Source organism: Diadema setosum, unplaced genomic scaffold (assembly GCF_964275005.1).
Source record: "Diadema setosum unplaced genomic scaffold, eeDiaSeto1 scaffold_55, whole genome shotgun sequence".
In the NCBI taxonomy this organism is placed as follows: domain Eukaryota; kingdom Metazoa; phylum Echinodermata; class Echinoidea; order Diadematoida; family Diadematidae; genus Diadema; species Diadema setosum.
Genome location: NW_027307681.1, coordinates 83,571 through 155,659, shown reverse-complemented (window position 1 = coordinate 155,659; position 72,089 = coordinate 83,571). Strand labels below are relative to the sequence as shown.

General features: G+C 38.5%; 1 protein-coding gene, 1 non-coding gene and 1 pseudogene across 2 annotated transcripts; 2 read left to right on the top strand and 1 right to left on the bottom strand.

Annotated features, from left to right (window-relative positions):
- The first annotated feature begins 1,406 nt into the window (after positions 1-1,406).
- LOC140245901 (uncharacterized) lies at positions 1,407-6,804 on the top strand (annotated as a pseudogene).
- Positions 6,805-24,423: 17,619 nt separating this feature from the next.
- Positions 24,424-37,995, bottom strand: LOC140245900 (alpha-2,8-sialyltransferase 8B-like). Its single transcript, XM_072325377.1, has 2 exons — positions 37,490-37,995; positions 24,424-24,766 (listed from the first exon to the last, which is right to left on the bottom strand). The coding sequence occupies exons 1-2, from the start codon at positions 37,978-37,980 to the stop codon at positions 24,424-24,426; spliced, it is 834 nt and encodes a 277-aa protein (XP_072181478.1). The 5' UTR covers positions 37,981-37,995.
- Positions 37,996-54,010: 16,015 nt separating this feature from the next.
- On the top strand, positions 54,011-54,116 carry LOC140245902 (U6atac minor spliceosomal RNA). The gene has a single exon (XR_011902396.1). It is a non-coding gene; the product is annotated as a U6atac minor spliceosomal RNA (small nuclear RNA).
- Positions 54,117-72,089: the final 17,973 nt, after the last annotated feature.

The following is a 72,089-nucleotide window of genomic DNA, read 5'->3' as shown; positions in this document are numbered from 1 at the left end:
ACAGAGCGCGCATATTTCAGTAACGTATCTGACGTAACGTATCTGACGTAACGTATCTGATCGCACGTTTTTTCAAAGCGCAATAACTGTTGAACATTTGTAGAGAATGGGTAATTATTTTTTGTGATGATGCATAATCTCAAAAGGTCTTAATCAATGTACAATTAAACAATATTACATCAAACACTTTTGTAGGAGGTCTTGATTTATAGGTAACGTATCTGTTGCGAAGAAAATGTGGAAAATGCGTTTTCAGAGATAATGGTCTGGTTTTGAAAACCGGAATTAAGAAACAGAAAATCAAACTTAGTGTATTTTATGAAGTATATCCTTCCGATATTAAACATGTATTGTCGTATCTCACGTCTGCTATTTTCACTAATTTATCAATTAAAATATTTTGGTAACGTATCTGACATGAATTTTGGCGACACACCTTCAGTGAGCTCCGGAGGGAAATGACGTGGAAGATTTCAAGTTTTGGCTTGTTTATGCATAAATGTATCAGACGTTGATTATATTTACCAATATCATGTTGGTTTCAAGCTCATGTTACATAATTTCTTAGCATAATACAAAAAGTACATGATTGCGGCGACATTGGGTTTTGGGATACTTCTCCAACTTTACCAGTGGATATTTCAAAATTTACGCAAGCGACAACTCTATTTTTTTTTTTTTACTTTTCTCCTCAAACCCTCAAGTGTTACATAGACAATTCTGGCAATTCAAACCAGGCCTTTAGCAATGGAAATAATCGTGGGAACGTTGGCGACACATATTTTCAGTTTTTGAACGCTTTAGCAGAGAATGTCCCATATGTCAAAATTCGGTAAATTTTTCGAATTTCAGATTTTGCCGTTTTAAGAAAGCCCAGCACACACTCTTTCTACTCACAAAATTTGGAAACCGGATTTTGTGTTTTTAATAGAGAAATTTGATATACGTCATTTTGCCTGAACGCGAATTGGCTGAAGGCGTCCATCCGAACCGACGTATCGCTATTGACCGATTCTGTGACGCGCTATGTGTATTTTTGGCATGGGCAGCGCCATTACTGCGGTGTCTCAGCCGACCCCCCCCCCCCCCTCCTCTCTCCCCACCCCTCTCACGCGCGCAGAATGAAAAACTGATGCATGGTTGTTTTGGCCAATGGGCATCTCGTACTGAGTGCGCGAATGCTTGCTTAGTGCGCGAACCTTTGTTACAAGTGCGCGATAAACATGTTGCCCGTGGGGTGGGGGAGAGCAGGGGGGGTCGGCTGAGACACCGCAATTTGAGCTCATGGCTGCGCCCAGTGCCATAAAATGTCTGCTGCCCTCAACGAACCCGAATCGGTCAATACGTCGGTTCGGGTGGGCGCGAATCTTCCAGTCGCGTTCAGAGAAGGTGTCGTATCAGCCAGAAGTGGCAGAAGCAGACGATGGAGCGTCAACCGGACCTTCCCCAGAACCGGTGAGTTTTATAATGAGTAGCTATGAAATCATGCAATTTCAAATAAAATGAACAGACCCAAGCAAGCTCTATCCGTAAGATTGTCACTTGTCAAGATAAATACGCAGATTGTCGTGGGTTTTCCAAAATATTTCGTTGTGTTGTTAGGTGTAGTCCTGTGTATAGATAAATATGTGGGTACAAAGGGATCCTCTAGTACCCGTATTAAAGTATAGGGTTTAAATCATAGACCCTAACGTTAGTCTACAAAACAACGTTCACAATGATCTCGTTGAGTTGGCTTTATGTGCTTATGGTTCTTATATGGACCTCATACGTAGTGGGTGTGGGCAATGCCAAACTGTTAACACTTCAGGGTGAGTTGTTTGGGAATTACCACAAAAAGTACGAGATTACTAAGCGAAGTATAAGACTAAGAGTAGACGAGCCTAACAAGTACGTAGTCACCAGCCAACAATTTAGAGAGAGGCGCTAATCGCTGGTTCATCATTGAGTGTAGGGCCCTACAGTTCTGATGCGATGATAGGTTCTACTATGGCCGATTGAGCCCCAAGCTTGCAAACAGTACACACACAAAGAAAAACACCCAAATCTGAGTGTAACTTGATGTATCTCATGTGAATTTGCCAATGTAAGCCAAGGATCTAGTAGTAGGGCCTATAGGGCCTACTGGCTATAGTAAAAATGAATATTTTTACCAACGTCTGTAAATTTATCTGATACTAGGATTCCTAGGACTCTAGGAGTAGGATTAAATTATGCTGGCCCATAAATACATGTGTGCTGTTCAGAGATCTAGCCAACTGCAAATGCTTTGTACGGTACCGGTACCGAGTATGTTTTTATCGCATGCATTGTCACTGTGACTGTGAGTGCCAAGTCTCCGTAATATTAAAATCACTGCAATGAAGGTTTTAGTGTGTTAACAGGCCAGAGGGCAGTACTCGAGTAAGCCCCTCCTGTGGAATAGTAATACGCTGATGTTCCACTACAATTAAAATATAAGTTATGAGGTCTAAATGCAATGTTCCAATTGTCAGATCTATCCTAGCTAGGCTATAGTGCCCACACATTCTAGAGAGTAGTTTTGCAGTACCATAAGCACAGGGAATCTTCGCCCTCTATCCATTTATAAAATGAGTTGAATTGTGCTTTTGCATTTTTATGATCAATGTAAAAATAGACCACTAGATAGGCTTGAGGTAAAGCATTTCTGCTAAAATATAAAATATTGTTTTAATAAACTTGTAGTGAATGTTTTTGTTTTTGTTTGTTACAGGTCTTTGTCCTCAGGGAAACCAACAGATGTTGAAGTCCTTTGGGACAAAGATGGTACATTTGTACAAGAAATACCGTAGCTGTTGATCAGCTGAAATTCAGGAAGGGCATGCTTCCCACGACTTCCCACTTGGAGTTCGTGTGTCAATGCAATGGCACAGGAAACTGTGGAAAGGCACAGTTACTGCTGTGTATGGGGGAGAGAATTCTGAAAGCAGTAGCGATGATGGAAACACAAGCACCGCAGACAGCAGTGACGAAGATGATACTTCTGATTATGACGATGATGATAACATTTACCTGTCGGACTTAGGTAAGATTGTGCGCACACAAATGAATACATACTTGTAGTAAAAGTATGGACAGTATACAGTGTGTGTGTTTATTCAATGCCTCTAATAACTTCATAACTGTGCTGCAATGTTAGAAGTAGCTTATAAGTAGTGCCTTGTACTACCAAGGTATATTAGGTTTTCATGGTGTCAACTCATATACAGCACAACCTGGTATACCATGTTTTCAAAATAAAGACATGAGCGTGTACTTGTGTAGCCTTAATTCATGTTTATTTGTGTTATGCCTACAAAAGAAAAATAATGAACAGATTAGACCTTCTATCAGTATCTTGTCTTTTTCTGTGTCACATCTGCTTGTATTTTGTGTTAGTTACTTTTTCCAATTTCATAATGCTCTTGTTTTGCTGCAAAACTGAAGATCTATATGTGTAGCCAGCAAGACTGAGTTAAAAAAAAAAAATTGACTTGCTGACACCATTCGGGTGCCCTATACGTAACAAAAGAGTTTGTAAGCCTATCAGCAAATGCTATTTTTTTGCCTTACTTCCAATGATGTTTTTGTATTCTTCATAAGCACATGCCATTGACCATGGAAAGAGGATGCATGTACCGCTTGACTGCTTTTGCATTTAATGCAGATCACCAGTCTGTTCGATCTCTGCTGATGGGCAAAAATGAAAACTCTTGTTTGTGGACATTTACATAGGGCTATCTGAAATTTGTGTTATTGAAAGGTTAATCTTAACAAAAAAAAAAGATAAATTCAACTTTAAAAGACATATGATAATAACAGTGAAAAATATATGCACTATGTATATTTTGTTTTCCTCATTTACAGTTGGCATCAAAAAGGACATCAGCTGCATTCCAGAGATACCAATGCTAGTATTAAACAGTGAAGGAGCACCTTTAGATCCATGGACCATCCCAGCAGAATGTCAGCTCTGACCAACTTCTCAATGGTGAGTGCTTGTAAAGCCTTAATCTTGTTCAGAAACCCAACCAGATATGGTTGAATCAATCTTGTTGGAATATCAATTAGTAATCCGGATCAAATTATGCTATTGCTGTCATATAATAGCAAATAAAAAGAACGATATCAACTATACACAAGCATAGAATGTAGCATCCTGGCTACCATGTACCAGTATTTTTTGCAGTTGTCAGGGGTGGGTCAAGGAATTCTCTAAATTTGGAGGGGAGGGGGGGACCAAGTGCACATCCTCCAGTTTTTCTCTGTTTAGTTTTTGTTTTAAAAAAGGGCATCTTAAACTCCATGTGTCCCTGCGCGGATCCACCATGGGTTGTAATCTGGATGACAAAGAATTGATAAAGTCAATCTTTCAATAAATGTGATTAAAAAAAATGTAATATTTATGCACCATGTGTATTTTCTTTTTCTTTTTGTCTTCTTCATTTCCAGTTGCCATCACCAAGGATATGGACTGCATTCACAAGATACCAATACCAGAATTGAACAACGAAGCACCATCAGATCCATCCCAGCAAAATGTGTCTGACCAACTTCTCACTAGTGAGTGTTTGTAAAGCCTTAATCTTGTTGGGAAACCCAACCAGATATTGCTGCACTAATCTTGTTGGAAAATCCATTAGTAATTAAGATTAAATGATGCTATGGCTGTCTTATACACTTTAATAGCAATTAAAAAGGATGACATAAACTACACACAAGCAAAAAATGTATTATCCTGGCTACGATGTATCAGTGCTTTTTACAGTTGTCAGGGGTGGGTCCAGAAATTCTGTGAAGTTGGCGGGGGGGGGGGGGGGGGACCACACGCATGTCCTCCAGTTTTTCTGTTCATTTCTTTTGTTAAAAAAAAAATAAAGGGTATCTTACACCTGATGTGCCCCACATGAATCAACCACTAGTTGCAATCTGGATGACATGTTATCCTTCTTGTCATATTGTAGCAAATGGCTAACACACAACTGGAGAATGTAGCTTGTCTGCCAATTGTACCTGGACCTTCTAAGCAGAGTGATAATCTATTTGCAATTTTCAAATGAGGATACATGTACTGTTTGACTGTTTTTGCATTAATGCAGATCACCAGTCTGTCTGATCTCTGCTGATGGGCAGAAAAAAACCTCTTGTTTATGGACATTTAAATAGGGTTTTCTGAAATTTGTGGTATTAAAAGGTTATTCTAAATAAAAAAATAAAAAAATTCAATCTTTAAAAAAAAATCTGATAGAAACAATAAAATAAACATGGGCTATGCATATTTTGTTCTCCTCATTTACAGTTGGCATCAAAAAAGACATCAACTGCCTTCCTGAGATACCAATGCTAGTATTGAACAATGAAGGAGCACCGTCAGATTCATCCCAGCAGAATGTCAGCTCCATCCAACTTCTCACTGGTGAGTGTTAGTACAGCCTTAACCTTGTAGGGAAACCCAACCAGATATTGCTGAATCAATTCTGTTGGAATATCCATTAGTAATCCGGATTAAATGACGCTATTGTTGCCATATAATAGCAAATAAAAAGAATGACATCAACTATACACAAGCATAGAATGTAGCATCCTGGCTCCCATGTACCAGTATTTTTTGCAGTTTTCAGGGGTGGGTCCAGGAATTCTGCAAATTGGGGGGGGGGGGGGGGGCGGACCACATGCACGTCCTCCAGTCTTTCTCTATTAATTTTTTTTTTTTTTTTAAAAAGGGGGGCATCTTAAACCCTATGTGTCCCCGCGTGGATCCACCGTGGGTTGTAATCTGGATGACATTTTGTCCTTTGAAAGAAATGATAAAGTCAATCTTTCAATAAATATGATTTTTTTTTTAAATGTAATATTTATGCACCATGTGTATTTTCTTTTTTCTTTTTGTTTTCTCCATTTCCAGTTGGCATCACCAAGGACATGGACTGCATTCACGAGATACCAATACCAGAATTGAACAACGAAGCACCATCAGATCCATCCCAGCAAAATGTCAGCTATGACCAACTTCTCACTAGTGAGTATTTGTAAAGCCTTAATCTTGTTGGGAAACCCAACCAGATATTGCTGCATTAATCTTGTTGGAATATCCATTAGTAATTAAGATTAAATGATGCTATTGCTGTCTTATACACTTTAATAGCAATACAAAAGGATGGCATAAACTACACACAAGCAAAGAATGTAGCATCCTGGCTACCATGTACCAGTGTTTGTGTTGTCAGGGGTGGGTCCAGGAATTCTGTGAAAGTTGGGGGGGGGGGGGGGGCACACGCACGTCCTCCAGTTTTTCTGTTTATTTCTTTTGTTAAAAAAAGACAAAAATAAAGGGTATCTTACACCTGATGTGCCCCACATGAATTAACCACTGGTTGCAATCTGGATGACATGTTATCCTTCTTGTCATATTGTAGCAAATGGCTAACACACAACTGGAGAATGTAGCTTGTCTGCAAATTGTACCTGGACCTTCCAAGCAGAGTGATAATCTATGAGCAATTTTCAAATGAGAATGCATGTACCGTTTGACTGCTTTTGCATTGATGCAGATCATCAATCTGTCCGATCTCTGCTGGGCAAAAAAAAAACAACTCTTGTTTGTGGACATTTACAAAGGGCTACCTGAAAATTGTGCTATTAAAAGGTTAATCTTAGTAAAAGAAATTATAAAGTCAATCTTTCAATAAATATAATGGAAACAAATAAGATGTTTGTGCACCATGTGTATTTGTTTTTCTTTTTGTTTCTTCATTTCCAGTTGGCATCACCAAGGTCATGGACTGCATTCAAGAGATATGCTAGCATTGAACAATGAAGCACCGTCAGATCCATCCCGCAGAATGTCATCTCTGACCTGCAACTTCTCACTGGTGAGTGTTTGTAAAGCACTTAATCTAATCGGGAAACCCAACCAGATATTGCTGACTCAATCTTGTTGGAATAACCATTAGTAATCCGGAATAAATGATGCTATTGCTGTCATATGATGACAAATAAAAAGGATGATATCAACTATACACAAGCATAGAATGTAGCATCCTGGCTAATATGTACCATTACTTTTTTTTTTACAGTTGTCAGGGGTGGGTCCAGGAATTCTGTAAAGTGTGTGTGTGTGGGGGGGGGGGGGACCACACGCACGTCCTCCAGTTTATTCTGTTGATCTTTTGGTTCAAAAAAACAAAAACAATAAGGGCATCTTACACCCCATATGTCCACGCATGGATCCACCATGAGTTGTAAGCTGGATGACGTCTTGTCCTTTCAAAGAAATGATAAATTCAGTCTTTTAATAAATATGATAAAGCAAATGTAATATTTATGCACCATGTGTATCTTGTTTTCCTTTTTGTTTTCTTCATTTCCAGTTGGCATCACCAAGAACATGGACCGCATTCAAGAGATACCAATACACACTTTGTACCAGCATTGAACAATGAAGCACCATCAGATCCATCCCAGCAAAATGTCAGCTCTGACCAACTTCTCACTAATTATTGCTTGCCTATGGTGCCTACACTTGTTTGTGCATGCAAAAGCAATTTAGTCTATGTATTCAAATTTTTGATAATTTATCATCTCCCCACCATAATTTGCCATGTTATGATTTGTCTATTCTATAGCTATTAAATATTCTATGATATCATAATAAGCTTTGATATTTCTTTAACAATAATTGTCATATTTTTTCATGTGAGAGATGTACATGTAACAGCTTTATTCCTCCTTCCAAATGTGATTTGATTTCTGAAGGACCGTTGCGTAGATATTACTGTTATATCGAAATGAAAGTACAATCACAAACATGCACATAATAACAACTCAAATCATACAATGTACTTTTTCTTTTAGCCCTAAGACCTGAGTTATTTAGAGATTCACTAATATTAGGAGGAAGTTGGCCTTCTGCTTTAAGCCATTTCCATCTAATGAATGTTTCAGAATGTTTTTCAATATAAACTGTATTGTGTACAATTTTCTCATGTTAAAATCGGTTTAACAATTGATTTAGATCAATATCTATTAAACCAAAGACATTTTGGTTTGTACATTTAAAAATGTTCGAGGAAATGTAACCATTTTATTAAGGACATGATCATTATTAATGAATTTAAATCAATATTTATTTTACCACAGACATCTTGATCATTCTGTAAATTAAAAAAATTTTAATGAAATTTTACCATTGTATTTAAGGACATGTTCATTTCTTTTCTTTTCTTTTTGGATGTGAGATATGGATTGATTTTGAAATAAATATTGCTGCATTTTAATGCAGCCTTGTCTCAAGACTCGCTTTCTGTATTTTGTTTCGTTTTTCTCTTCTATGTACTGTGATCTCATATCGTGAGGAAATCATAATACAACCGTATTATGCACACTAAAATGTCAGCATATATAACTGGAAGTGAAATGATATTCATAGTATTACTTGAATATCATTTAAGTCTGTAGGGGTCTGTAGGACAATAGTATACACCTTTTATTATTTGTATGAACAAGTACAATCCATGTTTGTGTGTGTGGATGTTTCTGCGTAAAAAATTTATTTGCATCTGTTTCAGAGTCCTGAACGTATATATACATATATATATATATATATATATACTCGTATATATAAAAAACAATAATGTGAGACAGACGTGTGGCTAAGTAAATTTTTTTGCTTGTTATTTCTGATGAGCAAGCTGATAATTGAGTTTTACCCAACTGAATGATCATGAATTATGTCTGCCATGCATGTGAGCTGTAAAAGAAAATCTTTATTCATGGGTTATGTACAGTATTCATCATGGCAGCTTTGAAAGAATGAAAGTTAGGTCATTACAGTCATGATTGCGGCATGAATTATCACAAAGAATAGCAAGGCTTGGATGTGTGATTTTTGTTTTTGTTTACAGTATTGGAGAGTGGGAGAAATGGTTAAAGCGTGGCAATGGAAAGAGAAGAGGTGGAGGAGAGCAGTGAGAAGATGAAATGAGAGGAAAAAGAAGAGGCAGGCTGCAATGAAAAAACAACAATTTCATAGGCCCCACCTCTTTCACAATACATGTATAGGTCCCTAACCACTTTTTGCGTGATACAAATTAGATACAAACTGATCAAAGATAATGTGTCCTTAACACGGAGTGGGTTTTTTGATTGTTTGTTTGTTTGTTTGTTTGTTTGTTTGTTTGTTTTACATCAAAGGAACTCTCGTCTGATGCCTGAAGCGTAATTCATGTCAAAAAAACAAAACAAAACAAAACAAACAAACAAAAAATCTGCACAGGAACCTCCCCCTCCCCTACCAGTGTTTCATCATGCATGCCAAAACTAGACCTTGGACGTATTTGTACTACATCTTATGAAATTATGACACAGAATAGTTGCATTCACACAACAATATGCACGAAATCACTCGTTTTACAGATAAATACCACGTAACCATGCATATCGCATAGACGCGCGTGTTATAAGAATAGGATACGTCGGTTCGGAGATCGCACTTTCGGTACGCGCGTTCAGCAAACTGACGTATCACCGCGATACGTCAGTTCGGATGACCGCGCGTACTGAGAGTGCGATCTCCGAACCGTCGTATACCTGTTTTTTGACTCTTCCTGTGCGGAGGCCTTTCTTTTTGTGAACGTAGCATCAGTTTTATTCATACATGATTTTAAATACATATATCATACGAATCGTCTGGAATTTGCCTTTCTTTTCATATAAAAAGATCGGGAATAAAAGCAAGAAATTTCTTTACACTAGACTTCAAAGGACCCCCAAACTTCAAACGCGTTTTTCTCGAAAACGTGTTCTCGCACACCGCTGACAGATACGACGGTTCGGATGGTCGCCGACGAATTATTGATTAAGCATTCATGTACCTGGGAGCGCGAGACTGACGCCTAGTCAACAGGTGGTTCAGGCATGTCCATTGTTCAGGGCCATTGTCAGCACACACTCACATACACATAATTGGTTCCTGTGCAAAGTTCATTTTAGTACAGAGGGTTAAAATTTGACCAAAATCTGAAACCTTACTTCAAAATCAATCTTAGATTTAATGAAACTGATTCATGCTTTCACATCCAAATTACCTCCAACAAAATTGTACTTTATTCAGCTATTACTCGTAACAATTACAGTTTTATCGAATGAATGGTTTTTGCACTATTGATGATCAAAAGTGGGAAATGTTTTTTGAAACACCTAGTACAACGTCCAACTAGATCTTTTTGGTCTAAGCAGGCCTAGAAGTCTATATATGTATGAAAAATATAGCCATACTTACATGTGCATCCACTGCGATTCTCTTTCTGGCTTGTGCAATCATCAGTGTAGATACAGGTCACAGCTTAATACTAGCGCTCATACACGTACACTAGTACTACGTAGGCCTACGTACGCGCAAGCAAGAGTCGAAGCTCTCGGGACTGACAAAAATGCGTCGACTAATTAAAGTGAAATTCGACTCTAGAGAGAGTCGATTTTTTGTCGACTCACAGTTATGTACATGTATTATAGTACATTTGCATGCATGTGTGTGTGTGTGTGCGTGCTGTGTGTGTTTGCATTCAAATTTGTCTGTTCTTGAAGATAATGTTCTTATTTTGTTCTAAATTGAACATGGAATTTGTATCAATACTAGTAGTTAAACGTAGTTCTGAGAATAACTGCGCTAATGTGGCAATGTGCATGTGCTATGTCTATAGTGCAACATAGGTAGCCATCTCTGTCAACCTACCCTGAGACAAACACTCTCCCAGGCCCATCCACAGAACTCTTACATAAGAGTTCTGTGGGCCCATCCCACCTCCATTGAACAAAACTATACAGCCAGCAGGGCACGCACAAACAAGCTCCGCCCACTTGGCCTGTCACTAAAATATTAAAATATTAAATGGATAACGTAGGATGTGCTGTGTGTATGGATAAAGTATACGGATCGATGTGCTGTGTGTATGCATGTATATATTGTGTATGTATTCGACATGCGTGCAGAGCGGTACGGTGAGTGTGCATGCTTACCTGCAGCAGGCCAGGGACGGGGTTCTGCGACATGCCGATTTTTTTGTTCTCCTCTAAATGTAATGAGAATGCCAGAGAAATCTTCTTCGGCTCAGGTGATGTAAACTACGTGTATTTTGTACAAAAGGGACTGAATGTTTTACTTCGACACAGCCGAAATTCGACTCTCGTACTTCGGCTTATCCAAATATTTCTTAGAGAAAATACATAGGGAAAAATCGGGACTTTTTATTTTGCTTCGAGTTAAGTGATTTCGACTCACTCGACGTCGACTTATCCGAGGTTTACTGTACTAGTATCGTACAGCTACACACATACGCGCACCCGTAGGGTTTGCGCTGCGCCAGCACGCAACAACCGGTTCACCAGTCCACCATGTGTACCATATACCACCACCGGTCACCCACGCACGTCGCACGGCCATGCCACTACGTTATCATGGCTACGTAGACCTACCTGTTTTCACCCGAGCTTTGTTCTCGTCTCTGATGAGGATCTCAGCGCATTGCTAATCATGAGTGAAATGCAGCTGCAAATACTAGGAAAGTGATCAAATACAGTATGCTTTAACTTTATAGAGGTAAGCAAACTCTCTAGACCTAGCTATATAGGGTTTAGTTAGACCTTTTTTCAAGACCTAGGCGGTCTACCAGAGATCGAGCCAGTGGCAGTACCAGGCGCGGTGGAGCACCCCAATTATCTCGCAGAAATCCATCGGCAGCCGAGCCTCATTTGCATAAAGTAAACAACATGTACTCGCGTAGTTGAGAAAAAGTAAACAACTTCTCAAGCTAATAACAATTTAAGGAAGCCTATTTTTGGATTAAAATTGAGTTAGTTTGAATTTGAAAACATGTCCGAATATTCACATATAACATATCAAAGGATTTGACAATGATAAAATGTGAAATTTTAGCGAAAATCTGGCGAGCAAAATTACCAAAAATATGCCTCGAAAATCATCCTAAGATTCACGAAGTGTGATTGCGGAACAAAAGCGCCATTCGGACAAAGTACACGGACATTTATTTATCTGCTTGCATTTTAAATGTCATACCGTAATATTCCCGGCCATGGTTGTGTCGGAAAAAACCAGAAGGTGATGTCAAAAATGACACGAACGCTAAGCGTACAGGTCGGTCCCATGTATATATAATCGCGTCACTGTAGCGTTGCATGTCACAGCACACACAACGCATTGCTGCATGCAGCGTGCGCGGCAGCAGCTCAGCAGTCACCGCCGTGCGACACTCGGCCACTGCACTTTTATTTGATTGAATAAATGTAATTTCTTACCTTCTACGAAGGAGATATTTTAACAGAAACAAAAACACGAGAAAGTAGAAGTATGCAGACTGAACTGAGCTGACATGTTAATCTAAAAACTGAGAACTGTGTTCTGAGACAATATAGATCTAAATGCAAAAAACTCTACTCCTGTGTCACATTATATGGCATGTGTGAGGAAGAAGAAAATTTGGCCTAGGGAAGGGGGAGGGGGGAGGAGGAAAAACTATTTGTTCATAAATATGCGATGACACAGAAAATCCAATCTTTATCATTTTTTTTATTTATATGATTATTATTTAAATCATTATTTTTTTTTGATTACCTTCTACTGGGTGGATGGCATAGTTGGACGAAAGCAGATGGGGGGCCAGTTTATGTAAATCTGAATTATTTTCAGCGGCCATGTTCTTTATTGATGTACATGCAGGTAGGCATTAATTTTGTGTGTGTGTGTGTGTTTATCACTATCATGTGTGTGGTACTGTCTTTCTTCCTACGTACATTGTTTTAAAGTGTTTTTATGTATTAAGTACTAGTAATTTTTGCTACAATTATGTGTATGCACCTTCTTCCAACAAATCCTTCCATATTTCCTCTCAGATGTTGTCCACATTTACAAAATCATGTATCATCCTCAGGGCTGCCAACTCTCACTCATTGAGAGTGAGACTCACTCATTTTGGTCCTTTCTCACTCTAAAACTTTATTTCATTTGCATGCATTTCTATTGATCTCACTCATTTTGACTCCGAAATTATAGCACTGGCCTATGGGAGTCTCACTCTCAAGTAGTTTCCAATGTTGGCAGCCCTGCATCCTTCTCACACATTCCAATAGCAACATCACTTTCCTCAATGATTGCCTCTTCCAACTCGGTGCACATCAATCGTACAGAAACGCATAAACAGAAGTATGCATCCCACTGAAGCTACGGTCACAGAAGTCCTTACGAACACTGTAAAAATGACCGACTTGTACAGCCCCAAATGGACAAAAATCTTTGTACGGCATTTGCAGGGATATCTGTGACCGTAGCTTTAATTCCGAGAGAAGTAATATTAGATTCTAGTTCACAAGTTAACAGAGGGATGATCTGCATGATTGAGTGCTTTGATTTCTACTTGAATTTTATTATAATTTAGAGTTTAAATGTTAGTGTTACTTAAATACGGTGTTATTCATTCAGCTTTGCTGGCCATGGTCATTGCTGAATTCATAACTAGGAATAGAAAATTTCATAACAAACACATTCCTGCTTATGATTTTTATGAAGAAGTTAATCGCATGTGCTACCAAAATCGCAAAAACGACGCGCAAAATCACAAGCTTCACACCCGAGCCTCACACATTCACAAACACAATCACAGGCTCCGCTCAGCTTTCTACCAACTGCTAAGGTCCACCGCCCGGGCCGGCCTGGCCGGGCCGAACCTCGAGCTCGGCCTCGACAGAGACGCGCCGCAGAGTCCGATCAAAACCACATCATGTCAGACCGTTACATTGTTATGATTATTTTACTCATTTAAACGAAACATTAAGATGTTTGTAAGAAATACAACATTCAAATATGATTATCACGAATGAAATTTCATCAAACTTCCTACTTACCAAATCACACAGCACGAGAATCCCAGCTGGCAAAATTGACTGCGGCCGCACAGCGTCACATGCAAACCAACAACAACGCACGAAATCCTGAATCTCACGTATCCACGCACGCATCCCCATGTTACGGGAAAAGAAATGACGTCATTTTCAAATGTTTCGCTGACTACAATTTTCTATTCCAAACCCTGTAGAAACAAGTTGATTTCTCAAAAAGTACAGGTTGAATCAAGCGAAAACTTTCACCATACATGGATTGAGGCCTGATGAACTTATGTTGCCAATTTCGGACACATTGGAGCCCGGCCATGGTCCAGTCGTAAAAAAACAGAGAGCATGTTTTGCGAGAGGTGATTTTCAAAAAGCTTTAATATCTCAAGTTCTAGTGCAGCAAATTTCATAATTTTTTCATCAAAAGGAAGATTTTTAAAAACTTAGATAGTGTGGGAAGTTTCAGTTTACTAGCGGCACGCATAGCGGCACAAGGAGAAGGTAAAGATTTGACTTTTTCATGCACTCAGTTTCGGGCAGCCGTGGATGCCCGTTGGAAATTCAAATAGAACGGGGCGATAATGAGATGCAAATTGGGGTGCTCCACCGCGCCTGGTACGTTACGTAGCTAGTTGGCCTAGCCTGACCAGACACTGTGAACAGGGTCTGACATGTGTCAGTGTTTCAACGTTGTAACCGACCGTCACTATTGACGGCAAAATCACATAAAATACCTTTTATTTTGTATGATTTTAAGAGTAATATAATTGCAACACTTACCTACAGCATATTTTCCTGATTGTTGAGTTGAATTCGGCGTTTTGTTGGTATCCAGACCTTATTGTTGAATTTTTCGGAGTATAGATCGTGCGGTGGCATCTTTTCCTTCGAGAGCTTCAAAAAATCAACAAACTACCACGCATGCGCATTCAGAAGTGGTTGCTTTTTTCCTACGCCCGTGCGCCCGTGCGTTTCATGTGTTACGTAAAACTTGTAGTAGATCCGCGCGTGCTGCACCGGCAATGATTTGACCTTTTTGAGTCGGGGTCATCCGACTATCTCCGACTACCTACGTTGTAGTATACGAGAGTGAATGCTATTCATATAACACGCAGATGAGGAGTGAAGCAGTAAGGACGTTTACAGACCTGATTTCAGCCATAGATTTCGGTAAGTCTTAGACGTAATTAAACAAAAAATCGCATACCGGTTATTGAATGATGATCATAGATTACGATAGTTCCTTATATTTTAGTTTTCCACGATTAATAAAGATATTCATGAAGGAAACAGTGAACGATATAAGCGCGATAACAACGTCCGCGAAGGAAAAAGGGGTGCAGCGCTGTCGCGATTCGCGACATCGCTGCGTGTAGTTACTAGTTGGCCTAACGTTAGGCGTAGGCTTTCGCATAGTTCTCGATCTACCTATTTAGGGTTAAAGCATATCTATTTTTGGTCCAAACTCTAGACCACGCCTAAATATTTCGATATCATGTGTTGTATAAAACAAATATTCAATATTTATCATTCGTGCGACGGTACCGAATATTACATGAGCGTGCAAGTTTAACCGTTCTATTCAACTCCGCTTCGCGTCGTTGAATAGAACGGTTAAACTTGCACGCTCATGTAATATTCGGAACCCTCGCACTCATAAACATTGAATAGTGCGCCTCATCTTTCACCGAGTGCGAAATCTCATTCCATTGCACGAGTAAAGACCATACACTATTTGATTTACACAACGTCGTAGTAGATCTTTTTGGTCTAAGTAGGCCTTAAAGTCTATATATGTATGAAAAATATAGCCATACTTACATGTGCATCCACTGCGATTCTCTTTCTGGCTTGTGCAATCATCAGTGTAGATACAGGTCACAGCTTAATACTAGCGCTCATACACGTACACTAGCACTACGTAGGCCTACGTATGCGCATGCATGTACCGCACACTTACACTGCGCTAGCTGCATGCGATCCTCAATATGCAGTACCGTGTCCAGTTCTCGAACCGTCGAATAGAACGAAAAAATCGAACCAAGTTGCACGCAAAAATAGAACCAAAATTGCTGAATGTTGCTGAATTGTTTAATGGAGTACTTATTGAATATCACGTCACCAACAATCCTCCAATCAAATTTCAAGGATCTACTTCGACGTTGTCTGATAACACATAGTTCGCATCATCTGAAGTGGAAACTGGTCTGATTCCATTATGTCCGTAGGGTCGCGTAACAAATGTGATTTTGATGGGGGATGGGGGATTTCGCCTAGGAGTTTAATACGTAACTCATAATCTGCAGTGTTCCTCGGAGAACGGCATAAAGATTAAAAGGGATGGCACGTACAGTATTGGTGGAGATGAGAATTGGGCTTTTAACTTTTTGCGAGACACCATGAAATAGTACGGAGCATATCATTTAAAGAGGAATTCAAAGTTTATTTGATGGAAATCGGGTTTGGAATGACTGAAACATCCTAAAACAAAGTAAACAAAGCGATTGTAATAAAAGGTGGGTCCCACACTGTATTAGAATCGCTCTGTTTTAGATATCTCAGCCATTTCAAAACCAGTTTTTATCCAATAAACGTTGAATTCCTCATGGAATTACATGCTCTTTCATATTTCATGACAGGTTTCTCATTATCTAAAAAAAAAAAAAAAAAAAAAAAAAATGTTAGAAACCTGAAAGTAGTTCTCAACCAAAACTATACGATCCCTTTAATCGATTCAATACCCGGCAAGCCTCGTAATGGATTTCGATATGTTAATATTTCTTGTTTTTATTAGCTTTTAAGTACATCAGTTTCAAGTTCAAGTTCAAGTTAATTTATTTCACTTCCAACAAACAAAAAATTTGAAATACAAAGAAACGCTCATATACACAGACGTCATGAAATCAGTACCACAATGCGATGAACAGAATAAGATTGTAAAAGAGATACAGGTAAATTATCAACAGAGATACAAATAACTGTTACGTCACAGTGGTAAATGCATAAACAATATTGCTGGAAATGGAGGGGACTGCTAAAAAGCAGGACTTGTAGAATGCAGTCCCCTCATAGAGGAAAAAATATAATTGCAAAAAAAAAAAAACAACAACAACAAATTTCCCTAAGCGGTAGCAAAAAAAAAAGACGAGAGTAATACACACATACATGCACATATACGGACGCACATTAACAAACACATGGCGGCTCTCTTGTAAGGAAAGATTGATGAGAGGATAGAAAGATAGTAGTGAAAAAGGTAGTAAATCCGAGGTGGACAAGGGGGGGGGGGGGGGAGAGGAGAGGGAAATGGTGGGTCATAACCAGGGCACTGGAAGCACAGAAGCACGGGCTCGCTGATGAACAAAAAGTAGTGAGATTAACGAAGCAACAACAAATTTGAAAATCAAAAGTAAAAAAAAAGAAGAATGAATTATGCCGCATACGAAGTTTTTAAATGATTCTTTAACTTTAAAGAAAATGTATAGAAACTTAAAGCTTCTTTTATATTATGATCAAGAGAATTCCAGAATTTTGGTCCAGAAAAGGAGAATAACGATTTTGAAAAAAAAACCGTCCTAGTCAAAAGCAAATGATATTCATGGGATTGACGGGTTGGATATGCATGAACAGTTTCATTCTTTAAAAACATGGAATCAAACACAAGGGGGAGAGAATGGTTGGTGAATTTATACATGAATTGTCCTAATTGCAAACGATAAAGGTCATAAATTTTCAAAATATTATTTTCGTGGAATAAATTATTAGTATGACTTCTCCACGATTCGTGACAAATGATACGAAGAGCTTTTTTCTGTAATAATAATATTCTTTCTGTATAAGTAGAAAAAGTGTTTCCCCATGCGAGTATCCCATAATTTAAGTAAGGTAGTATCAAAGTAGAATATAACATAAAAAGTACATTTTGGGGAAGATAAAATGTAACTTTGTTTATAACACCTATATTCCTTGAAATAACACGACATACAGAATCAATATTCGAGCCCCAGGTAAGTTTATTGTGCAGAATGAATCAAACCTAAAAATTTGATGGAAGAAACTTTTTCTATGACCGTGTCTTCCAGGAAAATATTTCTCGGTAAAATTTCCAGCGAATTACTAAACAGCATGCATTTAGTTTTTTTGCAAATTTATTGATAATTTGTTCACTCTTATCCACTGAAGTAACTTCATTACTTCACTATTCAAAATATCAATCAATCGATCAGAATCAGAATCAGATAAAAACACATTAGTATCATCCGCAAACAATAAGAAAGAGAGGATGTTTGAAGAATTCGACATATCGTTATTTGATTTTGATCTTGTTTGCTTATTTTCTTTCTTGTTTCTTTAAACTCTCCATTCTTCATTGTAGGTAGGTATAACCCGAACCGTGTAGAATATTCACGGAAGATTCGTTTTTCGACCGCGATTCCGCTAAAGGCTGTGGGTAGGTTATATGCGCTTTTTCTTTCTTTTTTTTGTAACCGAACCAGAAATCATCTCTATGAATATCCATAAACTAGGTGTTTCAAAAAACATTTTCCACTTTTGATCATTAATAGCTCAATAAATATTCACCCGATAAAACTTTCATTGATATGAGTGATAGCTGAACAGTGTACAATTTTGTTGGAGGTAATTTGAATGTGAAAGCATATATCAGTTTCATTAAATGTAAGATTGATTTTGAAGTAAGGTTTCAGATTTTGGTCTAATTTCAACCCACTGTACAAAAATTGAACTTTGCACAGGAACCAATGATGTGTATGTGAGTGTGTGCTGACAATGGCCCAGAACAATGGACATGCCTGAACCACCTGTTGACTAGGCGTCAGTCTCGCGCTCCCAGCCACATGAATGTTTAATCAATAATTCATGTGGATTGCCCTGGGCACTGCTAGTCTGAATTCATGCACGGTAAAGGGTAAAATGCATGCACATAGAAAAAGTAAGCACATGTTCCCATGTGCTTGCAAACACCTCATTTCATTCCAGCTGGCAATCATTTTCAAATTTTGCTTCACATATCACTAAATTTGGGATATAAATAAGCGTAATAATCTAAAGATCTTCATTTTAATACAACTGTCTACTAACAGTCTGACAAATTTGTCGCTTTTCCGATAAAAAGATATTTTTTGGTAACGAGTTCAACAGCATTTTTCATTGGGGCGATTTGTTTCACAGTAGATTTATTTAAGGCTCCAATATACACAAGTGTATACTTAAATTGATTTTCTTTGCTTCCTGTCACCATGTTTACGACAGAACAGAAGTTTTTCATTGTAAATTCTTTTTTTTTAGAAGTAGGGAGAGCACTGACGCGACTCAACGGCAGTATCCGCAGGCGTTTGACTTTACACAGATACTGCCAGAGGCTGAATAAAGACTAGTTGTGAAGATGGAATTTCTCACGAATAGGTAATGAAGCATTCAAACCCTGGTCATAGTTCAGGACCATTGTCAGGGTGTTAACCTCACACTCCCATACACACCTATTGACCCCTGTGCAAAGTGAAAGTTTTGTACAGAGGGTTGAAAATAGAGCAAAATCTGGAAATTAAGCATTGTTTCATGAAACTGACTTATGCTTTCATATTTTAACCACATTCAACAAAATTGTACACTATTCAGCTATCACTCATATCAATGACACTGTTATCTGATATATAGTTTTTGAATTGTTAAGAATCAAAAGTGGGAAACGTTTTTTTGAAACACCAAGTATGTGTCCACATACAGAAATTGCGCTTGTGTTTGTGTGTGTGTTTGTGTGTGCGCGCGCGTATATGCAGTGAGTTCGTGTACTTTACGTACGAATCGTCTGTTTGTGTACTGTAGCTGTCTGCTACGGTGTATACAAAATAAATTGTCTGTTAGCTGTTTGCATCACGTCATGAACAGAACTCTAGAGCTGAGTTCTGTGGTCGAAATCAACCGTGATCTACACTTGTATAACTGAGGACTGCAGAGCTGCCAACTCTCACTCACTGAGAGTGAGACTCACTCATTTTGGTCCTTTCTCACTCTTAAACTTTATTTCATTTGCATGCATTTCTATTGTTCTCACTCATTTTGACTCCTAAATTATAGCATTGGCCTATGGGAGTCTCACTCTCAACTAGTTTCCAATGTTGGCAGCCCTGGGACTGTGTGAATCAACCTGTAGAAGAGGGCACAAATGACGGTAGGTCTTTCTACCCACTCCCAATACCAAATTCTTTCCTTTTCCCAACAATTCTGAAAATTTATGCATTATTCTCAAAATCATTTTTATTCATTTTTATTTATTCAGCCAGAACTCAAGGTTCATCATTCGTGTAAGGCCGACCGTTTCCACCTTTCTGCACTAACCATCAGCTGTGAAAACATCGACGTTGACGCTTCAATTGCACTCACAGCTACAGCTCTCTAAGTGCAAATACAGCTGCCTGCTGTACAATTTAACCTCATCCCCCTTTATTGTCAGCAAATAAATATTTTCTCTTTAAAAGGTATGAATGATACATGTTCACTTCGCAGTGACCAGTGCTGAGGGTTTCATCTCACAGGTCAACTCAATTGATCTGGTCCTATGAGTTAGTGCTAATGCCACAAAGGGGCCTTCTCAGAGGTCCTGTTTACCTTTGGGAACAGTAATAAAAAAAAATCAAGATATGACATTTAATGCATAATCATATGTAGGTCTGTTGTAGCACAAGACATCCTATTATATAAACTTTTTGCGTTTAAGCCTATAAAATATAAGGAGATATCTGCATTTTTTCTTCAGTAAACCGTAACTGTATATGGTTTAGTCTGGAAACATTTTTGTTTTAACTATTGTCCACATTTTGTATATTAATAATGGTTCATTGGTTTGATTGATTCAAATTTTTACAGGGGTTGTTTCCATCCCTAACTCACATTTTAGAACTATTTTGAAGCACTAATGCTCTGTTTTTGTTTCATCTGCAAATAGTAAATTGTGCCTTTAAAGCTGCGTTTACTCCACGTTCCCGGTGACCACGGCAGCCCCGTTTCAGGCCACCGTGAGCAAAACGGGATGGACTTGCAACAACGCCTTGAGATGGTAATTGCAAACGCGACAGACCGTGATTGCCGTAGAGGCCTTATCAGATTTTTATACTGTCAAAAAAAAAAATCCACGGCAGTCCAAGAGCTAATGAGGAATCTTATATGCAGCGATAAGACGGGAGGAACGTAACAAAACGGGGCGACACCTCATGTCCGTAGCGGGACGCGACTGAAAATATTGATAATCAAGCCTGACCAGACGCGTGTGATTCCCCTGATGAACTCGTGCCAATTCTGTCCATTTGTCGGTGTGATAGCCTCGTCTCCACGGAACTTACGGAACCAAAGACCAGCTGGTCGCGAACAATCTCTCAAATGACGTGCTTTTAGTGCAACATGAACAGGTGGTATCCGTCCTACAGCAGGCAAACCATAAGAGGGAAGTAAAAAAGCTCATAGCAGACCTTTAAGTAGGTCACATCTACATACAAAAGAGAAGGGAATTGTCTCACTCCTATCTTCCAATGACCATCTTGCTGCTATTGTTTGAACCATGACATTGATTGAAATGAACTCCTAACTCCTTCAAAGAAAAGGTACGTAGAAAAGCAATCTAAAATGTCTGAGGAACAACGTAACCCCTCCATCCGTCCCACACACTCAACCTCACCCGGTGGACTACAACGAGGAGATCATAATCACCCCCTCGCCATCTCCAACCGTTTTAGCGTTCTATGCGATCACCTGATGGACAGCCAGTGCACCGCTCCCAATGACACAGAGAACGATGCCCAAATTCTATAGACCGCCAAGCACTCACCTTGACCGCCCACAAATAGGAGGACATCACCACAACGCTGGAAGGAAGCACCTGCGCAGAAACCAGAGTGAGTAATGGCTATCCTCCCCCAAAATCATTCTGGCAACCGTCATTATTAGTGGTCGTAATGAGGATGAAGTCAGTAAGAGGATAGACTACAATGTACCACCAACCTTACAAACATGAGTACATAATTATCAAAGACACTGTTGTGAATAGCTCACCCAGTAGTTCATCAAAATTGTATCACTACTAGCTGGTATTAACCCTGAGAAAGACACCAAACTGCATATATTCTGCTTCGACCCTTGAGAGAGCCCCTAAAGAGACCCATAACATTAGATCTAATTGGACATCCATCTCCTAGGAAGACAACCAATCACTGAAAAAGAAAAATCCTTCATCTACACAAGCAATTAGACCCACAACCACTGTATCTACAAACTCTATTACCTCGGGAAAGGCCCCCAGAACAAATAAGAACAGAGCTTCCTTAGCAGCAGGTCAGACTCTAAGGCAAGCAAGCCCCAAAGCCACCCAAACCAATAACCAGAGCCAAATTTCCAATGAAAGCTCAAACCCTATTTCGGCAGGACAGAGATCCTCAGTAATTGAGCCGAATTTCGTTGTAAATCCTGCAAGAATCATCTCTTCAGGCCAGGATGTTACTGGGAACAGACTGAACGTACCTAGCAATACTTAATACCAGGAACCATCGCGTACCTCACATTCTCTGAGCAGGACCAACACTCCACGTCTTTCAAGTGCAAGACCCGTCTCCTTGCAGAATCTTCCTCAGCCTTCTCCCACCGGCATTCAGCAGGACATACTGACAAGCATGTCACTACACTCAGGGGCTAACACCTCTTCAACGGTCATACTTACACCTAGGAAATCACCCCCCCCCCCCCCCAACACACACACACAAGCTAATCGTACCACCTTACTCCAATACCCTCAGGATTTCACCAGGACAGAGTCTCGGCGCTGACGCACATATCATTATTGGAATCACTCTAGCAGACCACAGCAAGGACTCAACCTCCTCATGCACCCAGCATTCCCAACGGACCAGATGGTCATATTCACCGTCACCAGCAAAACCTTCTAATCAACTCAGATGTTACATGTATCCAGGAACACCGGTAAAATCAGCACGGGATTCAGTCCCTCTCGAACTTGGACACTCAATTCCTCACTTTCTTCAAAACCCACGATGAAGATTCTTACCAAGGCATTCCCAAGATCGGCAGAAGGGAGGACTAGTCACTTTCATTCGCAAAATTCATGGACACAAAAGAACTCAAGTGCGACACTGCTCAAGTCCTTGCCATTTGAACTGAACTGAACTGAATGGAATTACTGAAACGGCACTGGTCTTACTCTCGAGACACAGTGAACAGTTCGAGCACGTACCATCTACCTATATTTACATTTTCACTTCACATCTGTAGATGTACCAAAATACAGACAAGCAATTAGCAAGATACAAAAAGTAATATAAAATTGGTCATGACAAGAAAGTGTGTCAGCTTACGTACATAAAAGACAAATATCTATAACATGTGAAATATGAAGGAACCGCAAAAGCAAAGCTCGTGACTGCAGAGTTCCAGGAAAAAAAAGTTTCAATGTAAATTCGTTTTGCAATGGAGATTTCAAAGAGACATATCTCGACAACTACTCCCAAGTGGCACCTCACTTGACGAAGTCAATGAGTACCACATCTGCTTATCTGCCATATCATTACTCGTCAAGCCTACCGACACATCGTTCTGCTTGAAAATCGTTGCAGGTGACTTTAATGCAGACACCCACCGTGTTCCACTGAGAAAGCGCATAACAGAGATTCTAAAGAGTACCATCATCTCCGAAGACTAGTCTCATAGTTGTGAGATGCTTCTCAGCTGACTACGTCTTCATGTCTGATGGTTGCCGCTCTAGGAAAGCCAACATCGATGGCTTCATCATCCCAAGACGAGATGCAGGGCTGTTTAGTGGCCTTAAAATCCTTCTGGAACACCCGCTTAACACTTCAGACCACCGCCCGGTGCTCTGGTTACTGCACACCTTTCAGCAAACGACTCTGCTGTTTAATATTCAAGGATTTTAATCTCAAGGAGCAGCTAAATCAGTTTGCGTAGCTCAGAGATAAACAATCACTTATGGCCATCGGACTCCAACAAGATTGCAGAGTACAGCAGATGCTGGGATGTTACTAATTGGCAGGGTCAATGTTAGACCAGGGAGGTGTGCACCTCCCTGGTTAGACCCATCGTTAGAGGGTCAAGTGACACTGATATTGGCACGAAAATGTCAGCAGAAGAGCTAGGTTAAAAAGAGATCAACAAGAAGGATTAAGGGGAGCATTCCACACGATTTTCATAATTTAACATCATGAAGTACATAAATCAACAGCTCCATGGATGACTTTGTAAAATTTATTGCGGTTCTTGAGCAGATAAACAATACTTTGAAAAACCTTAAACAAATTACACTGAACAAGGATGATGACATAGGAGGCTCACATATTTCAGAAATGCAGCAGTGTAATAAACCACTTCTCTATCATACCTATGTGCAAAAGGTAGTACAACATGTAGTGGACGGTCCGCTGAATTATGCATATTCATGAGAAAATTCGAAACTTTCTTTGAATCTTATACGTAAATATAAAAATATCAAAACCTATCATTTAAGTCATCCAACTCGTCCCCTTTCAAGTGCTCCTTGTGCTTCAATCTTTCCCTAAGAAAGTTGTTATTCCATCTTCCGGCGCAGTCGTTTACGATGCGGAGGGCGCCCTTCTCGTCCAATCTGAGGAAGATTTTGAACTCATCCGGCATTTCATGCTTGTTGGTCGTGTAGTTGATCTTGGCGTGTTCGTAGTAATGCCTAAACAAGGTGCGATTTGTCGGGTCTTTGTAGAACGGAAAAAACCCGAAGAGCTGGATTCGAGAACAGAAGTGAGTCGCTGCCGCGTAAACCGACACGCCGCTACTTGGAAAGCTCAATTTAAGGACTCTGCACATGAAGAAAGAACATGACATTTAACGGGAATGATTACTTGTATACATATATATGATATATTATATATATATTATATATATATATATATATATATATATATATATATATATTATATATTGTAACGAAATTCGATTTAACCATTCGATTATAATTTGTCATAATCGATTGTGCCGGTAGTATAGAAATGGGCGCATTATCGGAATGTTGGACAAACATTTTAATGTGGTAATGCATCATTATGAGTTTAAATATGTATTATCTAATATGTGGTTACTTGTTTGTCGTGGACAAGTTTGGATTATTTTAATACCAACTCCGGTTTAGACCGATGATACATGCCGAATTATAGTAACCATGTACAAGAGATACTGCTAAAATGTATAATCGTTGTACGAATTTGATAACCACGCCAACATAATAAGTAATTTGAATGAGTACTGCGAATATTTTCTGCATTGCTCAAGGCCGTGCGGAATTGTCTCCTCGTTCCGCGATAGGAGGAGAGGCATGTAAAGTGGCCGTTGTGTGACATAGTCCGCAACAAGTAGCCCGTGTATGATACATTTCCAATGTGTTGTTACTGTTTACCTCTATGAGTAATAAACTGTACATGTGTTCCTGAATTGCTGTCTTCGCTGTGTCTTCTTGAGGGTGCTACCACAATACAACAGTCTGGAGAGTAGTGGTACATGTTCCTGAGCTGGAGCGCCTTTCCTGAGAAGACCAACTAGCAAGCCGTTGGATTTCGGGTATATTGGTAATGTGACTTGTCGCATAGTCCGTGCCCAATCCAAGTCCAGTCGTCGCCGTGGGATTTCGGGTATAATGGTAATGTGACTTGTCGCATAGTCCGTGCCCAATCCAAGTTCCAGTCGTCGCCTGAGGAAGTTGGTAAAGGTGCGATACAGCACTTTACCCCGTGCCATCAACGACACCTGTGCCACCATATGGTTGTAAAAGGTGTTCCACGTTAGCGTGATTGAGTTGGTAACAAAACTTGGTAGCAGAACTTGGTAGCAAGAGTTGGTAGCAAATGTTGGTAGCAGAACTTGGTAGCAAGAGTTGGTAGCAAAAGTTGGTAACAAAACTTGGTAGCAGAACTTGGTAGTAAGAGTTGGTAGTAAAAGTTGGTAACAAAATAAGTGTACCAATCTAACATCCTCTACAAGTGACGCTTGGGAGTGGCCTACTCTAAGTGATGCTGAACTTGGTATTCGTGCCGCTTGTGTTGGTGAGCTGCTTCTGACACAACATAATACATGGTAGCGTACAGACTAGTAGTTTTAATAATTTAAAGGGATCGTTGTAAACTGCGACAAAACGAACCCCGTCTACTCGGCCATCCTGACACGGCTCGCGGAGGCATTTGTACAGACAGTCAAATACACTCTCTTACTTCACGACGAGAAGGCGAGTTCGTCACAATATATATACATCATACATATATCATATATATATATATATATATATATATATATATATATATACAGAGCGTATAAAAAAAAGGTAAATCAACTTTGGAGGGCTGCTATTTCTTAATTGTCAGTTATGAAGAGCACAATGTTGGTTGTAAGAAAAGAGGAACTCCTCTTTCCATTGATACCTAATTGTGTTGACAATTGCCATGCATGACTGAGCACATGAACTTTAAAGACAACAGTGACAAATTGCACTTTTTCCAAGTTTGCGTGTTATTGTGAAGGAACAATGCATGTCTCACTGCATGGATGAGATCTGTCAATGAAAGTTGCCAAATAGGCCAGCCTGTACGAATGCAAGTTTGTGTTTAGGTTTTGTGTTTAGGGTTTGTGTTTAGGTTTTCTCCTAACATGTGGTGGTCCATGGCCTTCAACATGGCCTTTTGTCTGAAAACTTGGTCGCTCCCACAGAGGCCAACCCACACAATCCATTTTTCTCTGTTCATATTCAACACATAGCTCCCAGTGACAAACCATGTCTTGAATGTGAAGAGAGTAAAATGGATAATGGTTTCGCCTTAATGGGAAGGAACAAGTATCGACAGCATGGCCATGTTGAAGGTTATGAACCATAAAACGTTAGAAGAAACCCTAAAACACGAATCTGCAGTTGTGCAGGTTGGCCTGATGAGTTGACAACTTTCATTGACAGATCTCATCCATGCAGTGAGATATGCATTGTTCCTTCACAATAACACGCAAACTTGGATAAAGTGCAATTTGACATTGTTGTCCTTAAAGTCCATGTGCTCGGTCATGCATGACATGTGTCAACATGATTAAGTATCAATGGAAAGAGGAAGAGTTCCTCTTTTCTTACAACTAACATTGTGCTCTTCATAACTGACAATGAAGAAATGGCATCCCTCCAAAGTTGGATTACTTTTTTTTGATACGCTCTGTATATATATGAAGAGTTTGTTCGCAAAATCCATACGTCCGTTTTTAATGAAATTCAATCAATCAACATAGTACTGCTTGTAGCAAAACGCGATGAAACTCGTATGATTTGGTCTAAATTCAGTGTTTTGCTGAAAATCTATAGCCCACTTCTCGTATTATTGCACAGCCGATAAATCCACATCAACCAATCATCACGTCGCATTTGTGTCAGGTAATTTCGAGATGTCTGTCTCTATGCATATTTTGAGAAAATATTTGGACATTTTTTCTTTCAAAAAAGCAAGAAAATTGCCACGCATCGATATCTTTTTTTTTATCCCCCTTGGTTTTTTTATCCTCCTTTTTGGGAGAGCAAAAATAATACTTTTCCCCCTAGCGCACACTGATGAGATATTAGGAATTCGTTTCAATCTCAAAAGTGTACAAAGCCTATCGAAAAGGACTGATCAGGGTTTTGTTGTTTTGTTTTGTTTTTTGCATTCTTGTGATTGCAAGTCAATTATCTGGTGCACACTTCTCGTAATACTTGGAAAATAATTAAATCAAAAAAGTTGTTCCCTCATCTCGGGGTTCTTGAGGGACAAATGATTTGTGTCCATCAACATAATGATAATAATAATACAGGGTACTTATAATGCGCCAGTTCCACATAGGCGCAGTAAAAGAAGTAAGTGAAATACAAAAATCCTTGCACAAACATGCACATGAAAATGAATGACACAATAATGATAATGAAAAAATATACATCATAATATACAATTCTACTGGAAAATGGTCATGAACGAATGAGTCTTGAGGGCAACTTTAAAGTAGTCAACATTCGAAATGTGACGGATTTCCATGGGGGCGGGGCAAATGCCGCTTTACTGCCCGTAGGATCGACGCCCCTGATCATCCCTGTTTAGTCCAGGCGCAGGGACCCAGAAAAAATGACTTCGTTCAACCCACCCCGCAGAAAAGGTTTGACTGCGTAGGGTGGTCGGTTGGACTCTCTGGAACACCCCTAGGTAGTATGTGATTCGAAATTGTGGTATCAATAAAATTTTACAGGCCATTTTAGTTGCGACAAGACCTTATTGTTCGAAATAGAGTCTGCGCACGCCAAGACTACTACACGCACCACTAGCACTGCTACAGGCGCCAGTGCCAGTGGTGCGTGTAGTAGTCTTAGCGCACGCAGACTTTTCCTCAGCAAACAAGGGTTTTTGCCAGCAAACTCACTAGCTGAGGTCAGTGTAGTTTAGTTTCTAGCCGTTTTTATTTCGTGTATATTTTTTCCGAGTTGCAGCAAGCCGAGTGAGGTTGCATACCCAGTGATTGTGACACCAAACCGTTCGGGCGTCGCAATCACTTGGTATGCGCTTTCGCTCGGCTTAGCACAATAAAGTGGGCTTCTACACATGCGCAAGCTGCAACTCGGAGAGATATAAACGAAATAAAAACGACTAGAAACTAGACTGGGGTCGGTTACGGCTGGCACTGAAAATTACAACATAATCACAGTTTTTTGCAGTTATTTCATGAATAATTCGTCAAAACACCGTAAAACCATATATATATATATGTTGCTAGAGATGTCAGCAAAACAATGGGATACATTGTAAGTTAAAATATTATGCATGGTTACCATGGTAACCAGATGTATACAGGTGATTGATAATCCAAAAAATGCCTCCAACTGCTGCAAACTTTGGTATTTTTTGTTCAGTTTTTTTCTGTAGATAGGTGAATTAAAAACAAACATTTCTATTGATTATTGTTCAAAAAAGTTTTTTTCCTGTTGCCATGGCAACCAGTAATATCCAATCAGGATTCAGCTGTCAATACTTAAGAACTAATGCCCATATTTTCAAAAAGCTCAATAAGCATGTCATTCTCCATTGTACCATTTACCGTACTTTTAGCACATATTTGACTTCAAATTACAGGCAAATGTTGTTTCCAGCAATGTATGGACACAAAATTCCCTTCAAAATCTATGTTAATACAGAGAGCAAAGCCGACGATATTCTGATATTAGCTTTTTAGAGTATATATTTACAGAGAAATGGTTATTCGAAACAACCTTGGAAAAGAGCAGAAGAGAGCAATTGATTGTTCTTAAAGGAAATTTAATCAAGAATGCTAATAAATTCCTTTCTAAAGAAAGAATATACACGTACACTGCATTATCCATCAATGGAATTAAAAGCGTACTTTTCGTTGGTAAGCTATATATATTTGGACAACTTGTGGTGATATTTCATAATCAAGTTCAAATTACCAATTCTTTGTTAAATATGAATTCAATTTTTCATTTCTTGTTAAGCCTGTTACTATAGAGCTCACAGTGTGATGGATTGACTTTCAGTACTTCGTTATACATATATGTATATATATATATATACAAGTATTTTAGCTTTATTTTCAACAAGTTTATTTGTGGATCGAGGTATTTGTGAATCAGGGTATTTTAAGGACGTCTCAGGGTTAGACAATTCAGACAATCAGACAACTTTCTGTCTCAAATATACCATTAGCATTTATGTTTGTACCATACCAGCGTGCGATAAAAGTAAAAAAAAAAAAAATATCTCGAGTGTAAATACTTTTTCGTGCTTTTTGTGGACTGTAAGTGCACGAAATTTGAATCATTCTGTTTGTTATAGGCTATATCTAAAGTGTAGATACATTTTTTGTGCTTTTCGTGGACTGTAAGTGCACGAAATTTGATTCATTCTGTCGATATAGGGTATCATTATTTGGACAACTTATGGTGATATTTCATAACCAAGTTCGAATCGTCAGTTCTTTGTTAGATATGAATTTCTTGTTATGCCTGTTACTAGAGCTCACAGTGTGACTGACTTTCAGTACTTTGTTATACATTACAGTACAAGTTTTGTAACTTTTTGTTCAACAATTTTATTTGTGGATCACGGTATTTTAAGGACATTTCGGGCTCAGATAACTTTCTATTTTCCACAGTCATTTATAAGTTTGCCACAACAAAGTAGGATAAAGTGAAAAAAAAAATATCTTGAATCCAGACACGTTTGTTTATTTTGCCTTACGTGCTCATGATCACCCATTGTAGGTCGGGTCTTAACCCTATAAAGCCCAAGGTATTTTGACCCCTTCCAGGCCCAGGGGGGGGGGGGGGGGGGGGGGGGGCGGCACATTGTGCCCCCTACATAACTTCTTTATCATATGATGTATGACCGTCATAATTATTTGGCACATGGGTAGAGCAACTCATGCTCTACATGACCCAACATTTCTCAAGGTTACCCACTGAGGGCATTATTTCCCAAAATTGAAAAATACATAGAAAATATGCTAAAATCATGTTTTTTCTTTCTATTTCTTTATCCCCAGTAAATATGTTGTTATTTTATATTAATCATTTTCATATTTACTACAAAGGAAGAGCAAGTCAACGTTCACTATTTGTTATGGTTGAAATTTCTCAAGGTCAACATGTGGGGGCGTAATTCATTACAATATAAAGAAATATATGAAACCTATTACGTATTGCTTGGAATGGGTGCATATATTTGTATCACATTTCATATTTCCAAAATACTGAAATTTTAAGTTTACAGATTGATATTATGATAAACAAATGATATTCCAGGCAAAGCTTGTGTGAAGATAACACAAAATAAAAAGGTAATCTTTGAAAAATGCTGTATTTTTGATTATTTCTATTATATCTATTGTTTGATGCCTATGTTATATAGAAAATAAAGGAAATAATAAGACGACCATTTCAGGGTAATTATCAACCATAATTACTTCACATTTCTTTCCTTTAGCAAACTATAGCCAAGAAAACCTAATTTCATCCATAATTATATTGTTAACTGAAATTGAAACAGAAAATCATACAAAATCTGACTAACATGGTTGTCAGTTTACGGTTGCCATAGCAAACAGGAATATCGGACATACCTAAATTGTATATCAAAATGTTTGTAATAAGATTTAAGGAAAAGCCACCAAATTTGGTTGAAATCGGGTAAAGGGTTTAGGAGCGGCAAATGAAGATATGGTGGGGGCACAATGTGCCCCCCCCCCCCCTGGGCTTTATAGGGTTAAACTACCCACCTCAACACTACAAAGTTAACCTGGATAAAACGGATAGGACCCCTAAGATTTTCCCTCATTCTCTCCTTAATAGCATTAATTCATTACTGCACGTTTTAATACAAATTTACATGTCATGACTTTTCATTTTATTTTTTTATTTTTAACCCTAGCCTATCAACGAAAAAGTACGCTTTTAATTCCATGATGGATAATGCAGTGTACGTGTATATTCCTTCTTTAGAAAGGAATTTATCTGCATTCTTCAATAAATTTCCTTTAAGAACATGAACAATCAATTGCTCTCTTCTGCTCTTTCCAAGGTTGTTTCAAATAACCAATTCTCTGTAAAATATATACTCTAAAAAAGCTAATATCAGAATATCGTCGGCTTTGCTCTCTGTATTAACATAGATTTGAAGGGAATTTTGTGTCCATACATTGCTGGAAACAACATTTGCCTGTAATTTGAAGTCAAATATGTGTTAAAAGTACGGTAAATGGTACAATTATGGAGAATGACATGCTTATTGAGCTTTTTGAAAATATGGGCATTAGTTCTTAAGTAGTGACAGCTGAATCCTGATTGGATATTACTGGTTGCCATGGCAACAGGAAAAAAACTTTTTTGAACAATAATCAATAGAAATGTTTGTTTTTAATTCACCTATCTACAGAAAAAAACTGAACAAAAGTACCAAAGTTTGCAGCAGTTGGAGGCATTTTTTGGATTATCAATCACCTGTATACATCTGGTTACCATGGTAACCATGCACAATATTTTAACTTACAATGTATCCCATTGTTTTGCTGACATCTCTAGCAACATATATATATATATATATATATGGTTTTACGTGTTTTGAGGAATTATTCATGAATAACTGCAAAAAACTGTGATTATGTTGTAATTTTCAGTGCCAGCCGTAACCGACCCCAGTCTAGTTTCTAGTCGTTTTTATTTCGTTTATATCTCTCCGAGTTGCAGCTTGCGCATGTGTAGAAGCCCACTTTATTGTGCTAAGCCGAGCGAAGGCGCATACCAAGTGATTGCGACGCCCGAACGGTTTGGGGTCACAATCACTGGGTATGCAACCTCACTCGGCTTGCTGCAACTCGGAAAAAATATACACGAAATAAAAACGACTAGAAACTAAACTACACTGACCTCAGCTAGTGAGTTTGCTGGCAAAAAACCCTTGTTTGCCGAGGAAAAGTCTGCGTGCGCTAAGACTACTACACGCACCACTGGCACTGGCGCCTGTAGCAGTGCTAGTGGTGCGTGTAGTAGTCTTGGCGTGCGCAGACTCTATTTCGAACAATAAGGTCTTGTCGCAACTAAAATGGCCTGTAAAATTTTATTGATACCACAATTTCGACTCACATACTACCTGGGAGTGTTCCTGGAGGTCCCATCTACACTCTGTGTGGTCAAACCTTTTCTGCGGGGTGGGGGTTGAACGAACTCCTTAATTAAGGCCCGTACAGGAATTAGCGCCTTGACTAGTTTATGCCCAAAGGTGTATCCTGGCTGAGCAATCATCGTTTGTTCAGTGATTCAGGAAATGGGGGAGGGAGGGGGGGGTGGAGAGTCAATTCTGGCGATTTTATCTTTTTCGTCAGTAATCATTTTGAACAAATAGAGAATCCCGAGTGGTGTGGGTCATAGCATGTATACATTTAGGCCCTATGCTATTTTACGTTTACAACATCTGGTCCATGCTGTAAGTTGATATCATTAATTTTGCGAGCGAGCGCTTGAGAAATTATGCATACAAATCACACATAGAATGCTGTAAAGGGGATGGCTAGGAACTGATCAGTGGGAATGAGTGGGAATGCTGGGGGATGATTGTTCCAATCCTTGAAGGATTAATTCAAGAGTAATGTTTCCAGGTTAGCATGCCTGCACAGTAACGGGGAGATTAAACTGCACATTACTTGAATATGAGACCATTCTGAAGCAAAGAATTTTCACAAAACAATAGATATATAATGTACTATTAAATGAATCCCACAAGGATTGGAACAATCATCCGGGATCCCCCAGCATTCCACTGATTCTATCTGATCAGGTACTAGCCATCCCCCTTAAGCTCTCTGAAGGAGGGAGTAAGAACGTCATGCATTATGCCCAAATTTATACAATCACCATGATCACATTTCTTCTTCCGATTTTTTTTTTTTTAAGGGAGGGGGGGGGGGGGCGCATAGGCCTATCCCCCATCCCACCGGATTACGCCCCTGTGCCGTTACCATTGCAACGCAGTTTCCATACGCATTCGAAACATTTTGTCCGGTTCCCTTTGTGCCAAAGAAGAGCATGAGTGCCGAACTGCATAATCAATTGCTACAGAAAGTACTGTAGTTTGATGCGAATTTTTTGTCCTGCTTTATAATTTTCATGGGATGCGGTTACTATAGCAACACCCTTTCCAACACGTTCAAAAATGGCTTCACCCCGACACAATTTTGCGTACCAAGTTTATTAGCATGTTGCTTGCCAAAAAAAAAAAAAAAAAAAAGAATGATGAGGAACTTCTGCCATCCACAATATTTTTTCGAATTATTGCCATAATTGCGTAATTCAAATCTCAAATCTAAACTTAAAACGTATTTGTTCCTCTCACACTGAGGACTATAACTGCAATCTATAATGTTTGGCACAATAATGTGTCCTTTATCTGGTATGTGTTTGTTTATTGTTTGCCATTTTCTTCCTCTGTTGTCATGTTTGTACATGTGTATCTTTTCTATTTTTTGAAGCACGATGAGCCCGACTGGTGGACCTGTGCACTATACAAGTAACCATCATTATCATTATTATCATAACATGCCGTTTAGGGTATGTAGCCCCATCAACAAAAGTATGCCCTGAATTATGGCCAAAATATGCCGTCACAATGGTAACATAGTTTCCAATACAAAAAAAGAGGACTGTCGACAGCAGGCGCGCCGGAAGCAGTTTTGGATTGGGGGGCAAACATTGGAGGGGGCTCAAGATTAGACCATGCATATGTTACACAATATAATAATAATAAATAATAATAATAATAATAGTGGCTACTTGTATAGCGCACAGGTCGACTTTTCAGTGCTCCAGGCGCTTCAAAATGAAAAGTATATATACACGTACACACACACGTACACACACACACACACATCTATTATTTATGTATATTATATATATACATGTATACATATGTATATATACATATATATATATATACATATATATATACATATATATATATATATATATGATACATATATATATATATATATATATATATATATATATATATATATATATGTAAAGTGGCGTACGGTGGGTCGAAACATGGGGGAACCATAAAGTAATTTTGACGGTCTGTATGCTTGTGCGTGTGGCGTGAGCAATAATGGGACTACAATACATTACAGAATGTGATACATTCAACAACGCAGTCATTGGGAAACATTGTAAGTTATCCTTACATGGATTATGGAATGACGGTGTGAAACGATCGACAAATTATATACTGTCAGCAACATAAGGTGAATGGCATACAATAAAATGCGAGCGAGCGAAGCGAGCGAGCTTGAACATTTGGATATTCTACATTCCAAAACTGGAGTTTTAATTGTAGCTACATATTTCGCTTTGAAATAAATGGGGGCGCATCGGGCGCAACTGCTGGCAATTATTGGCAGCAACATTAGGAGAATGGCATAACGATTCAATGCGAGCGAGCGAAGCGAGCAAGCTTGAAAATTTTGACGTTCTACAGTCCCAAAACTGGGGTTTGTAGCCGTATCTGTCACTTTGGAAATTAATGGGGCGGCGCATCGGGCGCACTGCTGGCAATTACTGGCAGCAACATTAGGAGAATGGCATAACGATTCAATGCGAGCGAGCAAAGCGAGCGAGCTTGAGAATTTTGACATTTTACAGTCCAAAAACTCCCGTTTGTAGCTATATCTTTCGCTTTGGAAATTAAGGGGGGGCATCGGACGCAACTGCTGGCAATTACTGGTAGCAACATTAGGAGGTGGCATAACGATTCAATGCGAGCGAGCGAAGCGAGCGAGCTTGAAAAGTTTGACATTTTACAGTCCCCAAACTCCCGTTTGTAGCTATATTTATCTTTCGCTTTGGAAATTAAGGGGTGGGGCATCGGGCGCAACTACTGGCAATTACTGGCAGCAACATTAGGAGAATGGCATAACGATTCAATGCGAGCGAGCAAAGCGAGCGAGCTTGAGAATTTGACATTTTACAGTCCAAAAACTCCCGTTTGTGGCTATATCTTTCGCTTTGGAAATTAAGGGGGGCATCGGACGCAACTGCTGGCAATTACTGGTAGCAACATTAGGAGAGTGCATAACGATTCAATGCGAGCGAGCGAAGCGAGCGAGTTTGAAAAGTTTGACATTTTACAGTCCCCAAACTCCCGTTTGTAGCTATATTATCTTTCGCTTTGGAAATTAAGGGTGGGGCATCGGGCGCAACTACTGGCAATTACTGTCAGCAACATTAGGAGAAATGGCATAACGATTCAATGCGAGCGAGCGAAGCGAGCGAGCTTGAAAATTTGACATTCTAGAGTCCAACAACTGCCGTCGTAGCTATGTTTTTCGCTTTAGAAATTAAGGGGGGGCCACCGGGCTCAACTGCTGGATGCGAGCGAGCGAAGCGAGCGAGCTTGAAAATTTTGACATTTTACAGTCCAAAAGCTGCCGTTTGTAGCCATATTTTTCCCTTTATTCATATACATACATATTTATTCTATTTTCTTTGTTTATTCATTTATTTTTATTATCATTATTATTATTATTTTTTTTTTGGAGGGGGCTTTTTGGGGGGGCAAAAGTGCGTTTTGCCCCCCCACTTTTTGGATTGGGGGGGGGGGGGGGGCGGCCGCCCCCCTGCCCCCCACTTCCGGCGCCCTGTGGTCGACAGTATCTTGCACATCTCCATCCCAAAATCAATATCAATTGTGTTAACGTTCACGAGCATTGCGATAAAAGAAGAAATTCGATGTGCAAGATTTAAAACGCACCGATTCTATACCGCACACAGTGGACTTATCGCCATTTGACAAAAAAAAAACAAAACAAAACAAAAACAAAAACAAAAACCCAAAGAAAACAAACAAAACAAACAAAAACACCCCCAAAAGAACAAAACAAAACAAAACAAAACAAAACAATACCCCGAGAAGTGACTTCTCGCTTCTTGCCTCAAAACTTATTTTAAAAAATTAATTTTCCTCTCTATGTAGATTTCTGAAAATTAACCCTTCAATCACTACTTTGTAGCTACTTATCGAATAGCGCGCTATTTCGTCATCAGGTTATGAAAATTCAAGATCGAGATTCTGAAAATAGCGCGTCATTTCGAAACAATATAGGCCTATACGGCTGATGTGAAAACGTCTATAATGATTTCAAATATTAATTATCTAGCTAATTTGAAAGATAAGCTCGAGAAAATTTCTCGACCCCTAACTCGGAAATTTCCTAAAAATTGTGATGATTTGCGAACTAGAGTGCCATTTGATAGTATGAATTCGCCTCGAGAAATTATCGTGATTCATCCAATCATGTCTACTGTGTGTGACCCGATCCATCAAGGCCAACCTGCACACAAAATTGAATCCCGTGTAACTTTTTGAAGGCGCACGCTCGACCGATGCTGTTTGCGCATGCTCACCTATCGAATTAGCTCGGGAAAAAGAGGTCGGGCTACTGTGAATAGAAAATGAAATAGTGCTCTAATTACTGACCGCGAAAATAATCTGTAGCTTGGATTTTCATCTGACTGATGTGGAAACGTTTATCTTGCTACTGATATTGTAATTAATGCTTACATTAAATCAGCAATGAAATACACATACAGTAAATTGAAATGATGATAATATTCAGACATATACTTATTTTGTAACAGCGATTTAATTCACATAATTGCACTAATATTCAATTTAGGCCTACAACAGGAAAATGTATGCACTGCGTGGATGTAACGTTAAATAATCTTCATTTCAAAGATTTTTCTTTTCATTTTGTCAACATTAATGAGGAAATAGAAAGGGTTTTGAGACTTTGCCGGAAACCTTGAATATCAAAATAGGGCCTACCTTCAAGGATGTATGAGTTGCATGAGACTGATCGGATTCAGTATCCTCGAAATAACGTAAAACCATTTTGATATTTTTTTTTAAATTTCACCGTTTATTTTTATATTTCTACATTTTATTTCATTTTCACCTCAGTGTCCCATCTATACTCACTTTGAATTTCACTCTTGATCTCTGCCGGGCTGTAGGCGAAACCGAAGTGGAGATTGTAGAAATCGCGCAACATCGCCAGCGCTGTTTTCAGCCGATTGTTGTGGGCCATAGACCCGAAATACCATAGGACGCTGCCGTTCATGCGGCTTAAGCCTTTTAGTAGTCTCGAACATAAGCGTGGTAACCCGTCGAGAGTGATGTTGCCGTAGTTGTCCATACAGTGTGTCAGGTGCCTGTATTGTGCGGTATTCAACGTCATTAAACTGACTTTCGAACCGACGTCGGAAGCGAACTCGCCACCAAACGGCGCCAGATTCATTCGCATTACAAGATCGGAGCTGTCGATAAGGTGGCCGCACTTACTGTTTATTAGCACACCAGAGTTGCCAATGATAGCACATGTATGACAGTTCCACCTTTCCCTCATGTTGGTAGTCTGGTTGAGTTGCGCTATCTTTTGACGGTTAGTCGAGAATCGCATATCCATCGGTGAAATACCGGTTTTGAATAACTGGAGGGTTTGTCTCAACGTCCGACGCTTGGAAAACACCTCTCTAGATAATGGTACGGAACATTAACAACCATTAAGAACAGTCTATAGTCCGGTCAAATTACAAAGAGAAGGCTGAAAATTAGTATTACAAAGAGTATAGTGATAAAACGCGGTAATTCATTGTTTTCAAAATAAATAAGTGTACAATATGATTTCCTAATCAACCATAACGAATCATTGTCTATTGTACATTACATAGACTTGCCTCTGTTTGCCATCAAGATACCCTGCACTGTTACCAGCCAACACAAAATTTCCGTTCGTCTAATCAAATAATACCAACTCTTACAGATGTTTTCAACGTGAACGTTAAAACCTTCCTCATTATCTATTCTACAATAGTTAATACACCTCTTGCTTGTGTTTATTCACTCCTATGTTCTATGAATAATTTGCTATAACGTATCATATCCTGTCCATGTTCAGTTTCCAAAGCTGCACCAGTACCTTTTAAAGTACAATGAGCAACAGTTTCAGACTGAATCTTAATTACTGTTATTGACAATATAACATGCTCTTCAGGTTCTGTCGACATCGTCTTAACTAAAGTTAAATCTGTTCTCGACCAGCTAATAAGATAATGATGTAAAATAACATTTAAAACACTACTAGCACAACGGTAAATTTGATCGAAATCTGATAAATTTGGGGAAATTGGGACATTGTGAAGTTTAAGAAAATAGGTCATGAATAGACAATAGAAATATGTAGCTGAGTGAGTTGATGATGTGTCATTTCCTAACAACTTGCAAGAAAGTTTGTAAGCTACACAGGATCTTTAGTATATAGAAATGTGGATTTTTTAGAGTTAAACACGTTATGCCGCAAAGTTAGGCAAAGAAAGAAAGAAAGAAAGAAAGAAAAGTCATGCCTCCTCGTTGGCCTGGCCCAGTAATCAGACGACGTTACGCCTGCTATGCATTGATTACATACTCGCCTCATTTTTGCTATCTCTTCCTCATTCCCCCAATCGTCGGGACAAAGAGACGCCTCCAAATGCTTTGACAATGTGTGGAAACCTGAAAGATAAACATTTAAGCATGAAAATAAGATGACATTTATGTCACTAATCGAGACACAAAAAAGGACAAATTTCCCAAAACCAAAATGTGGGTTATCTGAATGCAGTCATGATCACGATTATTATAGTAAATTCCTTAAGAAGTGGGCAGTGTGATTCGGAAGGAGCCCTCGGTGCATCAGCATTGAGAAGGGGATTGCAGTCAAAAACACTGTGAAGTAAAGTTCTCTGAAGTACAGTAGCCAACATCCATGTCCTGGAAAGAGGAACAGCATATATGTTAGAATTTCTCATATTATATCTACAATTATATATAACTTAAAATAACCTAATAAACTTTTATGAATCATATGCTTAAAAGATAGATTAATGTTGCTCACTGATAAATGTGAATATCTTGAAACCTCAATAGTTTCCATTGGTATAATATTGTAGTAGTCGTGTGGGCATGATAATCGCTATGATTTATCGGTCGAATAATTTAAGTTTGAAGAAATAATATTCTATTTACATTTGACTTTTTTTTCGTCTTTTATCTTCACTGCACGCATTAAGCTGCTTTCTCCGCCCCCCCCCCCTCTCTCATACACACACACACTCACACACACACACACACACATACTACTTTGTTTCTCTCCTCTCTTTTCCGGCATGACAGCGACTTAGTGTAGGGATTCGTTCAGGGTTTTGTTTCGGATAAGTTAGGTTATAGGTCTTTTTGTCTTAGTTTCTTTGTTTCATCCATTTTCAATGTTTATCAGTCAATCGATCATATAATTTCTTGTATTACGTGTGGGGGGAATGCAGCCTACAAGCTCAGTTTTAGCATTCCTCCCCATTTCCAACATTTTCCTATACCTACAAGTTTTCTGTAAATTTATCCTTTACTTTGTATGATGAAATTTATGCACTGTATTCAATTTTTGTAATATTATATTTATATGTTTTTGTTGGAAATGAAAAATAAATGAATTAATGAATGAATGACATACTAGAATTGGCCCTTATTACCGAACAATAATTCAAATGCGGGAGAACTAATGAAATGTACAATGTAGTTAAAATCTTTTAGGAAAGAATTTCAATCTGGTAAATACTCCAATGTTTTTGGCTAATTTGTTGCAGATAACACGAGTGTGCTCATAACATTTAGATTTATTATCAATCGTAATAAAATAATATATAAATTTAACTTATTTTATCATAATATCTTCAAATTTAATCCGTATACCACATATCTTAATCTGTTTATTGGTAAATATATAGTTTGTCTTTTTTACATTAATCACAAGACTATTACAGTCGAACTAATCAACAAGTTTACTAAATTCCTTGTTGAAATGACTTTTAGGTACATGAAAATTATTATCGGACATTAACACACTCGTGTCATCCGCAAATGATATCGTTTGTAATTCATCAGAAACATTGACTATATCATTGATGTAAAAAAAAAAATGGAGTGGGCCTAAGATGGACCCCTGGGGCACGCCGCATCTTACCGACATCAATTTTGATTCTACAGCTTCAGAAGTCACAAACTGCTTACGATTACTTAAAGAAATTGCAAACCATTTCAATATCACTCAACGAATTTCGTACAAATAAAGCTTATGTAATAAAATATGATTAGTATCGAATGCCTTATATACTTAAATCTAAAAAAACCCTATCATTATATCTCTATTATCCAAAACATTTACAACTTTATGAACAAATTCAATAATAGGCCAACAGTGGCTATTTGTTATTATATTGCACTTATACAAAAATTTTAAAATTCGTGAATATACGCATTTTTCTAAAATTTTTGAAAACAATGGTAATAATAGAAACAGTAACATAATTCGACATCTGTTCTTTATCGCCACCTTTAAAATAGGAATAACTTTCGCAATTTTCATTAGTAAATGATAAGTAGATTATTGCACATATTGGGACAGACAAAATATGAATAACTTTCTGTACCCTAGCTACATCAACATTATCAAAGCCAGGACTCTTATCTTTTAATTAACACACAATATTAATGATCTCTTTAGGAGTGCATGACAAGAAAAAGGCACTTGCTGGGTTTTTATGAACGTATTGCATACATTTGTCGTATCCTACATCATCACATTGTCCTGCCACACTTTCTCCAATATTGGTAAAATATTCATTAAATTCATTAGGCCTGCTAATTGCATATTTCCCTGTAATTTCTCTATCATTGCAATGAAGAATCGTGGGTAGCAAATTTTTTCTTAACTCCAGAACCAATTGAAGGGGTCGGTGCAATATAGTGCTAACCCACACTTTTCTCAAAGTTGAGTTACATGCATTTTCATAATCCTTATCCTTCACTCTAATCTCCGTGAAAATATCATATTTGAATTCAACCGATAAGATGGTAAAAAATGCAAACATTCATGTTTTATTAATGTACAATGTATGTACTTTCCAAAGGTTCAACAGCAATTATCTCAAAATGACTATTGTGTGGGTTGGCACTATATTGCACCGACCCCTTCAATCATGCCATTTAGTACCTTCCATGACTGTGCTTCTAAGATTGTCAGAGGCCTTTTCTAATTCATTTTTAGAATAAAATCTCCGTGCATTATTAATTTCTTGAGTTACATAATTTGGTAATAATTTATCATTTGTCATATCTCTCTCGAGTACATTTTATGAAATATCTTTTATACATAATATACTATTTATAACATAACTTTCTTCACGCCTTATTAAACCATGGCTTATTTCTGAACTTCTTCTCACTAATCTCTTTCAAAGGAAAACACAAATTATAAATGTACTTAAATTTCTTCAATAATTCTAGGGTACATTAACATACCTAGCATTGACTTTCCAATTTACAACATTTACTTCTTTCACACAATTACAAACATTATCATCATTCATTACATACCTATGTGCTGGATCTGAATAATGAAAATCTAGTTCTAAATGAGAAAGAGAAAATACTGGAAAATTATCACTTATATCTGCTAATAATACACCAGTAATCATATTAACTCATTAGTAATTGTGATATCAAGTGAAGAGACTGCACTATTTGTCATGCGAGTTCGACTATGAATAAGTGGGTATGTTTAATCAACCATACTAACATCTAAAAAAAAAATCAGCCAGTTTTTTACAAACAGAAATACTGGATAAGTTAATGTTAACATCTCCTAATAAATAGATTAACTCATTTTCTTTATCTACAATCATTAAAATTTTTCCTCAAAATTTCAGTAAAAGATCGCACACATTGAACTGGTTGGCGATACACAGCACCAACTATGATATTCTTATAATTTTTTTTTTCGTTTCAATGAATATAGACTCAAAACATGGACCAACATTCACCTTTAAATCATATCTACACTAAAATATAATTTGCTCTTTACATAATGCAGCTTCACCACCCCTTCTATTTTCTCTACCATTACGCACAAGATTATACCCATTTATATAAAAATAGAAACACATTTGATTGAAAATTGTACATCAAGAACATTAATGACATGATATAAAAATTCTTATTCATATTTCTACAATTCACATGCAGGCAAGAAAATGATATTTCAGACATAATTCTATTTTTTTTTTTGGTTAAATTCATCAGGAGTATAAAAGGCATGCGAGGGTTCAAAGTCTTCATCATTATTGCCATTTGGAGGAGATAGATATTGAGATACTCCTTTCATATATGATTTCAGAGATGGTAAGAGTGATTTCTTTTTGTCAGGGACCATCACAACACACATACACAATACACACTTAAAATTACGCTCCCTCTCTCTCTCTCTCTCTCTCTCTCTCTCACACACCAAATGATAAATGATTAAGCACAAATATTCAAAAACTTATAAAAGATACTTTAGAGAGAATGAAAGAAAGACAATCTGTTGCACCTGGAGATTTCGATATTTTTTCTTTTTTGATTTTTTTTTGTTGAATGCAAGATAAAAAGTAGTTGTTTTCAGGTTTTACAAGATATCTAGGTCTCTTCTAGGTCACTTTCTTTGTGGAATGTCCGCCTGTAGAGTTCAACACAACATACACTGGCCCGTCCGCCCGTCCATGGTATCTTGCTGTTCGGCGTCTTCATTTGCTGAAATGATTCCCAGAGACATGAGAGAAGAGCTGTTCTTACATCAGTGAAATCCTCGTACAGGTTGATGTCCTTGTTTTTCCCTCTGGCTTCCTTGAGCTTTCTTTTATTGCTGAACAGAAGTTAGCGGTACTCGTAAGACGTGAATTTCACAATAATTGGTCTTGGTTTCTTGGCAGCACCAACAAGAGGCTTTACTTCCACTGCCTCCATTACAGCTGCCTTTATCACAGAAAGAACTTCAGTGTCTTGCACAAGCGGTTTTGTGTTTCGGGTTGCCATCATGGGCAAGAATTTGGCTTGCCATCATGGGCAAGAATTTGACTTATGAGCAAGTCCACCAATCAACCGTATATTAACAATGTTTGTTCTGTGTGGGGTACTGCACACTGTGTGGTCGTTCAAATTGATATCTTAGGCGTCGTTACTTTCATGTTTTCAGTTTGTTATGTGTTAAATGTCATCAGTTACCAGTAGAGTACGTGATGGGGACGGGGGGGGGGGGATCCACAGAATTGTAGAGGGGGAAGTGCTTCGTCTATTTGTCTGCAGTCGCCAACAAATAGCCCGACTCCTCGCTTGATTGCACACAGGCCCCCATCTTGGCGAACCCCGCAAACTACATTCGGTACACAGACGATGACAGGGTACGCAGGCTCGAGTAGTTCTTCCCGCTCCCCGCTTCCAACTCCTAGGGAAATCCCACAGTCACTTCCAAGTAGCGTTTATTATCTTTATACAAATGATTGTGTATGTTGTTTTCGTTGAGTCGACAACGTTTTCATGGTTTTTGTTTCCTCACTTTTAGTAAGGTTATACTGCTCATGCGTGTGGTAGAAAATGATAAATGCCAAAAGTGCAAATTTAGTATAGCATAAATGTAATATCTAAGTCGTAAAGATACAGGAAATATAGAATCGTCATATGATGCAAAGATGTTCTACAGTCACAACTGCCTAATCAGTCAAACAGTTGTCAGTTACCATGGTTATATGGATGGACTGAAAAATTCGATATGCGCAAGTGCATGTGTGCGTTCAATGATCGGGGCTCGAAGCCGCCATCTTTCCGAGTAATCTGGAGTATAACTTGATGATATTCAGTAATCATAGCATGCCTTTTCGCGATTTTACGTGTACTTGAAATCAATTTGAATGGTGTGAGAATATAAATGGTTGAGTACAACAAGTCCCTTGCATTTCATATGGACTATACGACGAACTGGCGATTTCTTGACCAAATATTGTTCGACGAATTGATGGATATGAAGGACAGTCTATCTGGTTGTAAGACGAGATTGAAGTACACAAGAACAGAATAGTTAACTTGTTTTTTCCAAAAAGATTTCATTCCTAAATTCCTAATGTCAAAGAAACTATTTATATTAATAGATTTGTGTTCATGATTAAGGACTAGTGAAGCTACGGCATTGACATCTTAACCTTGATGAAGCCTCAATTAGTCTATAAAGTCGATATTTTATGTCCTAGAAAACATCAGCATTATAGGCCTATATAGTTCCTGTGTGAAATTATCATGGTGATGCAAGTGCTTAAAAATAACAAAGCTGCCATTCCTTTCCTCATATCAATTAAATAAAAACGAATAATTAAGCACATTGCACGATGTAGCAGTAAAATCTGCAATTGAGATATACTGGGCAGAACGCAGTATCCGAAGCGTTACTACAAAGAAACCGATTCTAGAGGTTTTTCACTTGCCATATCGCTGTTCAGGCACGATGTTCTGCTCCGTTACCATGACTGATGAGAAAATACACAAGCTTGTGAGTCCGACAAAGGTGATTAAAATCCATTGCGGTTCCATGGTAATGGATATCCGATGCCTTCGGTAGATGTCCAGAGAAATTCGGAATCCAACTGGTACAACCTTACGGCAGATGATATATACCTCCGATATATCCCTCCACATGATCCCGCCCGAATCTCTGAAGCAGCGAATATATCACACGGAACTGTTACACTCGCTACTTGCCATGCGTGCACGGTCGACTCCTTTTTCAATCATGTGCACCAAGTACAGTATACAGCACATTTTCGGAAATAATATCGGAATTCTTTAAAATGTGTTGCCGAGGGGGACGTGTATAATAGACTCAAACCTCACTTAAACTTCCTGGCTTGTTTTTGTTGCTTTCTTCAAACTATGGACGCGTCATCATCACTGGAATGCTGCCACCGCTGATCATAGTTGGCATATCGCCAGTAATGTATGTGGGGAGGGAAACAAGAGCGCTTTATACACAAAAGCTCACCTGAAAGAGAGACAGACAGACGGACACACACACACAATACAAACAACTCATGTAGTAAATGCTGCGTTTACACCATGTTCCCGGCGGCCATGGCAGACACGTTTCAGACCACCGTCGACAAAACAGAATGGACGCGAGACAATGCATCCGACAGACAAACGTGACAGGCCGTGACTGCCGTGATGGATACCGTGGCAGATTTTTAAAATGTCAAAAAAAAAAAAAAATGCTACGGCAGTTCTGGTGCTAATGAGGAACCTCGTATGCTGTAATAAAATGGGACGAAAGGCACAAGACGCGTATTAGGCTAAAAAATATTAAAGAATTTAAAAAATGGAGGTGGCCCGCAACGGGACGCAACGGAAAAGATTGATAGTCTAGCCTGGTCAGTCGTCTTGAGAAAGGATCTGTGAGAACAAACGCCGTGAAAACAGGGTTCACCGGGACGAGTTTACCGGGGTGAGAACAGACGCCCCGAGAGCAGGGTTAACCGGGGCGATGACTGGACCGAACAAGATTAGAATTCAAAGGGGGCAAAACGGAGCACTTTACGTTTCGGGCAAATGGCGTGGCTGCCGGGAACACGGTGAAAACGCAGCATTAATTGCAGAATACTCGAAAGTAAAAATAGCAGAGTAGTATAAAGCATGGAGGTATGCAATAGGATCTTACTTTCAGGATTTTTAGTTGTCTGAATAAAAGGTTTATGATGAGCTGTAAGCAAAATGTTTAAAATATTGTGTACAATGCTTGATTTGCTGCAGATCAATTATATTTTGTATGACAGCATTTATGTATAGTTGATGTTCTGAATATTGTAAAGCAATAGAGTTATACAATAGTACAAGGATTTTCCTAGGAAACATAATTATTTCGTCTTTCGAAGAAACCAATTGCCTTGGTGATAAGGGTGCCTGGAGTTACGTTTTGGGTTTTTTTTTTTTAAGTGTTCGGACCGAACTATATTTCGATCCAGGATTACGCCTAAATACCCTGTAGACTTTTAAATCTCTCAGTGGAAATATTCATGTTATTATGTGCATTGAGGGAGAATATGCAAGATTTATGAAACAATGACATCAAAAGATATCTTAAAGGAATAATAATAATAAAAACAATAATAATAATGATGATAATAATAATAATGATAATAATAATAATAATAATAATGATAATATAACAATAATAGGAATAATAATGATAATAGTAATAATGATAATGACAATAGGCCTTAATACACAGCCTCTTCATGGTTGCCACTGCTCTACTAGAGGGTCCTGCTATAATTATCACCCTAGCTTTGTCAGGTACCCATTTATGAGTCAATACGTACATAGTGGGTAAAACAATCTTGTCCGAGGACGTAAGCAATGGGTGGGATTGTTTGTTTATTTGTTTTTATTTGTGCATTCAATCAGATGCAATTTAAATACAATTTTCAAAAAGTACAAAGGCAAAGAATAGCAGGTGCAGTGAAATAAATCGATAACAGTACACAAATAGATACACATAGTTGATTGCATTGAGCAATGTAGATATACAGAAACATAAAATAAAATATGCCGTTTATTTCAGTAAACAACAGAGATCATCGAATGCAGGAGACCACCATCGTAAGCGATTAAGCTTGAAATGGATGGAGGCCTCAAGGCAAGCAAGGGGTGGGATTCGAACGCGGGTCCCCCCGCGCCCCTACCCCTAACAACAACAACAACAACAACAACAGAAATAATTTTAATCATAAAATTGCATTTGCCAGTATACTGTATCAATAGTGTATAAGGCTGGTTTGTGCAAACAGAAGAGTGGTCAACAACCCGGGGGGCCTACCGCTCACTAGTATCCCAAATTTACCTTCCACGCAATTCTTACACTATTACTGTTATGAATGTGTATTATGAGATACGGTTTCTTGGGGAATGTGTGCATGTACACATATTGGATTGTACGAAATAGTTGAAAAGTTTCTGTTTGTTAAGTCACAGTACATACGTCATATGAAAGGAAAGATCTCACAAATTCCAGAATTTTCCGCTCAGTGCTAAAAAAAAATCATAATTTATTATTCCATTGGCTACAGATGAAATGTAGTAGAAAATCCTAGAAGCTAATGATGGTACACTGAAATCATGGAAATATGTTAAACCACAAGTCTGTGTAACACAAGCTGCATGTAAGTCAGTACATATACTGACATTCAAATTTTGTAGATTATCTGTTTTTTGAAAGGAGCCAAATTTGTATTATCTACATAAAAAGTTAATACGTGCGAGGAAAGATCTCACAAACTGCAGAATTTCCTACTGACTGCATATTTAGCTACTGCAGAAACCAGGCATAGAACATGCTATAAGGTATACTGATAGAAGACACGCATTCACACACAAAATATGCTGGAAATAATAACATTTAAGCACGACGCTTCAGAGAGAATTTTCTCCCGCAACTGTGCATGTTTTGTACTGATAATGATAATCCTTTTTTTTTTTGTCTTGTGAGTGTGTACGATCATGTGATACATTCGATAAGTGAACACATAAGAGTACATGCTTAATCGATCTCTGAAGGTTATTTTAGGAATGAGGTTATCCACGGAAATCTGGAACTTTTGAAGGATGAGTTAGGATGTGAGGAAATCTCTGGGATCTCTTGGAGATGTTTAGAAAAAAATTCCAGAATAGTTTAAGGACCGTGTAAAGCCACAGGAATTGTCAAATATAGAGTTCCCCCAACACCTTCATTCAGAGAGAATACGTCATCTCTGGCTCTTAAGCCACTGATTGTAGGCGTACTTTAAAAGCCCTACTCTCTCTATAAAAAAAAAATCGAGTGAAAATATTCACTCTTGAAGGAGTGAATACAAACAAGAGAGAATTTTGAGTGAAAATGGTCATTTTCACTCGTTTTAGAGTGACCTCAGGGATCACTCCAAAATCTTCGAGTGATCCCTACGGACACTTGAAAATGAGTCACTCCGATTTAACTCTAAAATCCATTTTACACTTGTGTTTCTTAACTCCGTACTTTCTCTGACCCAGAACTATCGTTAACCAAGTACCATTTTTTTTCAGCTTTTTACACTCGCCAATAAATCCCGTACTAAGCTCTTGTCCTGGGCTAAAGAGAAAACTGTCCTTTTTACACTCGTATTTCTTAGTTCCGTATACTTTCCAAACCACATGAATATTCATGATTACGCTGCGCACTGTACAAGTACACGCACGCACCGGCAGCACTTGATTACCTCGTTTCTGATTGGTCTGTGGGGGTGATCGGACTTCGTCTCCGCCGCTTAGCCCCGGATTATTTCTTCGTTCTGTTTACACTCACTTGCTTGGCACCGCAATTGCGGTACTAACCCTGCTATTTTGCAGGACCAGATAGTACGGGATTATCGGTGGGGCTAAGCCCACTTTGGCAAAAACAAGTGTAAAGGGAAAGTGGGCTGAGGAAAGTCCGGTACCAACGGTGGGGCTAAGGCCCCCTATAGCCCCTTAGCCCCTTAGTACGGGACTAAGCAAAAATTTGCAAGTGTAAAAAGCCCTTATATTCACTCTTTTTTGTATTCACTCCTTCAAGGCTGAATATTTTCACTCGATTTTTGAGAGAGCATTCCCGGCTGACTTGTTAAGTTTTGGGGACAAAATTGGGAGATTTTTTTTTTCCATGTGTTAGATTTATACTGTACCTTGCTGGACAATCGCTTTTGTTAGAATAAGGGCCTAAGTACTGGAATGAACTCCCTACGGAACTTATAAGCTGCACCACTCTAACCTCATTCAAACGAAAAATAAAACAATATCTTTTGAGCAGCTACGGCATACATATTGTATAATACTTGCTGTTCAATATTTTCCCCCTTGTCTATCTTGTCTATGATAGTCCGAAGAAATCCTAGCCATGTACATTCTTATTTTTTGATCAGTCTGCCTGTTGCGCTCTCTTTAGCACGTACTATTACACGCGATTGTTGGAATTCTTGCGCGTGGCAGCTGTCTGTTACCATGGTCACACGGCCTGCATGGTTTAGGACCCCGCTGGAATTTGACTCCTGAGCTCCACTGTCCTTGTGTGTATATTTTATATTCACGACAAAATTCTTATTAGCCCACTTTCCATTTATGTATTTATGCCAAACTGTTACACCGTCATCTATACCTTCACACCCACTTGAATCCTTACAATCTCAGTCGTTGTTCTCCCAATGTCCTTGCTTGTAGTAGGTTATAGTTGCAACATGTCACCTTTCTGTATTTTATTACGTAACACTTATTTGATCTGATCTTTGTTCGTTTTAATCGGATCCCCCAGTTACAGTATGGTCTAAAAAAACATCTGTACTTACACTTCCCCTAATCTGATTTTATCATCGGACCTGCGGCTCTATACAACCTTGCTTGTACGCAGGCCCCATCATATTTTTCGCATTATTATCTCAGTTTAACTCGCATGTATACATACCTTGCGTTTATACCAAGACAAACTTTTGAACATTCTGGTGAAGTTCTATTATAAATAATGTTCTTATAGTGGAGCGGCATAGCCGAACAATTGTGCATTTTGTGATAAAAGCACCAAATTTCGTACACAGGTTGACAATCACGTTCAGATTAAATTAAATATTGGGCCGTCGTAAATAGCGCCCTCAACGTCCATGGCAGCCATTTTTCTAAATGGCTGCCATAAATGCCATATTTTCGTAAAATTTGCTAATTGTAGGAGAAAAAAGTCGATAAGATTTTGGTTACAAATGGGAAATCACATTCAAAATAAATCTAGATATCGGGCCATCGGAAATAGCGCCCTCAACGGCCATGGCAGCTATTTTTCAAAATGGCCGCCATAAATGTCATTTTTTCAAAATATTTGCTAACTTCAGAAGGGAAAGCCAGTACGATATTGCAAACAAGTGGGAAATTACATTCAAAATTAGTTTAAATATTTGGCCATTGTTAATTGCGCCCTCATGTCCATGACAGCCATTTTTCAAAATGACTGTCAATGTGCCACTTCTTCCATGATTTTGCGAATTGCAGAAGGGAAAAGTTAATAAGATTTTGCCCATAAATATTAATTACATTCAAAACAAATCTAGATATTGGGCCATCGGAAATTGCGCCCTCAACGGCCATGGTAGCCATTTTTTCAAAATGGTCGCCATAAATGCCATTTTTTGTTTTAAAAATGCAAATTTCAGAAGGGAAAGCCATTTTTTTTTCTCTCTTTTGCACACATGCGGGAAATTACATGCAGAAATAAATCCAGATATTGGGCAAAGTAAATTGCGCTCTCAATGTCTATGGCAGCCATTTTTTTTTTTTTAAATGGGCACCATAAGTGCCACTTTTTCATTAAAAAAATGCTAATTTCAAAAGGAGAAGTCAATGAAATTTTGCTTATAAGTGCCACTTTTTCATTAAAAAAATGCTAATTTCAAAAGGAGAAGTCAATGAAATTTTGCTTATAAGTGGGAAATGACATTTCAGATAAATCTCGAAATTGGGCCATCGGAAATTGCGCCCTCTTCTTCTTCTTCTTCCGATGAGTACATCCCTCTGATAAGAGCATTGTCGTACTTGGCAGGCAAAAGCGCAGTCACAGAAACACGCAAAATAAGAGTGCATTTTGGGTGCAATTTGGGACAAATAAAAATAAATAACTAAGCTACCGTGCGAGTAAAAATATCTCCCTTCGGCTGTCTTAACAGAGGGTGAGTGGACAGGTGTCAGACGTCTCCGGAATAACTCAAGAGACGGAGCAGCAACCACTGTTGGAGGTAGGGCGTTCCACATGCGGACAACACTTGGGAAGAAGCTGTGTTGGAAAATGATGATTTTACAGTGTTGCTGTCTAAACTGTTGATCATGGCCTCTAGTTGCATGTAGGTCTGGAGTGGGGTACAGGAATGGAGGCCCAGAGGGGGTGGCAACAAGACCATTAGCGATCCTGTACACCATGGTGACTTTGCTATGTGCACGTCGCTCCTGCAGGGTCTGCCATTGAAGTCTTTGTAGCATCTGGGCGACACTACTCTTGTATCTGTAGTCTGCCTTTACGAATGTAGCCGCACGTCGTTGGACCATTTCGATCTGGGAGATGAGGTCCTTGGTGTGAGGATCCCACACCGTGGAGGAATATTCCAGAATGGGACGTACGTAGGTCTTATATGCCAGTTCCTTAATGTTGGCAGAGCATCTCCTCAAATTGCGTCGAAGAGAGCCGAGTGTGCTATTGCTTTTCTTACATGTGGATTGGATATGTGGCTTCCAGCTAAGACTTTGATGAAGGGTAACACCAAGGTACTTAGCCTCATTGACAGTCCGGAGTTCTGTCCCATGGATGGAGTACGGGGATGTTCCAATGATGTTCTTCCTCTTGTTAGATATCCTCAATACTTCGCATTTGTCGGCATTGAAGGACATGAGCCAAGTCTTCTCCCATTCCTGGACACTGGTGAGATCCCTGTGTAATGCATCTACATCCTCATGGGTTTTGATGGATCGATGAAGGAGGGCATCATCTGCATAGAGGCGTATAGATGAGGAAACGCACTCAGGAAGATCGTTAATGAAGACTAGGAACAGGAGGGGTCCAAGAACTGTTCCCTGAGGTACTCCAGATGTCACACTTGTGGTGGTACTCTCAACGGTCATGGCAGGCATTTTTCAAAATGGCCGCCATAAATGCTATATTTTCGAAAAGATTTACTAAAATCAGAAGGGAAAGCCAACGAAATTTTGCAAACAGGTGGAAATTACATTCAAAAGTAAACTTATTGGGCCATTGCACATTGCCCCCTCAATGGCCATTCCAACCATTTTTTTTTTTCAAAATGGCCACCATGATTTTTTTTTTTTTTGTGAAGTGTTGCAGACGTCAATCAGAATTTCCACAATGGAGGAAAATTACATTCAAACTGAATTTCATAATAGGCCATTCAAAAGTGCACAGCCATAGCAGCAAAGTTTCAAAGCAGCTGCCATGGATGCCCCCCTTTTTTTTTGCAAAAAATTGCTGATGTCAGAAGGAAATGTCAATAAGACTTTGCAAACTAGTTGAAAATTATGCTCAAAAATAAATTTAAGTATAAGGTCTTCTTAGAAGGCGCCCTCAAGGGCCATGCTGACCGCCATGGATGTCTGCTTTTTTGTGGAAAGATATGCTAATTTCAGCGAGAAAATCAATGGCATTTATACATAAGTTGAAAATCATATTCAAAAGAAAATGATATACGAGTCATTACAAATGGCACCATCAAAGACCATGGCAGGCAGTTTCCAAATGGCCACTAGATGCTATTTATTTCTTGAAAATATGATAATGCCAGAAGAAGACAAAAACATTTCTTGTGCAAATTGACAAAAGACATTCAAATACATTCACGTTTGAATTTGAATTTGAATTTTGAAATGAAAATATTCAGCCACCATTTAAACATCGTCCTCAACGGTTATGGCAGCTCTTTGTCAAAATGGCTTCCACACACTCCTTTTTTTTATTTGCTTATTCCAGAAGGAGAAAGCAATAGCATACTGCTAAATAGCCATTGCATCTAATGCAATCTGGTGTCCAAAGAAATCAAATTCTTAAAAACGGTTTCATTGATGGGTTAGTTGTAAATTCATGTTTTCAGTTTAGTTCTAATTGCAGTATTTCGCGTGTGACGGCTAACAGTATGGATATCAAAGGTATGTGTTTTTATGGAAGCATGGCAAGTGAATTAACTTTTTTGGTAAATTGAAAGGCCATTTTTTCGTATCTGTCTTAAGAATATTTAGAAAGTTACATTTTAGAATAGATACACGTCATATAGTCCCATATATTCAATGATATGGTGATACTGTTAGAGTTAATACATGGCGCCATTATCCCTGGATATTCATATTACTCTTTTTCGGAAATTTTTCAAGTTTACCACCTAAAAATGCATTCATCATTGGTGAGATATAATCGCTAAGCATTTGCCTTGTTTATTTCAGTTGTTCCTCAAATGATTTCTTTAACACTATATTTCAGATTATATAATGTCTCTGTGAGTATTCTACTGCCTTCTCCTTCGGAAATTAAGCAAATTTTTAAGACAAAAAAAATAAAACAAAAAGAGAGTGTATTGTAGCCATTTTGACAAATAGGTGAAATAGCCATTATGGACAAAGCTTATGATGGCTCAATGTCTAAACTTCTTTGTATGTATTTGTCGACTTGCGCAAAAATGTTTATTGTCTTCTTCCGGCATTAGGACATCTTCATAAAAGGAAAAATGGCATCTATGACAGCCATTTTGGAAAATGGCTGCAATTATTAGTATTTTTTTTTCTTCTTGAAAATTTGCGAAGGAACAATTTCTAGAGTTAATGCGATCTGGATATATTGTTTGATTTTAAACATGATTTTCAATTTGTGTACACATTTTTTTAACTTTTCTTTCTGAAATTACCATTAGGGGTATTTTTTGAAAACAAAATGATCATCACAATGGCAGCCATTTTGGAATATGGCGGTCATGGCCGTTGAGGGCGGTATTATAATAATCTAATACAAATATTTATTTGTGTTGTATGTGTTGTATGAAAGGAGAGAAGGTTAGCACTCCCCTTGATAAGGACGGAACTCGCCTCAGGGCGAAACAACACACAAATGGTTAAGGCATCTAACCAAGTTTTTAAGTTCCTCGGTTCTCCTAGTTATTCTTATAACTAGACATCTTGCTCTACTTTCACCAGCACCTTTTCTCAGTGTTTCATTTTCTCTTTCCTCTGTCTCTCTCTTACACTTTTGTCTGTTTCTACGCTACTTATCTTTTTCTTTTTTCTTTTCTGTTCTGTTCTCCTCTTTCTTCTATTTCTTTTTATTTCTTCCTTCCATACTACCCAACGGTCCTTTTCAGGACCACTAGTATTGATTTACACATTTATTTACAAATCATTTCTCTCGTCTTCTCTCCTTAAGTCTACACGTCAACCTTATTTTAATTTCTCATTTTTGCATTTCTCCCACAGAAACCTTTTCCGGATTTAACTTTCGTCAATTTTCCTCTCCATTTTTTTCTCCTCCACAGCATTTATTTCTAGGATCCACAGTAGCTCACTCTAATTTACGTCTTGAATTTCAATTTGTTCTTCTCTTCTTCTTTTCTTTGTCCCCCCCCCCCCCCTCTCTCTCTCTCTCTCTCTCCCTTCTCTCAACATATTCTCATCTCTCCTCTACTTACCCTTCCTTCGAAGGATTATTCGTCCTTTCTCCACCGATTCCGCTTTCCATAGCCACTGTTCGCCGACTTCGTTTCTTCTCTTGGTTTCATGAATCTTTACTACTCTCCCCTATCTCCATGATTCTCCAACATTCAACTCCTTCCTCTTCCTCTTCCCTTCTATTTCACCTTTCCCCTTCTAACGATGTCCGAACATCTTACTTGATTCTCATACTATTCTTCCTTGCCACTCTCTGTGTTCCCTTCTTTACCGTCTCCACTAGTGCTGCATCACCCCTAAATGTAATATCAACGCTAAATGTAATATCGACCCTAAATGTAATACACCTTAACCCTAAATGTAATAACAACCCTAAATCTAATAAATTTTAACGCTAAATATAATAATCGAGTCAACCCTAAATGTAATACATGTCAATCGTAAATGTAATATCGACCCTAAATGTAATACTTTTTAACCCTAAATGTAATATCGACCCTTAATGTAATACATCTTAACCCTAAATGTAATATCGACCCTAAACGTAATACACCTTAACCCTAAATGTAATACATTTCAACCCTAAATGTAATATCGACCCTAAATGTAATACATCTTAACGCTAAATGTAATATCGACCCTAAATGTAATACATCTGAACGCTAAATGTAATAACAACCCTAAATGTAATACATCTTAACGCTAAACATTCCTAAATGTAATTCATGTCAACTCTATAAATGTGATACATCTTGACGCTTAATGTAATTACGACCCTAAATTTAAAAATCTCATTGTAGAGAGTGTAACCAACGCAGAATATCGGGCAAAAGGTCAGGGGGTATATGAAGGGGATATGACGCAACTTTTTATAGCGCTCTTGAAAGAGCAGCAATAGTTGCTTAGATTTGTTTTTGTTGTTTACCCAGGTAAAGATCACACAGTCTTACTAATTCCTTTGTTTGCTGCAAAGTTAATTAGGTACATTAAACATAGTTTTTTTTATCTATACCTTTATCATACAATCACATAAGCATTTTGTATTCCGATCTTCCTTCAGTGTTCATGTTTGTTTAAAGTTTTGATGAAAAAGAAAAAAAATCTTTGCAAGGAAATTCTGAATATGAATAATATTGCAAGAAAAAAAAAATATAACTGTACTTACTGATAAAAAGGCATGATAGAGCGAGTAGATTGAGAAAATTAGAAATTAGAAAGATTTAGAAAGATTTCGCAATTTTTTTTACTAACCATCATTATCTATGTAACGTTTCAATGACGAAATATCTGTCACACATTGACATGGCAGCAAATCACTCTCCGAAGTATTAGCCTCATGACATTGTTCACTACTCCTGGTAATCACTACTATACTTATAGTGACACAAAACTGGGACAAGTGGTCGTGGATAGGGTACACGAAATAAATTAAAAAATGCCAGTAAAGCAAAAAGAAGTAGATGTTTTTTTTATCATCTTTGAGTCACCATTAGTATATTGACTTTCCTATGATATGTGAATGTATGAGTAAGGCAAACTGACTTTACTTTTGCCCATTTTTTTTCTTTTTCAACAAAACTCTAAGCAATAATGAACACTGAATAAAGACTGCAATACAAAATGTTTGTGATTGTAATAGATTTAAGAACTATGTCACATGGACCTAATTAACTTTGCAGCAAACAATGGATGTAATAAAATGTGTGATTTTTACATGGGTAAACAACAAAAACAGGTCTAAGCAACTGCTGTCGTTCTTTTAAGAGTGTGAGAGAAAGTTGCGTCATATCTCTTTTGTATACCCCCTGACCTTTTGCCCGATATTCTGCGTTGCGTACCCTCTATGATCAGGTGTATTACATATAAGGTCGTGATTACATTAAGCGTTGAATATATGTGACCCTGCACCTCAAAACAAACAAAAAGTCGCCAAACATGAATTTTTAGTTAAGACCATATTCTGAAAGAGCAGACTTTAAGCTTTCAAATGATGTATAACTCAAATCAAATGTACTCTCCTAACCTATCTAAATATTGGAAAGAAAGCACAAACTCAGGAAAAGTGGGAACTGAGAAAAGAGGATCTGAAGTACAGTGTCGATTCAAGCGCTTAATCTTTAACAAACCGTGCTGGCTGTGCGATGAATGGGACAAAAAACAGGAAGTAAACCACCAGAGTAAAAACAACGAAGAAATTATCAGATTAAAGTGAAATTAAGTATGCCTCATTAACACATTCTGTCCATAATTAATGCCAACTTTCGAAGCAGTAGCACTATCCTTTCAAAAAGTAATTAGAGTTAAAAGTGAAGAGTGTGGACAAGGTTTTTCAGAAATGAAAAAGGGATTCTAAAGACACACCTAATCACGCTATTCTACCAAAAATGTTCGAGATTAACTGCTAAAAAACACACTTTCCTGCCCGTTTTATGATACCAAATATTAGGATGATGTGAAAGAAGACCCGCTCTTTCAGAAAATATGAAAAAGTCAAGTTCGGCTAGATTGACCCATTTCACATATTTTCAGTCCTCACCCAAAATCAGTGTGTACGACTTTATGTTCGTTTTGAGGTGCACGGTCACATATTATATTTGATAGGCTTGACATGAATTACATTTAGGATTGTTATTACATTTAGCGTTAAAATGTATTACATTTAGGGTTGTTATTACATTTAGTGTTAAGATGTATTACATTTAGGGTCGATATTACATTTAGGGTTGAAATGTATTACATTTTGGGTTGTTATTACATTTAGGGTTGAGGTGTATTACATTTAGGGGCGATATTACATTTAGGGTTAAGATGTATTACATTTAGGGTCGATATTACATTTAGGGTTAAAAAGTATTACATTTAGGGTCGATATTACATTTAGGGTTGACATGTATTACATTTAGGGTTGTCTCCAGTTATTACATTTAGGGTTAAAATGTATTACATTTAGGGTTGACTCGATTATTACATTTAGCGTTAAAATGTATTACATTTAGGGTTGTTATTACATTTAGGGTTAAGGTGTATTACATTTAGGGTCGATATTACATTTAGCGTTTATATTACATTTAGGGGTGATACAAGTGCAACTTCAACTTCTAGCCCATTACTGTCCCCCACTCTCCACTTTTTGCCCTCTTCACAACCCCCATATGTCGCTTCCCTCTTCATTTCTCCTCTTTCTAGGCTCTTCTGCCAAACAACGATCCGGTTACGGACTACATACACATGGTGTCACCGCAAATCTTTCTCCTTCAAATATTTATTTCAAACACAATTTTCAAATTGTGTGCAAAATCTTGACTTGTATAATTTTCGTATCAATATACTTTATTGTGATATATGTGAGAAATATGAAAATATAAAAATCTGAATAGAAATGAAATGAAATGAAAATAACAGATGCACCTTGATTGGACACAGTGGTCGCAAGAGTAATCGATTCTACACGAATCACCGTGGACTTTGCCCACTGATATTTGCATGGGTCAATCATCTTGGAAATATAATATGGAACTCACTATCCAGCGGGCATCGAAACCACATTCAAACTTTGATAACGGTGTGAAAATATCAATATTTGTAAAGCAACGTGAGAGGCTTCACGTTGTAATTTATGTGCGGAGCGGGGCATTGAGGAAAACGATGTTATTTGAGGCTTTAGTGGAGGCCAGTGAGGACGTGTTGCACGTGGAGACATCGTGCACCTACACTGACTACGCATGTGTGAATGATCGTGTGCATGCCCTATTCATGCCTCTGGGCATATTGTGAAGATGAGAGCCTCATACATCATGTACATATAACACTTGCATATCCTATGTTAATGTTGATATAATGCCATTTAAACACACTCACACACAAACACACACAACAAATATTAAAATTTAGAAAGTATGGGCTTCCATTTGGAACCCCCGCCCCCCCCCCCCCCCCCTCCTAAGGCTCTTCCGGTGATCTACCATGAGGAGTCACAAATCTGCATTGGAGTTGAAGAACAAAAATGTTGTAACTTTACCAGTCAGGGAGACAGCCGATTTTTAGGGAATGGAGATATTCGCGAATAATCGGGAAAGTTGGACTTAATGAATTATTCATGACCTTTCCGCAGTCTCTGGCCGGAGCTCGACGCGTACAAAGTCAATGGCTATCACTGCATCTTTAAAAATTCACCTTAAAAAATCCTCATTTAATGTTGATATTGAAATTTCACCCAATGAAAGATGAATAAATAAAGTTTATCTCCTCCAAAAATCAATATTCACATATAGTGAGGAAAATTTGTAATTGAAGGATGAAAACGCGAATCCAAAGTGTATTTTTTGAATCTCCGTGTCATAGTTTCTTTCAAGGCGTTCTTATTTTGCAGCGATTATTCAACGAAACACAGGGACGGACTGTGTGTGTGTGTCTGCAACGCGCTATGCATGAATCGCGTTAACACAGTGCACGCACGTACCGTGCGTACGTGAGCGCTGTTACCGCTGAGCTTCAACGTCTATGGGAATTGTGGTAGCCTGTCATGTTTTTGCCGATATTTCTATCAACAATTCAGTTATTTTTTCGTCAAATGATCAAGAGTTGGTGAGAACTGGTATTGTACTTAGATAGTCCGGTCCCCTAAACTCCTGGTTTGCCCGTATTTCTGTGGAATGTCCGAATGAAAAGAGCAAGAGACGGAAGGCACCGCCACCGTAGGTGTTCTAATAGGTTGCATGACGCTGGAGCTCTCGCACAGCCGTCGAACGTCAACTGCGGACCGCCGGAGCTCCGGGGTTCTTTCTTTTGCTACATGACCATCAGTGTCCTCATACTTTCTTACTCTCTTGCGATCATGCTCACTGGGTTAAAAGTTACAAGCCTCATGCAACCAAAAGGTTACCTCATCTAGATCATCGCAACATCACACGTACACTATCACGGTAATGAACCAGGGAACTATATTGCGACATCCACCCTCACTTTGTCTCTAGAAATGTTTGATCAACACGTCACAATCACATATGCTTTTAACTAAAATAGTTGAAATTGAAATAGAGTTAATAGATGATACCTCTCACTATTAGTCTTGTCTTGTGAAGGTTTTTGTTGTTCTTCAAACTTGCATGTCTCTTCCTCGTGCTCTAACTTCGATCAAAACATAGGTCTGCACGACCATGCTCTGCCTTCCAACAACACAATGTCGATGTGCATGGTCAATTCACTTGCTGTTTTGTTTTTTCTGCCATGGGGGTCGCGAAAGGTGAGTGATTGGGGATTTTGCTTATCAGCATCATCACTGATCACGGGTACGCAGCAACAGAACGATGGAGGAGAGAGGGGGAGAGAGAGGAGCGCTAAAAATAGCTACACACAACGATCCGTCCTCCAACTCGATGCGGATGACCCTCCGTGTGTGTACGCTCGCGTGTGTGTACATGTTATGTGTTTCTCTCTCTCCCTCTCGGTGAATTATTCTCATAGCGACTGGAAAAAGAACATCTGTAACGGTTCGCTCTGACCATATCGCGTCGCTCCGTTACGTAATATCTGCTCGCGGTTCAATGTTCCCTCTTTGGGGGGATTTCAATCTTCCCTCAAAATAGGTAGTCTCCCTGACTGTAAGGTACACGTGATTTTCTAGAAGAATTGCAAAGATACCGGATTTTACAGGAAGCAAAGAGCCAATCGGGGTCCAAAGGAAATGCTTGGAATGGGCGAATATGCTAGAAAGCAATGCTTGTAGGGTACCCTCCACAACACGCAAACACACACGTTTCATTTCATTTCATATTATTTCATTTATTTTCATATCCACACAATAAGAATTTATTGTTGCGTAGGACATTAACAATTTCTACAAGGTTCGACTGTCACAAAGCAAATACAAACAATAGTGTAACAAAAGTATGATACATACACACATGTAACTACAAACATGTATGAACCTACGTATTATTTGAATAATATGATCTTCATGAAATCACTTCATTGAACAGCACTAGCTTTAGTAACGAAATGGAGGGAACTTGCATAAGAAGCAAAGTTTGTAAAATTACCAGTTTCCAGAGTACAAAAAGGGGGGAAAGTTTATGCACATGTGCGTATAGATTCGAATAAACGAGTGGGCATTCCGATTCAGAAGAGATGAGAGGAAGAGTTGCAAGTAAAGCAATGGGACCACATGACACACACAGATACACACACACATTCAAACAAACACAAGCTGATACAGGAACATCCATACAAAGCCGAACAAACTAAACAACAAACGGTCATGAGACGAGGAAGCTAGCGAGCATACAGCATGTCAGTAGAGCCTATAGCTTGTGTAATGAGATCCGCATATGAGAATTGGAAACAAACACTGATTTGAGAGGACGGTTGTCTGTTGTATCATATTTCAGTAACGACCGAATATTTTCTTTTTTTAATTTGATTTTAAATGTGCCAATACTGAGTGAATTTTTCATTTCAGTAGGAAGGGAGTTCTACATTTTGGGTCCTCGATAAACAAAAGCATTTTGGGCAAAAAATGTTTGCTTTAAAGGTATATGGATACAGCTAGATTGTCTCGTAGGATACTTATGTACGGAGTTATTAAGAACAAACATTGAATCAAAAACTGATGGAATATCATTGTTATGGAGCTTGCACATGAATTGACCAAGTTTTATCTTATATACATAATACAACAAATGATACAATTAATTTATGTATTGTTATACCTAAAAAACAAATATGTAACATACAAAGACAAGGAAACGCAACTTACCTGAAATAAACACTTTAGACGCTGTCATGCAGTGAAGAATGAAGAGAGAGAGAGAGACGAAATACTTGATGTTTAGATAAAAAGCTATGAGAGAGCTTTAACAAGACAAAAATCAATATATGCTCGGAGCTTCTGGACCATTGTTTTATTTTGAATAAAAACAAAATTAATGTTCCGATTCTTTGGTAAGAAATCAACAAAGTTTTGTGTTTCATAGTTTACAATTACTTACAATTACAATCACTTTGATGACATGATTGACGAATTGAATTCAAATGAACTTATACGTGACCTCCCTCCCTCCCTCCCTCCACACACACACACTCACACACACATTTTCTGCTATGATTTTTTTTTTACGCAGATTTCTTTTTTGCTGATATTCAATATTTTTGTTTTCACGTCCTGCGCACAATATGAGACCCTATTTTTGAAAATATAGGGGATGCTTGCCGAGATTTAAAGCACATGTTAGTGACCAATCTCGCCGAAAATGGCAGTTTCTAATGACTTGTTAATTTGTGTAGCTATTCATGTATGTATATAAAACAGACCCTAAACGCCTCAAAAAGGTTTCCGAAGAGTTCACAACAGATTTTCTCAAAAGTAATCCACAGAAAAAGACCATGGAGGCAAACTGGAACAACATCAGCACTTTTCTAAACAAATGTCTCACAGAGCTTGTGCCATCAAAGATGACTAAGGTAAGAAGACACATACCTTGGATAACACCCTGTATCAAACGTGAGATGTGCACGAGAGACAGACTATGTTTTCAGAAAGCACGTCATCAATCTACCACTGCTGCTTGGGAAACTTTAGCAGACGCTTCCGTAATCAGGTTACTAAATTGGTTCACACTCAGACTATGGGTGCGTTTATCAACTCCTTTTCTCGGCAGAAACAGGTCATCCAAACAGCTTTCAAGGAATTTTTACGAGTTGATAAACGCAAAGCTGTTTTGATAGCCCTTTAGGAAAGCCTTTTACGAAAGGGTGCGTTTATCAACTCTCCTTTCTCGGCAGAAACAGGTTATCCAAACAGCTTTCAAGGAATTTTCACGAGTTGATAAACGCAAAGCTGTTTTGAAAGCCCTTTAGGAAAGCCTTTTCGAAAGCCCGAAATTTGTGACGATCCAAACAGGTTTCCTAAACAGGTTATCAGAAACCTGTTTGTAAAAGCCTTTCGAAGTTGATAAACGCAAAGCTATTTTGAAAGCCCTTTAGGTCGCTCTATACTGCGGTTGCGCAACCATGCGTTTCCAGTTTCTGAAAAGACGCGCGCCACGTAAAGTGCACACGAGTACGTGTACACAGGTGTATACATACAGCTGTGTGTAATGCACGCATATGCTTGGAACAAGATGTTTCTCTCACCAACAAGGTTTGAGAAATAAAGTAACAACAGTCTCATTCCCTTTGATCCCATGTCTCATGCCGCTACTCAGAAATATTTGAAGTATGTGCTAAACTGGAGCTGCCTCACAGATAGGAAGACAATTGATTCATGTGGCATTGTATCATGACTCCTCACTCTCAAAGGAAGATATGTCTTTATGATGGTAATTGCTTTTCGCCGTCTCTTCTTAGAAAACAAGCGGCACGTTAATAGTACAGGCAGTCAGGGCTTTGGAAAGGGCTCTCGAAAGGGCTATGGAAAGGGCTATGGAAAGGGCCATCGAAAGTTGATAAACGCAGCCGACGAAAACAAGCGGCATATTAATAGTACAGGGAGTGGACAGGGCTTTCGAAAGGGCTATGGAAAGGGCTATCGAAAGGGCTATCGAAAGGGCTTTCGAAAGTCGTTTAAACTGGGGAAAGTTGATAAACGCAGCCTAAGTCAATTCAGTCATTGGCGCGAGCCTAACTGAAAATCCAAAACGATTCTGATCCTACATCAGAGTGATCGTATAGTCTTGGTTGAAACCTTATTTCAGGTTTCTAACATTTTTGGTGAAAATGAGAATCCTCTTATGAAATGTGTGGCGCTCCGACAAAATGAGTCATAAGTCGCACGGGGAGTTTTCCCGTAATGAGCCGAAAATGAAGGGGAAGCACTACTCGGGTCGAAATTTTTTTATGACGGATTTTGATTCCTTTATGTTTTATCTGTTTGTACAGAAAATTTCAGCGTGTGAAAATGAGTACAAGTGTCCCAAATCACCGTTTTTCTGAGACAATTTTTTTCGGTTACATTTTTTTCGAACGCTCGCCTTTGCGTTACGTTTCGCACCTATTGTTCTTGCCAGATCGAGACTCCGCCTCCGTTGCTTAGGGTGTATGCTAATGAGGCATTGCTCTTGACCCCTTTGAAGACAAAACAAAGCATGGTGCGCGCGGCGGCGTCGGCGGCCAAGCGGCGAGGGCTATAGAATTACGCAATAATAGTGAGCTGACCAAGGCTATTGATTGCATGACCAGCGAGTTTCGTTTGATACATGCACTCCATTTCAATGAGTGGTGATTGACATGACGCACAAATCGCACTGAAAAAAATAATTCCAACGAACGATCACGCAAAATTTATGATACTTTATCTATGCTATGAGCTAATACAATGATCACACATCGAACTCGAAACCTTTTTATGCGTGTGTGTACTTTTACAACGGTTATTAATTGGCCTCATTAATGAATTTGTTCAAATAATCATAACTTTCGTTCCCTGGTATGTGACTTGCTGTTTAAAGTTCATCTCTTGAGATATAGTAGGGCCTAAGTTGTCAATTATTCTCGTTTTTATAAAGTCGACAATTTGTGTGATAATTCGCCAAATGTATGTAATGCGTACTATTATTTCCCTGGTTAATGAAACTTATTGCCTTATTACTTATGATGGTTTGGGCCGTGACGGCATGGAGAGAAATCGGAAGACAAACATTATTAATGCCCAGATAGCTCGTGTTCCCTTTGGAGGATATTCTGACTCTAGTCATCTGTGTATTTTTTTAGAAGTAGGACCTATTTGAGAAAGGGACAGAAAGCTGTGTCGCTACTCAAAAGTGTGCTTCTTCATTTTGTTTTGTTTTTTAATCAGAATGTTTGTAATAATAGCTGTTTGCCGTGTATTGCGTGTAGCTGACATGTGAGAGGTCAAGTCTGCAAAGAATTGGGTTGGCTAACAGCTTTGCCAAGTAGCAGCGCTAATTGCCCATTGAATTGCGTATTCTGAGGAATTTCGAATGAAAGAACTTGGACGGCAATGTTCACGCCTTGTATCCGAGTAAACCCCGCATCAACGAAGCCTTAAACAATGAAAGGTAAACTTCCTGCTTTCAAGGGGTGGATAATCACGCAGCCAGTATTCTTTCTTCGCCATTGATAGCAGAATCAATGACGGAATGGAGTAACAGTGTTGGAGGATCGGCATTATGTCTGCTAATTTGTAAAGGAATTTTTCAGTCTCCTTTTGTGTTCAGAACCACAGTCAGTGACGCTAACTTACTCTATCTCCTACAAGCTATCGTTACCATCTTAAAACGTGAATTTTATGAAAGGCTAAAAGTGATCACGGAATCAGTTCTTCCGCGTGACACATGCAGGCTTTTATAATAGCATACCAAGCTTAAATCGTTTACCTGTATAAAGGGCGGGGATACACACTTATCGCAATCATCCGGATTTGAGAGTGATACACTCTACTACTTTTCTTCATCTTTCCCCCGACAAAGACCATGGTAATTCAAAACAAACAAACAAACAAACAAACAAGCAGTTGATTTATATCAGAACGTAGAGATTTTTTGTTTCATGTGTAGGTCATCTCTTGATGTATAGTAGGCATTTGTTGTCGTTTTTACAGCGTTTCCTAATAAATGCCTATAGCGAAAACCCAACAAAACTTCTATCAAGGAGGGAAGGGAACTTAAATCTAAATATCACATAGTTTACAGAAATCAGACATGTAAATAAGGCAATCATATACATCCGCACGGCCGATTGTAATCTCTTACTTTGATTATCAAACATGATCGCCTGCATTTACGTGCTTTTTTCTAATTTCTTGAACTTTGCCTCATTTTCTCTCTTTTTTTTTAAACAATTGCTCGAAACATTTAAAAATCGTAACACAGTCTGCTATCCCACAACATAATATTCCATTTGATTTGTCACTTATTGTTGGTCGGGTGACGCCAAATGTTGGAATCTCGAGCGATGATACACGGCATTTTGTTTGTTGGTTTTCGTCTCATCGCTCAAAAGAATTTTGACTACGATTACAAGACATAACTGATGGTTTACAGAAGTGATCATCAATTCAGTAAGGATTAGTCAAGTCATGAATTCACTTTACCCATCATGACTGTCTAATCGAACTACGACATTGTTTGGGTAACCGCGCCTTTTTATTCTCATAGTTCAAACTATTTCTTGACATAATCAAAACAAATAATTCTTTATTAAATTTCTCAAAATACTCAATAGACGGTCTAAGTCAAAACTTTCTACAAAGATTGCCTATACGGCAATCTTTACTAGCCTAAACAAGTTTTCTAGAGCTATCAGTTCCCCCTATGACAATGACTTCGATCGCGTTTTGAACTTGTATCGAACTACTTTCAAAACAGCTATTACCTTTGTAGTTCGATTAATAAACCAGTCTTTTGAATTCATAACCAACATTCGTAATCGTAACAATACAGCAACATAATACTGCATGTCAATAAAAGTTGGAAAATGTAAATGCTATAATATAGGTTTTCCCGGCCAATTTCGCACTTTTGTCAGTCCATTTCCTAATTGCTGCATTCAATTTAGCGAAATTTAGCGTAGATGACATGTTCGGTAGTTCAATTTTATGATCTCTTCATTCAAATTCATTTTGGAGCATTCAAATTACCTTTAGCCTCATTCTAATTAACACTTTTTCAATTGAAATTCGTAAAACAAGCACCATTTCGTTATTCGTTCATTCAATTTAGAATGATATGGTCACGTGATCACGGACATGCCGCACTCGTTCATTCAAATTCATTTTTGGGCATCCAATTTAACATCTTTTGCAGTCAATTTAGCACGCATGTTTATGCTTTGGTTCTTTCTTTCTTTCTTTTTTGTCAACGCAGATATTGTTTTGCAAGCGTCATTACATTTCATATTTTCGTACTTATTTTAGAGATTTTGGCAACTGGTTTTTTTTTTCTTCAATGTGCTTAGTGATTCTTCCAGTCCGAAGATATAGTGCATCGTGTGGCCACAACTTATCTGGCCGTTGAGTGCTTTATTGCGAGTGTGTCGGCCAGTTCTAGGAAGTCAAGGTTATGATCATCAAATGTTCCTATAATTCTTTTTCTGTCTTCTTGAGAAATACGTCTGTATCTAACTTGTGCTGTCATGACTGTAAGAAGATGAAGTTAATCTGTAGTATTGGTACATGTAGGCCTAAAATGACATGTATGAAAGAAAAGAGGCGTTACAGAACAACAAACTCGAGTTATATATGGTAAGAAATATGATACTTTTACTGCTTAACAGTGCGTGGATGAAACAAAAAGTCACATAGAAATACGTGTTTAAATGTTATCACCTTTTCAAAAGAGAAATAACATGACGTTAATTTGAATGAACATGTTAGGAATTTGACTGCCCATACGCGAAATTGAATGACTGAAATACCCCTTTCGGCCAGTGTTGGCGAATTTGAATGACTGAAGAGCACATGCCAATTTGAATGCTCGTTTTACGAATTCGAAAGGCACATGTGCAAATTTCATCGATCGAAATGCTAAATTGAACGACCAACTTGCAATTTCGAATGACAGAATGTGCAGTGACGACGATTTTCGCTAAATTGAATGAACCTTTTATCAAATGGACTGACAAAAGTGCGAAATTGGCCGGGAAAACCTATAGTAGCGCAAAAAAAAAAAAAAATTAGTAACGATTATCTTCATACATTCTAATTCCTAGTGATGTCGCTACGAAAATGACACATGGTTTGGTTCAAGCAAATAAAAGTAAAAAGGAATTGGATATACTTCTAATGATAGTACCACGCCGTACAATGCATTTCACTGTATTTTGTAGCATTTGGTTACGTTTCTGTGCGCTTTACGTACGGAAAATAAAAGGCAGATTGGTGCTATTAACATACTAACACGCAACGCATTCAAACTGTTTTTTGAAATACACCGTATACAATATAATGTTTTAGTATACGGTTTGAAACTTTGAATTTGCGAGTCCTTTATGAAATTATGAGCAGGGTTATTACATTATCAAGCAAAAATTAAAGTATTTAGGGATTCGGATTTGCGCAGGAGTCTAACAGTGCTATATATGGCGATCGTTTGCAACAGAGACAATTCCCTTCAATAGATATACAATGTAATTCTGTTTTCATGAATTGAAAGAGAAACGAAAAGAAGTCAACTTTTTAACTTCATTTAGCTTTCTCACCAATTGAACTTGATTTGATCTGCCATGCATGATATCGCTGTGTGCTCTATCAATTATATTAAATCATTTAATCGGCGTGCTTGTTTTTTATGCAGAATATCACAGGTAAGTTTAATTCATTGAAGTTCATAATGTTTGTACATATGGCGTGTTCGTTGTTTTCTATTTTCATTTTTATAATATATCATGTGTCCATTATCTGATTCTGACCACGAAAATATGGCGACTGTTTAAATGCGGAGCATGTACTGGAAAACTGTAATGTCTCCTGCCAGTATAGACAAACTAATCTCTAGTCTATCCCCGCTTAAAATTAAAATGAAATTGAACAAAAAACAAAAAACAAAACGAAGTTCGACTTTCAGTAGATTTCAACCGTTTTGTATAGTGCCTGACTCATGTAATGGACACAATTCTTTAGCACATAAGCAATCACACAACTTTCGTGAATAGATGTGTCTTAATGATTGCATCTCATGGAAGAAAACTCGTCTCCTTTCCTGAATTTTAGCTTCTTCCTGTTCAAGCTCGCGTGAAAGAAATAGTTCAACATCAATCGCAATCATTAAGAGAGGCACATCCTTAGAAATAAGCACAGAAGTACTGAGACACACTACGAAATAAAAACGGGCCTTTTATCGCTATTGACAACGCATGACATTAAAATGCTTTTTTTTTTTCCTTGGGGGAGGGGGGTAATACAATTGATTATTCTGAAGGTTCGTTAATCACACATTGAAATATGGTTTGCTATTAGCCTAGGTTCGTTAACAAGAAAATTAAATGCGGTTCCTTTCCGGTAGTTCCTCTACCCGAAAGTAATCAAGCAATCATTTTTTCTTTCTGATAAGGTTTGTGAATACAAAACGAAGTGAAGAAGGCCTAAGTATTGATTTCGAATATTTTTCAGTATTATTATTTATGATCCACTTCTCAAACGCAGAAAGAAGGTAACTGCACATGTGATGTAAAAAAAAAATAATTCCGCTTAAGCTACAAGTTAATTGTTTTTTATATGCTATGCTATTAGAAAAGTGACTGAGAATCATTGTAAACCCAACGTGAAGCTGTCAAGCCTACATCAACCTTTGCTTCTGATACGTATAATATGTGCAGCATTGGCAAGCGTGATAAGCGATAATTACTGTGCACGCAACGCCTATAAAGGAAATGTGCCTTTAATATGGCGGGAATTCATAATGTTACGGCTGTATACAGCTGCAGCAGAAAAGACGCGAAAACAGTTTTTGATGTTCTGCAACATTACAACCATGTGCGTAATTTGAGGGTTTTAAGTACACGCAAAGAACACGATCTCAAAAGACGACTATCGTTAATCAACTTCATTGACTTTTTCTACCGATGCTGTCTTTTGAACCCCCACCTAGAATAGGTTCTCAGGTTCTATTTAATAGGTATTGGTACTTGCTAAACGCATCCTCTTTAGTTTCCATTGACAACAACATGGGAGGAGAATGGAAGCGATGAACGCCCTCGCTAAAAGACGCTTCTCGTAAGACGCATTGCGTGCCCGCCTACAATAGGTTCTCAGGTTCTATTTAGGTATTGGTACTTGCTAAACGCATCCTCTTTAGTTTCCATTGACAACAACATGGGAGGAGAATGGAAGCGATCAACGCCCTCGCTAGAAGACGCTTCTCGTAAGACGCATTGCGTGCCTTCTTTTCTTTCTACTGTTTCCTATTGTTTGTGAGTTAAAAATTGCGGCAAACCACAACGCAGCCGACACACAACGCGTACCGACTCATTCATGCGGCGGCAGCGGCACGGGCACAAACGCGCCGAAGTTTACATTCGGGCTGCCGTATTGGTCAGAATCGTTAATGATAGACCTGTGCTGCGATTGGTTGATTATCTTACATACCCAAGCTATCGCCTTATACGGTAGTGCGTGCGATGGAGCGTAAACGCCGTCGCTAAGCAGGAAAGTTGTATTGTTTCGTCCTGTGAAAGAAACAGATTGTGAGCATGAACACAGCCTGAACTTTGAGAGCGATTTTCTCCGTTATTTAGAAAATCAACTGACATAACAAACGTGTTTAATATTCGTTTTTATGATCTATAGGGATGTCGAAATGAGTTGTATTACATATCAGTGTAAAGCTTAGAGTCTGTAGAATTCACTTATAGGCATAACTACGATTTCATTTTTTGCGACTTTTGACTCATTCCGACGGAGCGCCACACAAATATGAAAGAGCATGTAATTCCATGAGGAAATCAACATTTATTTGATGAGAATTGGTTTTGAAATGGCTGAGATATCCAAAACAGAGTGATTCTAATAAGTGTGGGACCCACACTTTATCATGATTGCTTTGTTTTACTTTGTTTTTGGATGTTTCAGTCATTCCAAACCTGATTTTCATCAAATGAATTTGAATTCCTGTTAAATGGTATGCTCTGTACTATTTCATAAGTGTATTCTTGGTATCTCGCAAAACAAAAAGTTAAAGACCTAATAAAATGCGCGCAAAATGTTTTAGTATGCAAAAGAAATGTAAAATATATGTCATGATTATCAATGTAAGTATGTTGTCAGTGTCGTTCCGGTTTTTATCGCTTCTAGAAACTCCCCAAAATATCACATTTTTGGAGGACCTCATTGCAGCTTTTGCGGAAAAGATAGTCACGTGACCAACACCCCTGAACCGATTGATGACGTATAAGCACGGAGTTGTGCTCAGTTAGCAGACGCCGCTCAGCACAAGCACTTAGATTACTAGCTTGGTACACGCGCGTACACGTTAGCTAGCCGGCCAGGCCCGGGCCCCGCGGGATGTGTGCTCCCGGTCGACCCACTGACTACAGGTCGACATGTACGCATTAGTACCACGTACATTATCACTAAGTTAGCTTGCACAATACCTGGTACCTCGAGCATAATGTCTTCCCCTATATGGGTAAACTTCGACATTGATGATGATGATGATGAAGACTGCAACTCTGACGATAGCGGAGAAGAAAAGGAGGCACATGAAGTTGAAGGGGAAGATGGGGAGGGAGAGGCAGCCGATGAACCAGAATGTTATCGTGGGGCTGCGCACCTTACCGATATGAACCAGCTGCATCTCCCCCGCTGCCAGTGCAAGAGCGTATGAACATGGCACCAAGTCCGAGAATAGGGTTGACGTCACGGAAACGATCGCCTGGGAAATACAGAGTGGTATGCGTGGTATGCCCCCATATAGTTTAACGTTAGAAAGGATATAGGTGTATTATACATGATTGACATTGTAAGTTGTAACTGTTTGTCTAGTAAGTAGTAGAAGAACAGACCCAGCTCGCTCACAAAGTGAGCCGCTACTCCGGCCGCCGCAAGCGGGAGCGTCCCGGCCGCGTGTTTTTTTTTAGACGGCACAGATTGGGGAAACTAAAAATCTATCGGGGACCCTATCCCTAAACCTAACCCTAATCCTAATCCTAACCCTAACCCTAACCCCAACCCTAACCATAACCATAACCAAAAACCATAACCCAACGTTTTTCCCATAGGTTTAACACGCGCCATGCCCCAATCTGTGCCGCCTTAAAAAAAAAAACGCGTCCCGGCCGTGGCCTGGCCCGTTGGCCGGCGCTAACAAGTTAAACTACTAGTAGTAGTCTAGTATAGTAGTAGCAGTCTACTAGTACTACTACTAGAAGTAGTACTATTACCACTAACAATTTAGGTCTAGTAGACTAGTAAGTAGTAATAGCAGAATCTTTGGTAGTATTACAGAGGCTACACTCTAGAAAGATATGTTACAGGGTGGGTCATGGCTTGGAAAAAAAAAAACACCTAACCAGTTTCTGCAATATTTGTTATCAGTAATTTAGATGCGCCATTTTCTAAGAAAAACGATACCAAGAATGATCGTCAATTTTAGTCGAGTAGTTTTTGTTTTATGCTACAAATCATACTGTGGAAGGAAGCCCCACCGCCGTGCTTATCTACCGATGAACGCCACGGTGGGGCTGAATTCACGAGTAGGTCTAGGCCTATAAAGCAGGCGAGTCGCCGTAGTATTAGTACAGACACGCAGTGGTGGTGGGGCTATCGTGAAATAGGCCCCATCGCAGTGCGCGTGCACCGTACCCGTGCGTTTATAGCAAGCAAGGGTAGGTCCTAGGGTTTAGGGTTAGGTAGGGTTGTATTTATGGTTAAATTGGCCGAGGGACATATTAGGAAGTCATTTTCGCCGTATTCACGAGTACTGACTGTGGAAGGCAGCCCCATCGCCGTGCTTACCTACCGATGAACGCCACACGGTGGGGCTGAATTCACGAGTATTT

Coding starts and splice junctions, on each gene's coding strand:
- LOC140245900 (XM_072325377.1), bottom strand. CDS start 37,980: ATGGATATGCGATTCTCGACTAACCGTCAAAAGATAGCGCAACTCAAC. Junction 24,767..37,489: donor AAGAGTGAAATTCAAAGTGA/GTATAGATGGGA, acceptor CTTCATGTGCAG/AGTCCTTAAATTGAGCTTTC.